Source organism: Aspergillus foveolatus, assembly GCF_047715535.1.
Source record: "Aspergillus foveolatus strain CBS 279.81 unplaced genomic scaffold BDW70scaffold_25, whole genome shotgun sequence".
Taxonomy (NCBI): domain Eukaryota; kingdom Fungi; phylum Ascomycota; class Eurotiomycetes; order Eurotiales; family Aspergillaceae; genus Aspergillus; species Aspergillus foveolatus.
In genome coordinates this window covers 1-65,460 of record NW_027396089.1, presented here as the reverse complement: position 1 = coordinate 65,460, position 65,460 = coordinate 1, and the positions used below count along the sequence as shown (strand labels likewise).

Here is a 65,460-nt window from a genome sequence, read left to right as displayed (position 1 = left end):
CCCAACTCCACCACTCCCAGGCCTAGTAAACAAACGCCAAGGGCAGTTGGACGGAGTCGGCCTGATGGATGTGCCCGCCAAGGGACGATCCCTCCTTGCATGTTTCAGCATGAATCACAACCGGCAGCCCGTCCGCTCTGTAAGTGGGATGTACGCAGCTGTTGGACGTGAAGCCCAGGAGCTACATTTTCCTCGCACGATAGTTGCAGATATATAATCCTCAAGAAAGACGGACACGATGATTCTCCCTGCTTGTAACAACGTGTGAATTAGGGCAGTCTCATCACCCCCGAGCGAAGAGTGACCATTTACCGCAGGGTAGTCGAGCTGAGCCTGGACAGGCTCCTGGTTATTACGGCTCTGAAGGTGTAAATGCGGACGGCGAAGACCAGCGTGACAGCCAGGGTCCGCAGCCAGCGGAAATGAACAGGTACCGCAAGATACCGGAAAGGATAGGGTATCGACCAGTATCAAACTAGCTTGTCCAACAAGATATAGAGCCCATCCTGTTCGTGGTGATACCAATGATTGCCAAAATGGATAGTTCATGGATCTGGCAGCCGAGCAGTAGTAGGCCTGTACAGTGCTCATGAAGAGATATTATCAGACACACCCATAGCTACGATACTGCTAGGCGATGAAGGCGAGGTCAAGCAGAATCCATCGATCAGCCTGGGGCAAACTTCTCATACGCCTAGATGCCGATCCGACAAAAAATGGCAGGGTACACCAGCGGTGTGCTCGCGGCTGATATAAGAGTTGTAAATCGCGTTGTCTGATATGGCACCTGTAGCCAATTCCTGCAGGTCACGGCCGGGATACTTGGTGCCAACAGAAACTGTTAATAAAGACAAGACTGAGACCCTGTATGAGTTCGAGACGTTGGCGCCAGAAGCAATCATAATTGCAAGTGATATAAGTCCAAACCGGAAATCGGCGCCTTACAAGGTGTCTGCGGGACAGGTGGTGAGGGTAACCACGCTTGCAGAGAATGCTATCAAATTAGTCAGTCTGAATCAAACACCTGATGAGTGTTGGGAGCCCAAAGGATGAGATTGTTACGAGAGAGTGCCTACAAAAAGGCATAGTTCCGAAACAGGCGGATGCACAGGCTGAGCTCGAACACCTTGGCTTTTTGGCAAGCAGTGTCTGAATCTCTTTGTTTGTATTGCTGTAAGAACTGGCTTAGGTGAATTATCAATGTAGTTCTGGATGGATAAGTGCTAGTTCGGCATCTAGTTGATTTATACTTGGTGTTATAATCCATGGATTTCACGGCCCCTGCATCTAACAGACGTGTCTCAGTGCAAAGCAGCGCCATTATTCACTACCAGGCCAACTCAGAGTAGAAGCAAATTTCTCCGGTTCCTCTTCCCATCCGCAATTTCATTCAACCTGTTTGCATCCTGCAGTGCTAAGGTGAGGTCCTCCAGCCTGCCCGGTTCAATCCGGTATCCCACACAGCCTCTCCAGCTCGTTCAGCCAAAGCACTTTGACCAGTCCCAGGGTTATGACTTCCCGATCCACGAGGTACAGCACTGCTTGCACCTGCATGGAGATGCGAGCAAGTTCCCGGAGAGTCTCCGGAACGGCCTCAATCCGCTCGAGGATATCCTCGTTGGTCATGCCATTGTTATATTGGAAGTCGGTTTCATCATTACTGAGAGGACGGGCGTCAATGAATTCTGTGAATGCCGGAATCCGCACAAGGACTCGTCTCCAGGAATCATCCCCGTCCTCGAAAGCGTATAGTGCTTCGTTATCGAGGATCTCGTTTTCCAGATACCCTGTCACATCCGCGGCCGTTGCCAACTACTCGTATTTGGTCGCGAGCGCGGGGTCGTAGCATGTCCGCAGCCAGAGCGGTGCAGTCTGGCCAGAGCAGAAGTTGAATGCACTGATCTTGCGCCCCTGTGTGGTCTGATTTGAGCCGAGAATTTCCTCGGTGAGCTCCTTGGAGGCCGCCGCTGGACGAACGGCGCCTACTAGGGACTTGTAATACGGCTATTGACGAGTTTTACCAGTCAATCCAGAAAGGCAGAAAAGCGTCTTGGCGCCCGGACCCATCGTTGAAACAATGTGAGGCGCTGGTATTCCCAGGCTAATTGTTCCCATTGCCGTTTGCTTCCCTCTTCACCGGCTGGGGTGTTGTAGTCCCATTTTTCCTGCGGTGGTAAGGTTAAGAGGCTTGCTTGGTAGGCGAGGCGGGTAGCATACAAGGCCGAACAGGTCAAACGGCAAAAGCCCGAATTGAGTGTCCTCTAGTTCGGACTGCTGTTCGAGTAGCATGGTGGGTGGCAATCTCGCAGTGTTTCAGCGGGTGCGGGTAAGACGGAACTTAGAGGCAGGCTGGTCGAGGGCGAAAAGAAGCGAGGGCGCCAAGGGTTCTTATATGAGCAAGTTTCAGATCAGGCGCACCGTTCTAGAGAATGTACTCATATATGATGGAGCTGGGATCGCTGTGGGTGACTAAAAAGGCTCCACGTCAATCGGCCGCTCCATCCCTGCGCCCCGTAGCCTATCGCTACACTTGGCCAGCTTTAGGGTTTGTATGAGAAGCGTGCAGCAAGAAAGATATAAGGAGGCCCCGAGTATATGACCTGGGAGATCACGGCCCTCCTAGGAAGCAACGTCATGAAGAGATTCTCCGTCTTTATCCTCACTGGGGCAGCCCTTGCATACGCCCCGCGCCTCAAGCGGCCCGATGGCCCTGTTGATCCCTTCTACCTCGCCCGACTGCACGTGGTATGACACTGCGCTGGACAAAACGTTTGACTGAGACTACTTTGAGTCAATTTGGGCATTGACACATGACAATTTGTCTCTTACGTATGTGCTACTGTTTTTCCACAGTGCCGGCGTCGTTGGAGCTAATAGGCTTAAAAGTGAGAACCCAGCCGTCAGGGATGACTGCAGCGATGCCTTCCAACCATCGCCCTACTATTTTTTGTCCATGGAATCGTTTCAACGTTCGCGATGGATGAGCAAATTGTACAAAGTAGCACATAAAAGGGGTAAAGATTATGCCCCATCCCGCATACAGCCACTGGCCCACGCAGCATGGCGCAGGCCTGGTCTTGCAGGCGTCCAGTAGATGCCAGTGCAGCACCCGCCAGGGGAATGTTATACCAAATCGCCCCTCGGCAAACTAAAGGCAAGCCCATAGTCAGTCACCAAGTGATAAATATACCGGAGAGCCCCCATCACCCACGTGAGGAGACGAGTGTCGCGTTTGGTTGTAGCGAAGAGAGGCAACGTACGGCAGAGTGGTCGAACTGAGCGTGGAACAGTTGCTTCTGGTTATTGCGGCTCTAAAGATACCAATCCTGATGAGCCGTTTATTCCCTGAAAGCTTAGTTTCTGTATTTTTTTCTACTTACACTCTCCTTTCTTGTGGCCCTAGGACCATACTTTGCAACATGGCAGTACAGCGTTGACCATGGCTCCTCCATCCCCGTAAACAAAGCTTGAGAAAGCCATCTATCCACTATCCTGATTATAGGTGCGAAGGCATATTATCTGTAATCTCAAGGCGTGGAAGCCTAGATTCCTCCGGAACCCCGTGGCGCGCCCCGACGCAACCTAATGTGTTCTCCTAACCCTAAGAACACTCCAAGTGGAACCAGTCTTTTACTGTTCAGTCTTAAGAGATTAGTCAAAGCCGAGTCCGAGTACGAACATTCATTTTGAGAACAGCTATTTCATAATCGCGCCGTAACACCATTCCCAATAGAAGTCAGACAAAAATAAATGGTACGTACTGTACCCCATCCTGGCCAGAAATTTGAGGTATAAAAACACTACTGGAACGGGAGAACCTTCAACAATCATATTATTCCTCACGCTTTCCTCGCGTTTCTGGTTTGACCTTAAATTATCTTACTGGTCATGACGAACTTTTCTCTTTGCTCGCTTGCAGGTATTCAGACCCCGACTGTGTTCGGGGCTGAAATTTCTCTTTCGGCGACTTGGGTCACTAACTGCACGTCCTACATCCCGTACAGCTTCAACTACAACGGGGATAAAATTGACTTAGAAAATGCCAAATTCTGGAACGTCACCGTGCAGTACACCCATCCCGGCTACAAGGATACCATCACCGTTGAGACCTGGCTTCCCGAGCCGGCCAACTGGAACGGCCGCCTGCAGGCAACAGGGGGTGGCGGATGGGCTGCAAGCTGATTTGTGCTGGACTGGGTAAGGATACTACAGGACCCCGTGCATGGGCGGTCACCAACCCGGGCGACGTGGGCTGGGTGGCGGTGGAAAATTCTGGGTCGCGTGCCTACAATGACCAAGCCATCATTGGAAAAGAGTTGGTGAACAGGTTCTACGGACGTGCTCCTGAGTATTCCTACTGGAGCGGCTGCTCATAGGGAGACCAGCAGGTATTGATGATTGCCGAGCGCTATCCCACAGCCTACGACGGTATAGCCGCCTCTGCCCCCGCCCAATCCTTTACCAAATCTACTTCCTCCCTCTACTATCCTCTCATGATGCGCGTTTGGCATAGAGTGAACCCGCTAGTCTGCGAACTGGACTTCCTGACAAGTGAGGCCATCGCCTACTGTGATCCCCTGGACGGTGTGGTGGATGGGCTTATCTCCAACATGAGTGCGTGTAACTACGACCCTTATACTGCCGTGAACAAGACCTTCATCTGTGGCTTCTTGAACAGCACGATCGCGCTCAGTCAAGGCGCCGCGCTCACCGCCGACGCCGCCTTGTTGGGCGCGCGCACCACGGACGGCCGCAAGCTCTGGTATGGGTACAACCCGAGGTCTGTCATCAGTAGTACATTTGGTGCTCAACCAGGATACAACAGCTCATTGACCACCGCCGTGAAAGATGAGTGGTTCAATCTCTTTGTCGCGAGAAATATCAGCTTTAACACAGCTGACTTGAGCCACAAGGAGTACAAGGATTTTTTCAACCTCATCATTTCCGAATATGGCAGCTCCTGGAACGCAGACAATGCAGACTTGCACGCTTTCAAGAAAGCTGGAGGCAAGCTCCTCACATATCATGGCATGGTACGTCCCTTTCCTCTCTTCTACTCCTCATGTTGCCGAAATTATCGAAACTCTTACGCTGTAACTTACCCATCGCGTGTTCGCCGAGCAGGCCGATCCAAGTATCCCCACCAAGGGTACTGAATACCTTTACAATGAATCCCGGGCGTTCTGCCCAGATATTCAGGACCTTTGGCGCTTTTTCGAGTCGCCGGGTCTGGGGCACTGTGCCGGCGGCCTCGGCGGCCAGCCGACCACCGTCCTCAAAGCTCTCCAGCGCTGGGTCGAAAATGGTATTGCCCCAGACACCTTGCCCGTGGAATACCCGTCGCTTGGAAATGGCCTCTACCGCAATCTGTGCCATACATTGGCGGCAATATCACCTCGGCTGAAAGCTTCCGTTGCACTTAAGCGATGGGGATGATACGACCACTGGGGCTGTTGTGGCTCGTCTTCGCACCATCGACTTAACTGGATTTTAATTCTTGCATTCTTCATCTGGAAAGATGCTAGATTTTTCAATGGCACCTTATTTGCTGTAATATTTTCTACTGAAACATTCCAGAGGCTATGAAGCCGCGCGCCAGAGGCCGCATAGCAGAAGGCACATAACATAAAGTGTATGCAGATCGTCAAAGAAGTCAAATAATATGGCTGCATTAGGAAAACATCATAGAGTAATATACAGGCATTATACAGGCGTAGAGACACAAGACTAGCCTCTCTCAGACCCGCGGTCATCGAGCTGGAGAAAGCCATTGGAAGACCTTCGGGGTGATTTACCCACGTAGTCAACGGAGTAAGATACCGTCTTGGAGATATTGACCTTCTGTAGCGGGACTTTCATTGAGTGGTTGGACCGGCTGGGTCCATTGTACTGGTTCTGCAGTCCGGCGGAGGCCTCCCCAGTCGACACGCCGACGATGCCCGGGGAGAAGCTGGCGAGCATGGCTCTGGTAGCCGGAAGACAAGCGCAGGTGATGGCGATCTGACACTCGATGACAGACCAGCGATTCAGGGCCTCCATTTCATCTATGTTCCTTATTAGCCATCTGTTTCTGCCCGAAGCCAGGGGGAGGTGCTGACAGGTGGGATTGTCGTTCGAACTGTTTTGCGAAAAGACAATGACACGGACAATACCGATGATCGTGAGACTACGTGGTCGATTAGTTCCAGGCGCTCGAAGTGAAGGCATTACACTTACACTAATCCCGAAGCAAACATGACCGCCACGCCGATCTTCTTTCGCTGGGACAGACTCAGTTTCGAGACCTCATAAATAGGCATCGCGACCATGACAACGTCGACGATGATGTTGACGATTCCATTCGCGTAGGTCGCGGCAATAAAGTTGATGCACTTGCCCTGCTCGAGGCCCTCCCATTGAGTCCAGGCTAGATGGACAGGTATACAATGGAAGCTGTCAAGGAGCATCCAAGTGATGGCGATCGCGGAGTTGATTCCAATCATGATGTATCCAACCCAGCGGAAGGTGCTGGAACGGAAGATCCGAAGGAGGAAGAGACAGACCGAGATTTTGGCGAGCGATATCAGAGCTTTGTATGCTAAAACGAACGCGTAGAAGCGCTGTGCGAGGAATGAGGATCTGTCAACTGGGCCCGGTATGGCGAGACGTACCTTGTATGCTTTGGTGATGTTCTCTTGGGGATAGATATCCCATATGTTCTTCGCAAATCCGTAATCAATCACTGAAAAGTTAGAAGCTATCGCATAGGAGGAAGCATCAAAACATACTGGAGATATTGACAGAAAAGACCACGATTCCCAAGGCCTGCCTATATTAATGATGTCCATCAATCAGTATACAGTATGGGTGACTCACATAGGCTACCGTTAAAGTGTAGTCGTCCGAGCCCCATCCTCCACCGAGATGCATAGCTTTGGTGACCATTCGAATCACAAAGAGAATTGTGGCAATGGCAAATGGGATAATCGTGCCCGGGTCTGCCTGAGGATAGCGCTGGGATATAGGAATGTCACATTGGCGCGAGCCAACATATTTAGCCACTAATCCACGGTCTCGTTAGACATGCAAATATAACACCCAGCCGTTCTACCCAGCTATATGCGACACCTACGGAGTGCATCTTTCATAATGCAGTGAGACGTGACACATTTGGACAGGGCCAACTGGTAATTCTCGTCTGAGCACAGACATGTTGTGTCGGTAGGTGAGCACGACGTCTGACTCTCGATCAATTGTCGCTGACAGTCGACCTTTTTTCACATTAGAGTTGGATCACTGAGACGACGGGAGTGCATACAGCGCATTGAGGAGGACTCGGGAGCTCCGCAGTCGCAGTCCAGACGAAGCTCAGGAGAGCAACAATGTAAACAACGAGAGCGTATCTGTGCATACTGACGGTGAACTCTCTGGCATTGAGGAGCCGAGAACTTACAGATGGCCAGCTGCCATATAAAAACACTTATCAACCACAACAGACAAGCCCCGCCAACGTAGCCTGACGACATCTCCACCAAAAGAATTGGTTCAAGCATGGGGGCAAGACCCTGGAACCCAACTGTCTAGGGTTCCACCTTCGCAAAAGCCTATTCGTCGGTATACCTGATGCGACCAGTACATTATGTCAGTCATAATCTCGACAGCCACTCATGGGTCCCCGATTACCGGTGATCCATGGGTTCCAGTGGCGTTTAATGCCCGATCGGCGTGCGCTGCCAGACAAAGCTTAGCACTACCCCTCGAGGGTCATCCCAGTCTGGGAGTTTCCTGCTGCATTCGGATATATTACCCACCAACTGTCAAAATACTGTGGTGCATTGGACGTCGAGCTAGCGGAATGACAATGCTCCACCAGGTCGATCCCTGCCAGGCTCGTGGAATAGTTTCCGCAATCGGGCGTGATATGCACGGGGACACGCGGCCGAGATTTCGATAGACGACAGATTGAACTTTCCCGAACAGGAGACTGGCTACGGGCCGTGCAGATTCTCGCTGTACGCACAAGGACCGTCTAAATCCGTGCATAGTCTTGCAGATTCAAGATGCGAACATAGATGTTAGTGGAACTCATGACGCTCCTTCGGAGAGAACTGGTTTTAGGGTTGTAAGCTAGAGTATAAATATGGCCATATTTACTCAGAATAGGTCTTGACATTCACTCTGAGTAGATCTTTGCAATTACTCCCCACCAATGTGGGCTCAGGACTGGGCAGTTTAGTGTATACCAGTGGCCGCCCGCCACCTGGAAAGCGGAGGCCACGATATTAGCTTTTAACTAGCTCATGCACCTACTATCGAACTCTATTGGTGAATCTAATGCTGGTGCCAACGAGGCCGACATTCAACGTGGTAATAGATCCGTAGGCTCGTAAGCCGCTGCTCAAGCCCAAGAAGTCACAGCTATTATGCTCTATGTGGAGGAGCTGAGGACGTTGCGCCCGCAGCCGCATCGGCGGTACTCTCCGGGGTCGACTCGTTCTTGAGCTTTCCCCTGTGGTGAGAACGCACGTGGATATGTTTGAGCGAGGTCATGGAAAGTATAGTGTTATGGTTCAGGGAGGCTAAATAACCGTCTTGCATCGGCAGTCCTGTGTGCCGTCGAGAGCTATCTAAACCACAGTGTCTCAGCAATCCGTCTTTGTAATTGGTATGCAGAGGCAGACTTGGCCGATATCAGGGAAATCTCAAAGAAGACAGAGCTTGGAGATTGAATGTGCTGCTCTAACTCAGCAGAATTTGTCGCTGGAGTTAGATGATTGGATCTGGCCAATTTTCTTGAGCAGAGATTATGACGGAGATATCCGTATCGCACTCCTGGCAATAATTGAACGACTTGAAGACCCAAGTTTTCTTTACGGCGGGTCCGTTGTTGGCGTCTTGAACTAGGGCTATTCGGAAGACGCTTCTGGATTTTGCGCTGTCTAACCATGGCGGACCGTCCAGCATTACCCAAGGATGAAGAGAAGAGGCTTGTAGGAAGTGATAACTGCGAGTTGACCATTCATCTCTGTAAGGAGCCAGTCGGCTGAGGAGTCGCGTGGGGAGGGGTTGATAGCGTGAGCTGGTTGAGGATATGCGAAGAGCATGCGAAATAGGCAACGGCAGAAAACAAGTACCAGAGAAAAGGATACCATAGTCAAATGGCGCCAATAACGCAAGAGAAACATCACTTTATTCTATTACCATCATATATCCACCCCATAGTTGATTATCATATCTAAAAACGGTGCCGATAGTGTAGAAGATTAGAAGGTCTGGGAGACCGATACGTCTGAGATTGGCAAGACCCTTACGTACCAGTCTCCAAGTCCAGACTTGCCTCGGTTACGACGGCAAAGATGAGTGGAGGTAATGATCTGACGTTCCTGACTAGTGTCGGTGCGAAACGCGCACTGTGCGTCAGTTCGCGATTGATCAATCATGCTATTGGAGGTCACCCACGCTGATCGCAGGTTATCGGGGTCGTTCATGGCCATGGCACACGGTCCGCTTCTATCTTGTCGATCCTCCAAGGCAATATGTTCACGCTGGCCCCTTTAAAATCTGCGGCCCTCGTTCGGCCATGACTGGCTCCAAGATAAAGCCATTTTGTGCCTGGGGCCTCGTTCGGCTACGGCACGCGTCTGGATCCCGAGGAGCACTCACCAAGCTGCAGCCTTTGCTTGCTGCAGTGTGATGTCGATATGCTAATAATTCGCAACGGCTAGGTACTTCAGTTGCAAGGAGGAGAGCTCGTCCACGTTCCAGTTATAACCTAGTTAGTTCCCAGGTGGGAGGAAAATCTACCTAAATTCTCCCTCTCCGCGAGGACTTTGGCACAGCAGCGGTAGGGATATGTGAGCAAGAGGGTTGGCACGGGATTCACATGTTTTTCTTCGTCTATAGACAGAATGAGACCTGTGAAGGCGGTTCCTACCTGCCCCAGGCCCGGGTTCGCAGCAACTCAGATGCATGCCAAGGAGATTCTGCTTTAGGCTTTGCGTATTGTTAAGATGTTATTCCCATTATGGGTATCCCGCTCCGACGCTGGCTCAAGATTACATGATTCCTGATAATTGGGCCCTAAGCCCTGCTAAGTATTGATTATTTTTCCTACCTATGTACCTGCTTGTACCTCACTGTGGTATCAGTCTTACTGCTGCCGGTTCCATACTGCTTCATAGTTGGAAATTGCTTCTCACGCAGAGCCAGCATACTTTACAAGAATGTCATCACAGAAAGAGTTGATAAGAGTCGGTGCTTGAGAAAAATTGATAACAGATGAGGTTAGTGTGCTTGGTAGGGAAGTCATCCGCTCGAGCTAGAGAGACCTCCAGGAGGAACCGAGGAACCGAGTGCAGAGACCGACTACAAAGACCGACTGGAGAGCCCGACCGACTACAGACAAGGACTGCTCACAGTACAGATTAAGACTCCACCTTCGACTAGGACAGACTCCACGGTAGGATCAACTAGAGACTGGGCGCCCACTACAATGCAAGAACCAGCCGGGAATAGGACCGGACGTAGTAAAGATCTACTGACCATTGATGTGGTACTAGACAGTACCGCACGGTCCGAGTAAAGACCGATTACAAAGTAGGGACAGACTTTAGGGTAGGGACCGTGGAGAAATCAAATCTTCTCAAGGATCAGGCACTGTTTAGGTCAACTCGTAAGGTGATATCCCTCTGATAGGCGGCGAAGTATACAGGCTATTTAGACTTGGGGATCTAAACTGAAGCCCCTGGGCAGCCTCTCTGAAGCAGCCCGTCCAGACCATACTCTCTACTGACCTCTGTCAGGGAGTAGTTCTCCCAGCTGTAACCTTCTAACAGATGTTGCCATCGTGCATAGTAATTCATGTAGCAGAACTGACAGCCCCTGTTGCCAGTGACAACTGCCTTTGAATTTCTAATAAAACCGCAAATGGTTGTGTATACATGCTTACCATCTCCTGCTTGTTGCCAATATATGGAGAAACGAAGGATGACAAGCACATTATCCATTTTCTGATTGCCGAGCCCATTTGCATATCCTTTCACTGCCCGCAAGGGCAGAAGAGGTGCATGACAATTCTCAAGGACAGCCCCTCTACCCCTGTAGAGAGTTGGTCGCCTTCTCGTAGGCGGCGCGTGCAGCTAATATAGGGCAAAAATCATTTTTTAATAATTCTAGTACTCAAGGACTATCTTTAGCCTGGGGAACGGTACTGCTTAGCTTGATCACAGCAGACGTCACTATGCGGTCTGAACATGCACTATCGGCGCCAAGAGAGGCGGACCCTGAATTTATTCCAGTAAGCCGGCCAATTCTTGAGCTCTCCGAATTGACTTGTATACGCTACAGTTTGGGATGGATGGCATAGGCGGATACAGTAAAACCCCGGTATAAGTAACTAATTTAGCACAAAATTTTATTGCTTATAACGAGGATTTGCTTATATACGAGCCAATAATAATTCATCTAGAGGAATTTTCCCCACTTTTCCTCGCTATAAGCAACTTTGTATGATAAGAGAATCCCCTCAAAAGTTGCTTCGGATTAAGCAAAAAATGGAGCCCCTTCATTGGCCCTCCAAACCCACTTTCGCACGTTGCTTATAACGGGGTTACCTATAGAGGGGTTTTACTGTAATTTCAACCTAACCCCAGTAACCAAATAACCCAAATGTGCAAATCCTTACCTGATTAGACAGGGATCTGCTTATCTAAAATCATTACAGTTCTTAAATACAGTAGTATATAGTATTCGATATAAGTACGTCAATAAAATACTATAATTAATTTCTAATTCTTGCCAAGCCGTGCGTGCGCAGATCCCGGAACATTGTCAGAATCATCTGTCCACTGATGTGTTTCCCCACGCAGATGACGAGAATATGCCAAGATAAAGCAGTCTTCTTCCAGTTGATTTTCGCATGGCTGTACCAGTTGCCGGATAACCGGGTGCGGGACTTGCGTCGCCAAGAGCTGATCGTGCTTATTATCTTTACATTCTTTCCGGTGGTGCCGAATCAAGCGTTATCAGGCGTAATTTATCCATGCTTGGCCCCAACATATTGTAAGGGGGATATACTGCTACCTGGATCTTGGATACCGGCCAATTATTCAATGGCCGGTCAACCAGATATGGTTGGGGGCGTGACGCGTGGGCTGAGACTGGAGGGAACTGGCCGTTCTTCAATTAGATAGGCTGGAACATTCGGATGAGGATAATATATAGATGAAACCCTCAAATATCACAAGAATGAAGACGAGATGCCCTACTTTATGGTTTCTGCCTGTACAAATTTGATATGCCAACTTCAGGCACCCTTGGGCTGCCTACCAGACCTGGCCCTATACCGGCTCCTTTGCGCCTACACCCACGGAACCTCTCCACTGACAGATATCCCAACCCACGTAGTTCGCCTGCGCTGCGTAACGGCAGAGAATTTGCTATTCTGTATCGCCATTCGATCCAAGTATTTCACCTGCCTGAGGGTGGGGCCGTCCCGTTGTTCATCGAGGTTCTAACGCATCGAACGCTGTAGCTAGCTGCCCCCCCAGGCCACTGGCACAGTACCCTAGCTCGGGCGTCGTGGAGCGGTAGGGACCCTGGATGTCGGGAAAGACCGTGCACGGTGTTGTAGTAGAGTTGGGTATTTGTTGCAGGGATGCTGGATTGGCCTTTGTTTTTCAATTCATGGGTGGAAGCCGTGCGATTTTCAATGTTCTTAGAGGAATGAGAGCGAGGAACAAACCATGTCATAAGAAGTGATCATTTACCGCCTGCTTGTGGACTCTATGCAATGCATAGCATACATGGCTGTGTTTACATGGCTTCCGCCCTATCTTCTGTTTAATTGTCCCAATCTACTCTCCTCCAGCTCTTCCTTCTTGTTCGTACGGCATGATTAGAAAGATCCATTCACTTGCGTCACGTAACCAGGAAGGCTTTGATTATAGAGGGAATAGCAAGATACCATAAAGCTAGCTACAACTACCTAAATAAAGTGTTATAATAGTTACTTAACTATTCTTAGATAATCGTAAATATTGTACTTGTGAATCATTGTGGGAGATAATATACCTGTTCAAAACCAATGTGGCGCACATCTTCTACTAAGATCAGGGCTCGCTTGCATTATCTGGAAGCCGCTAACTGGTGTACTTGAAGTGGACACTTGAAGCTGGGATAGAGGCACCGCGAAAGCCGGTCTACCAAAAAAGAAAAAACCCGTCCCCTTCTGACCCCAGATTGTCTTCAGCTTGCTGGAGATATGTTCAAATTGGCTACAATGAATGGTGTTCTTTGCCTGGGTCTCATATTGGCCTTTGGCTAGTTCCTCCAGGTTGCCAACATTTACAAAGTCACTTCTGAAACACTATGCTAACAGGGTGTAGTGGCTTGTGCCTACTACCAGATAGATAGAGTATTTTTGTATTCTATACAATAATGTCTTCGGTTGTCGATCGATCTGACACCAGATACCGTATCCTCTCGTGTCCCACTGGTCTCTGGAGCGTAGGCCGCGACTGGAAAAAAAGAGTAGGAAAATGCAAAGCTAAGTATGAGTTGCCAACAAGTTGTTACCGCGAAGGTAGCTGTTACTACCCTGTTAATGTAGCTATGGATAGGGCCATTGTTGGGGTGGATCAACCATATTAAGTTATCTTTATAAAATTTCCATGTAGCTGTATAGAGGCACAGTCGACGATACCAGCTTTCCAGCAAAGCAAAATAACCGTGTGTTCCCAACACATTCTGGAAAACGATTCCCTGCTGTCCAGTCTCAAGTTACGCGGGTTTTCCTTTGCCCACATTTGCTAAGACCCCATGTGCAGGGGACGAGGCTTTCCCCGCATGGAACAAACAGAAAATCTATGGTGACGTTTTACTAGTTATTTAATACTTGATTTCATCATTCATGACTCAGGGTTTGCTGAGAAAGGGTGAAATGTTGCATTCAGGGCATTGCCAGGCATCATGAGCGGGGACGTACGGCCCAGTTTACCAAGTAATCTCGCGGTGGATATGAACATGGTCTGATTCGGCAGTTGATGCGGGCAAGAGTCCCGATGAACGCAGTTTCGATAGCGGACGGTCGACACAATCAGGTCTACAGAGGTCAGTCGGACTTGGGAACGGTAACCGACAACGACGCCAGTTGACCAAGGTGCTCGTACTTGGTCTCTCCACATGAACTGTCCCCGCGGCACATGGCAGATGACCTAGGACTGCACTGAGATGCGCTGGATTGACAGTCCAGCAGAAACGAAACGAGCCAACTTCTATTGCACTACTCCTACCCCGCTCCAATCTATATGTGTGGTCCCCCACGAGGTTCCTCCACATGCCGGGGAAGACCGGTGGGACGTCAATCCAGCTGGGCAGCCACTCAGCAGCCACACTCTCCGCACCCGCACCTTGTTTAAGCTTAGCTGACGACGCTAAACCTGCACTGAATGTTTCTTTACTTGGATTATGCCGAGATATATCCGGCAGATTTTGCGTAACTAAAAGGTGTCACCCTAGGTCAATCCGGATATGCCGGACAGACAACAGGTGAGGGGCCCGTAGTACCATCGAGAAGGATATAAAGGGAGATGCCTTTCCAGTTTTCTCAAGATCTAGAGGCAGTGGCATCGTATGCGGAATATTCAGTTTTGGACATTTCAGCGTTCTTTCAAACCTCTCAATGTTGACTTCGTGGGGGAAGGCAGGCTTCTTGCTTGCCCTTGCCCTTGGCAGCAGGGCCGTGGAGGATGTCATTACTAGCGACACGTTCTTCTATGGAGACTCTCCTCCTGTTTACCCCTCCCGTACGTCCATTTTATATTTCCTGCTGCCTGTAGAGCTATCCTCGCTGACTCTTGCTAATCCAGCTGAGGGGACTGGTGCTGGTGACTGGGCATCTGCGTACACAAAAGCCAAGGCTTTCGTGGCCCAACTGTCAGATGATGAGAAGGTCAACCTTACTGCCGGAGTGTCTTCTAACACGGCCTGCTCCGGATTCATTCAGGCCATTGACCGGTTGGGATTTCCGGGGATCTGTATGAGCGACGCGGGGAATGGACTGGTGGGTATCCGAAATTTCTCTCTCCTTAGTCAACAAGTTAGAGTGTTGACAGATCTCCTGGTCATAGAGGGGAACAGACTACGTCAATGGTTGGTCTTCTGGAATTTCTGTCGGGGCTAGGTAGACAATCCATACGACCACCCCTGTAAGCCGTGACTCGTGCGGCTGACTTTCATAGCTGGAATCGTGATCTTGCCCATTCTCGCGCAACCTACATGGGCCAAGAGTACCGCAAGAAGGGTGTCAATATGATTCTCGGCCCCGTTGTCGGCCCTCTGGGTAGGGTGGCGCTGGGAGGCCGCAACTGGGAAGGATATGCTGCCGACCCATACCTGAGCGGAGTTTTGGTCTCTGAATCAGTCAAGGGCTTTCAATCCCAGAAGGTTGCTACATCCGTTAAGGTATGGACGTCCTTATAATCTTGGTTGGAAGTGCACTGATACGCAAACCTAAGCACTTCATTGCCAATGAGCAAGAGACAAACCGTAATCCGACCACAGACTCGGAGGGAAACGTTGTCCAGTCAGTTTCATCTAATATCAATGACAAAACTATGCACGAACTCTACCTTTGGCCCTTCCAAGACGCTGTTCTCGCCGGTGCTACTAATCTGATGTGCTCGTATAACCGTGTAAACAACTCCTATGCCTGCCAGAACAGCAAGCTCCTCAACGGACTGCTGAAAACTGAGCTGGGTTTTCAAGGTATTATCCCCTCCATGCTCAAGACCTCTACACAGGAGCTAAAGTGCCCGCTTCAGGGTACGTTGTCACCGATTGGGGTGCTCAGCATGCGGGTATTGCCGGTGCCAACGCTGGACTCGATGTAGTGATGCCCCGGTCCAGCACCTGGAACAGCAACCTGACCACTGCCATTGCGAACGGGACCATGGAAGCCTCACGGTTAGACGACATGATTACCAGGTATGGCGTATGTGTGGATACCGAGCAGTGTGTCTCACTAATCTGAACTACCAGACTGATGGCGACGTGGTATTATCTCGATCAGGACACGGAATTCCCATCTCCTGGTGTGGGAATGCCCAGCAGCCCGAGCGCAGCCCACCAGGCCGTCATTGCCACGTCGCCAGAGGCAAAGCCCGTCCTCCTCCAGTCGGCCATCGAGAGCCACGTGCTGGTAAAGAATACCGATGGTGCCCTGCCTCTCAAGTCTCCCAAGCTGATATCCGTTTTTGGCTACGGCGCATATGCCCCGTTGACATATGACCTCAGCAACAATTTCGATTTCAGCTCCATCAGAGACAGATCAGACCTTTACAAGAACGGAACTCTGTACGTGGGCGGTGGCTCGGGCCTCAACTCTCCCGCATATATCGATGCTCCTATTGATGCTATCAAGCGTCGTGCGTATGAGGACGGTTCATCTGTCCTTTGGGACTTCACCTCCGAGAACCCCTCAGTAGACTACACTTCGGACGTGTGTCTAGTCTTCATCAATGCGTACGCTACGGAAGGCTACGATCGTCAAGCTCTGTCCGATACCCACAGTGACTCAATTGTTGAAAACGTTGCAGGCAACTGTTCGAACACTATTGTAGTTGTCCACAATGCTGGTATCCGCACCGCCGAGGCATGGGTTGACCATGCCAACGTCACTGCTATTATCTACGCCCACCTCCCTGGCCAAGACACTGGTCGCGCATTGGTCAAGCTTCTCTACGGAGAGTCCAACTTCTCGGGGCGGTTGCCGTACACCGTGGCCAAGAATGCCTCAGACTATGGTTCCCTGTTGGAGCCGTCGCAACCGGAAGGGAAGTACCAGTACTTCCCCCAGTCCGGTTTCTCCGAAGGGGTTTATATAGACTATCGTGCGTTTGACAAGGACGGGATCGTGCCCCAATACGCGTTCGGATACGGGCTTTCCTACACCACATTCGAGTACTCTGACCTTAAGATCTCGAAAAAGTCCGGCGGGGTGCCGTCGATCTACCCAGCTAAGGCATCAATTCTCCCTGGTGGGAACCCACATCTCTTTGACGAACTGGTGATAGTGGCAGCAAAGATGAGAAATACTGGCAAGGTCGATGGTCAGGAAGTTGCCCAGCTATATGTGGGCATCCCAGGTGGACCAGTGCGGCAGCTTCGCGGCTTCGACAAGGTTCTCATCAAGGCTGGCAGCTCCGCGACCGTTACTTTCAGCTTAACCCGCCGGGATTTGAGTACTTGGGATACCAACGCCCAAGAATGGTCCCTCCAGCAGGGGACATACAAGATATATGTTGGGCGGGATAGCCGTGACTTGCCCCTAGAAGGAAAGTTAGTTTTCTGATAGCTAAGTAGCAGAACATATATCAGGATTGAACCCTCTTAACTATTCAGCTTCCGAATGAACATGCCTCTTTTCATCCAAGCTTGCCATTCATCACTAAATCAATCATTCATAATCCCATCATCTATGCACACGTCTTTCCCATGCATAGCAGCAAGCTTATTTGTGCGCTCAATAAAAGAACTCACAAGAGATTAGTAACAATATTCAGGCCTTGTGGCGTGTAAAGTTTATGAGGCTTTTTTTGCCCTTGAATATTTAATGCAGAACCGAGATTGAGTCTGGAACGAAATTCCCAAGGCAAGCACGACTTATGCACCGTGGTGAATAAAACACGCCCAAGCACTGGGGTCTCCGCCTCCGTGGCTACGAACCTCTAACACGGCTGTATGCAATGCTTCTGCAATCAATCTGTTAAATGGCGTTCCAGTTTGATGCTTGACAAGATAACTGTAGAAGCTTCCGGCCACTTGCGCGCAGGTTGCATCACCTACTGGCCACAACGACCCAATGACGTGCGCAAACCCTGCCACTTAAAAAACACTGGCCAGGTGGATTGCTTCATCAGTGAACTCGCACGCGCTCACGTGGGCTGTCGAGCATGCTGAGAGATAGGCAACGCGAGCGTTGCTGAAAACACGATTAGATATTTGTTATACTGTCAGTATGTCTACGGCAGGGGTGGTTGAACCGCTGCGATGGAGAAGAAGATGACTGTCGGACGGGTTGATAGGATTAGAAGAGCCATGGCAGGCAAGGTGGATGATATCAGTGTCTTCCATTGCACTTGAGACTGCTTCTGGTGCTGGATACCTCTGCAAAATAACGGTATAGATATTGCTGCAGGCCTGCTGAATCGCGTTAACCTCTGACTCGACGCCTGGGAGTGGCTGCTCGTTTGGAGTGGGAGGCATAGCGGCTATATAGATAGATGTCGGGTTGTTTTTTGGAGGGAGTTTTGCCAACTGAGATCTAGAATAGGCGAGTGCCTTGATAGTCGGTATGTACGAGGAAATAGCACGGCTCATGGTATTCTCAATTACCTGACCCTAATTTCCAGTAGTATGAAACGGAAGGGAGCTGGCAACCCCAGTACCAATCCACCATATGCGAGACAGAGCGCCTGAAACGGGTACTTCAAGATTCAGTTTTCTGGTGACCGGCTTGACACAGTGAGACCAGAGCCAATGAGGGGAGTTGTCATCGTAATGGGTATAGAATGACCCCAGTTCACTTTCGATGTCTCGGAAATTTCCGCCGTGCGAAACTGGCGTATCTGGTCATCTAATGCAAATCTCGACGTCTGCCGCATTTCTGGTAGGTGTAGAGAGCATAAATTTTGGTCCTGGACGATGATGATGTGGTTGCCAAAATCAGTGATACTGATAATCGCGACTGGCCCTTCTGTAGCCTGGTTCATGAGGTCCTGAATAGAAAGTTCCAGAAGGAATTGTTCATAGCCTTCTTGCTGACGGATCTTGTTTATACACTTCTCCAGCTTACGTGGCACTTTTCTCTGCTGTTGCACCAGCTGGTATCTGTTTCTGCGTGGACCGAGTCGAGGGCTTGTGATAAGATAAAACGAAGTCGATCATATTCTTTTGCTAGGTCTAGGTAGTCTCCTTAGAGCCGGCCAACATCGCTGCGGCTGTCAACGAGGTAGCCAAGGATCAGCCCGCGGCCGAATTCCAGTATCAGGAGTGCCTTTTCAGGCTGTCGCAACAGGAGGAACATGGAACAGCCGTCGGCAGCTAGTCCTTCTGTTTGCGAAACTGCATGCCTCTGGTCCTCACGGTTGAGATATCGTGTACATACAGGAGGCAGAAGCTGCACGGCTCCTCAGCAAGGACTGCGGCTTCTTGCCACCAATCCTGTTGAAGCTTTTGAAGCATGCGTATGGCTCCGCGTGCTGATCGTATACGGTAGAGAGGTACTGCATTTGGCAGGTTGGCAGAGGCAAGGAAATGTTGGAGCGCCATCGCCAAATCTTGCAAGTTTCCGGTCTGCAGATTGCGGCTGCAGAGATGCATAGAGAAATTGTTTAGATATGACGCTCGAACAGGATGATCATCCGGAGTAGTTGCCACGGCCAGGTTGGCGTTTGTGATAGCTGTCTCCAAGTCCTGCAGGTTCCCAGTCTGCTCAAAGGGGCTGAAGAGGTGGCTAGAAAGGTTATACAGACAGGTTGCATGGTCAGGTCGATGATCTTCAGTAGTGGCAGCCATTGCTAGTTTAGTGTTAGTTATAGCAGCCTCCAGACCCTGTAGGCTCCTAGTCTGCTTATAGCGATTGGTAAGATGGATCGAAAGATTGCTCAGATGACCCGCCCTATCAGGATCGTCATCAGGAGTACTAGCCACTGCTAGGCTGGCATTATCCATGGCAGCCTCCAGATCCTGCAGTCGACGAGTCCGCTCATACCGACGGGCAAGGTAACTGGAAAGAATGTTCAGGCGGCCTGCACAGTTTGAATTGCTCTCAGGAGTGGCAGTCACGGCGCGGTTAGCATAAAGTATCACGGCCTCCAGATCCTGAAAATTGCCAGTCCGCTCATAGTGACTCGCAAGATGTATAGAGAGATTGTTCAAACGGACTGCATGATCAGGATGCTCATCGGGAGTGGCAGAAACTGCCGTGCTGGAGTTTGTTATGGCCGCCTCTAGATCCTGCAGATTCCCAACTCGTTCATACCGACTGGTAAGGTAAATGGAAATGTTATCCACACGGCGTGCATAATCAGGATGGGTGTTAGGTGTGCCAGCAACAGCCAAATTGGCATTATCGATGGCAGCCTCCACATCCTGCAGATTTCAAGTCGCTCATAGAGACTATAGAGGTGAATAAAAAGATTGTTCAGACACCGTGCATGGTAAGGGTGATCTTCAAGTGCGGCAGTGACTGCCAGATTGGCATTGGTAATGGCAGCCTCCAATCTTCGAAATTTTGAGTTCGCTTATAGCGACAGGAGAGATGACTAGAAAGAATGTTTAGACGGACCACGCGATCAGAATCGTTCAAAGCTGTAGCAGCCACAGCCAGATGGGCATATGTGATGCCAGCATCCAGATCTTGCTAGTTTCCGGTTCTCTTATAGCGGCTGAAGAGATAACTGGTTAGGTTGTTCAGGCAGTCCACATTGTCAGCATGATCATCAGACGTGGCAGACAATGCTTGGCTGGTGTGGGTGATGGCTGCGTCCAGATCTTGCGAGTTTCCTGTCCTCTTATAGCGACGGAAGAGGTGAACAGAAAGATTATTCAGATGGCCTGCATGATCAGGATTGCCTAGAGGACTGACAGAAACTTCTAGGTTGAGGTTGGTTATAGTAGCGTCCAGATCTTGCAGCTCTCCGGTCTCTCCATAGTGGACTATATATATAAATAGTAAGATATGTTCAGACACATTGCATGAAGAGCATGGTTATTAGACGTGGCAGCCACCGCCAGGCTCGCATTCTTGATGGCAGCGTCAAGATCTTGTTTCTCGGCAGGATCAATAGAGAGGTTGTTTAGGTAGACTGCTCGATCAGGATGGTCTTCAAGAGTAGCCGGCGCAGCCGTGATACGAACGTCTGGGTCTTGCAGATTCCTAGTCCGCTCATGAAGACTGTAGAGATGGCGGCAAAGGTCATCCAGTAAGCCGCGCGTTCAGGATCATCTGCTATGATTGCATTCATCGCGAATTCGTTGTTGGTAGCAGTACCGTCGAAGTCTGTCTTTTTTCCCATTCAGCTCAAACGTTTACAGTGTCATAAAACAGGGTAGTAAGGTTCGCGACAAGCCCAAGCTGGCTGCAATAGTGAAATTTCTGGAAAGAAAAATAATGAATCGGAAAAAAATTTAGAAATGAAAGGGAAAAACCAAGGATAGTAAACATTTGGTAGAGAAGTAATAAGAACCGATTACTCGCAGTCTATTGCTCATCGCGGGCCTAACCTTCGTGCCTCACCTTTGTGCCTAACTGCATGTGGTTTCCTTAGTATTATGGCCAAGTCGCATAGGTGGCAAAGGCTCTGCCACTAACGCCTAACCGAGTGATCCTTCGATTCAACGTCGTTCAGCATCCTCCAACCAAGAGCGGTCGTGCTTGATATTCGGGGCCTTGCCTCATAAAGGCCAGTCTCTGCTATTGGATGTGGTACAGTCCTTATTTAGAACCATTTTATTGAGCATGCGGCTCAGATACTCAGTCGCCCGCCAATGTAGGTCAAACCGGGCTCTAGTCTCAGATTCTCAATGTCTGTGAACTCGTTGATGATTGTTCAGCCCCGCGGCGATATTAGCACCACCACCCTGTTGTAGCAGAGCCAAGCTATAGCTATCCTCCAATGACGCCCTGCTACGGTACGTCGTATATGCCACGCCCATGCCGGCAACAGCTGGCTTCTCCTGCGCCGCGTACATGGCTAAAATAACTTCCGAGCTAGAAGCCTCAACCCAACACAATTGTTCTCCTCGCCTTAATGACTTATCTGGGCTTGTCTCCCATTTCACGATAATTTCATGTATAGGACCTACGTGAATGCCGGAATTAACGCATAATTCTAGTATTAAACAACAATATAATATGGGTCGATACCTAGGTGGACTGTCCGTGAACATGACGCAGGCAACGTAGTCCTAATATATTATATTAGGTTAAAATATAAAAGCAGGCGGATTATGAGTTTAGTACTTCTGATAAGAGAATTGCTTGATCCTAACCTATATAGTATAATTAGTTACAAGCGTTAAATAGGAGTGCACCATAACGCATCAAGCACCCTTTCTCTGCCTCAACCGTTCTTTAATCATCCATCTTGAGTGAACGGCTAGTTACCTCGCCTCACCTCACATTTACCACCGCACATTTGGAGCAGACCAGCGGACCCAGCCACTTAGGAAACTGAAGGACTTCGTGGAACCCTCCTAGAACCAGGTAAAGAGAGAGATTTGTCTTATCGAACGAGTATTTTATGAGCTATTATAATACAAATGCGGTTAATTCTAGCAGGCGATGTATTGAAGTATACGCTCTCTGTTTGTTTTTCGGAGAGGGTGGTTCGCTAATTGTCGGCCTTGAGGCTGGTTCAACAAAGTTCAGTAGGACTGGGCTCTAATGAGTGTTCGTTTGTATCATGATATAGACGTGTGGAATGGTAACATGCATATATATAGTGGATATATGGGGGTCAAATTTCTAGCTTTCTATGCTCGTAGGAAATGCAACTTGGTAACCCAGATTTACCTTGGGAGCAGCAACTCGTCTGTACTTAACTCCAACGTATTATGTACATACACTATTTCGCCCTGCTTTTCCCTGAGCTCAGCCCTTGAAAAGTGAGTAGTTTTCGTACTAGTTGGATGTCTCTGCTTGAATAAGGACCAGGAATTCAATCGTGATTGCGTAATTTACTAGAATTGTCACAGAGTCAGAAAGGGTCGAAAGTCAAGCTTCTTGGATAGCTAGCTTGGATTTGACATTTATAGCTGTTAATTACTCTCTATTTAGCGAGGGAAATCAAAACGTGTATATTTTCTCTGTTCAGCCTAGTTTTCCTACAAAATCGAAGTGGTCAAACTCTATGACTGACACGAATGACCTTATTTATCTGCTGCCATCCCCGTGTCCTTGATACATTAGCCCTCCAGAGCTCATGACCGATCAAGCTTTGCATTCTGCAAGATCTTTGCATGATCCAACCCATGTGTCGTCCCCCGCTTCAAGATACACTGACGAACCCACTCCCCCCTGGGCCGCATAACAGCCCTAAACGGTTTCGGTAGCGTAACGAACCCTTCGGTACAATCCATATTGTCAACCTTGTGCCTCCGCCCCGTCTCCTCATCGACGACCCCAGCATCGACATCAAACGCCCAGAGCATACGCGCCATCTGGATAAACAGCTGGTTGCGCGCAATGAAGCGACCTGTGCAGATGCGCCGTCCCCAACCGAAGCCGATGTGTGGGAGATCCTTAAGGGCGGAAGCGTTGAAGCCGCAGGCGTCGATCGAGGGTTCGGACGGGGGCTTCTCGGCGAGCCAGCGCTCAGGGATGAAGGAATCGACGTCTTCGCCAAAGACCGACTCATCGTGGGAGATGGCAAAGGCGTTGGGGAGGATGGTGGAGTTCGCCGGGATATGGTAGCCCATATATTCGTCTTGGACCTTGGTGAAGTGGGGGACACCTGATACGACAACGGGGCGCCAGCGGAGGGTTTCACTCGCTGTATTCCATCAGTAAGATACTGCTCGGTTCCACGGGAAAGACAAAGGAAGCATACCAATGGCATCGATATAGGCCAGCTTCGGACGATCCTCAAAGGTAGGCATTCGATCCTTCCCGACGACCTCGTCGAGAAGCTGCTGTGCCTTCTTCACCCAGGTCGAGCCCGAGGTGATCCAGGCGACAATAAACCAGTCTAGTGCAACGGTCGAGGTATCCAAGCCTGCATCCGCGAGAATGCCCAGGTCGAATGCGAGCTCCTCTTCGGGCATAGTGACAGCTTCGGGAGAGTCCTTCATATACTTGGTGAAGTTCCAGCCGCGGTTACCCAACCCCTTCTTGAGGTTCCCGACGTGCAATTGTCGCTCCAGCTCGTACAGCTCCTCGCCCTCCTTTTTCCAAGGCGCGAGAAACTTCGGCAGATAGTTCAGCGAAGGAAACGAGTCGACAAGATACGCGCCGACCTGGCCCGTCCGGGCGAACTCGGCCTGCACTTTCTTCCCATCCATGAGCTCTTTCTCATAGCCCGTCTGTAACCGATATCCGTAGTTCAGGCAATAGATGGTACTCGCCATGGCGCGCTCGAAATGGTGGTGGAAGTCGACACCCTTCTCGCCAAATTTGTCGCACTCTCCCAGCACATCGAAGAGCAGCTGCTGCGACTCGAGATCCTGAAGAGGGCGGTAGTTGCTCGCCGCGCGGAGCACCAGAAGAGGGGCTTCCATGCGCTGGTGCAGCTTGTATCGCTCGTCGTACGGCCGCAGCAGCATGTGCATATTCTTCGTGACCAGCTCACCGGCCATGACCATGCGAGGCCGATCAGAGTAGCGTCCACTCCGCCGGTTGAGCAGGTCGTGTGCGACTTGATGCGTCGACAGGATAATGAGGGGCTGACCGGCCATGCTGAAGTGCATGATTGGTCCATATTCCTTGCTCAAGTGGTATAGATGCAGCCACTGGAGGCTCTTAGGGAGCTGGTGAATATTCCCAATCAACGGGGCCGGTTTCGGCCCAGGGGGCAAGGGCAGCGGCGAGCGTTTACCGAACGATCGAGCCAGCCAGGCAATTGCGACCGCTCCAAGGGCGGCCAAAAGCAGTGTCTTGATGTCGGTGATCATCTTTTCGCCGTGAAAGAAGCTGCCCAGAGGCGGCGATGATGGAGACGACAATGAAGATGACAGACGACTGACGACAACGGCGCGCGGGCAAATGGAGGCCTCGCAAACTTAAGTACACCACCCTTAAGTTCCTACCTAGTGTGCCATTTGCTAGCATTCTGTCCCCAACAGCCTGACCAAGCATATCGCGCCGTTGGCCAATGGCTTCAGAGGCGAGCAGATCAGGAATCCCAGACGACTCATTGGGAGATGGGGACTCCTCGAGGGGTTTCAATTCGGGGAGCTCGTTCCGGCCTGCGCCAGCACACCACAGAACAGACTACTTCGCAGTAGTTCTTTAGCGGTGGGGAGGCGCTCGAGCCGCGCCGTTTCGAGGCTTGGCTGGCCCCTGCCTGACGGGGAATCGAAGGGGCAGAGTCAAAATAGGAAGGAGGAGAATACTAACGTATGGGACGGGGCCGGACCGTCATTTGATACCAGCTCGGAGTAGGTTCGGAGCCTGGGCCATTTCAGCAGCCCACAGGCCGGCCCCCAACGATCCTGGGGGTTGGCTCAGTGGTAGCTAAGTAGTGCCTAAAGGTGGCTAAGTGGAGGATGAGCAGACACTAAGTGGAGACCGTCAACTGTCAACGCCGTTAGCGGTACTTTTATTGGCAGGTCATGAGCGTTCCAGGATTGGCGTACTTTTGGCGCTGCTTCGGATTCCTTTGGTGAGGCAAGAAGCCCACTCCCATGGACGCGGCGTACACGACGCCCAGACAAAAGGTCAAGCAGGTACAGGGGTATCACTCTTGTCAGAGTAGGATTGTTTGGGACTGCTGCAGCAGTCGGTATTTACGTTCTGAAGAAAACAAGTATTATATCATGCTTAGATTGGATTTGACCCTTATTTCTATCTTTATTCACTCGCTCTCTTTCTATCTCTTTTTCCTGTAGAGAATAAAAGAGCAACGACAGGCATAATATCTCGCAGACCCCGACCAGTCCAATGCAGTCTCGAAGGGCCTTTTCGCCTTCCTGTTCTTGACATTGGAGAACCGGTTCGTTGTGGGCCTCATGGCTAAGGGTCATTAATGTGTCATATCCTCCAGAGGGAAAAATTGATCAATCATAACAGCGTAGAGCCCTCAGGGGGTTGGGGCTGGAAATGGCAAGATCTGCATTACTGCCTTCGAGGAATAAACCCGGTGCTCTGCAAGAGGAAAATGAAATAATGCTCGCCACAGCGGATGGAGGCTACGGTACATATACCGATTGTGCCTGGGAACTTGCACACGTTTGACCCTAAAAGCCTTCTACTTTATCCTCCTCCCGCCTGTTTCTGTGTTTTTGCACTCGAACAGCTTTCCCAACGGCCCTCCAGAGTCGACTTAGAGACGAGTATCAGGTGAAGGTATCAGAATGCGGTTCGTACTCTGGGGTTTCGGGCTCGCTACCCTGGCAGCCGTTGTCTCGGCGCAGGCAATGCCGCAGTGTGCAGTATGAATTAAACTCAGAGAGGAAAATCGCACCTGCAGGTCCAGCTAACAACCTCCAGAGTGACTGCCTTGCTACAAGTCTCGAGAGTTCAACATGTAGTGCCACAGACGCAGAATGTATCTGCGCCGACCAGGTTCTGATGGCAAATGTGCAAACCTGCGTTCTGGGAAGCTGTACGGTAGTTGAAGGGCTTTGTACGGACCCCCCGGTCCCTTTCCTTTACCCTCTATTCTTTAGTTGGTCCAACTAATTTTCGGCCCTGCCAAACCGATAGCCGCCCAAAATGCCACGGCGACGATGTGCAAGCAGCCTGTTCGGGACAAGAGCTGGGTCGCTCCAACTGCAACGATCGTGACGGGCTCTCTAGCCCTGATCTGTGTTCTCGTGAGGGTACACGATTGTGTATCTCGTAAGGAGTTCAAGTGGGCCGATGTGTGCGCAGTTTGTGCCATGGTGGGCAGACCACAACCCGTGAGAGCTTTATAGAACGCCGTGGGCTGACCTGGAGACCTAGGCCTTTTCCATCCCGATGGACGTGTTCGAGTTCTACAGTACGCCCTTCTGCGAGTACCCAGACCGCCGTCCTGCCTGTTGACTACTGCAATAGTGAAGAGCGCCGGGATGGGCAAAGACGTCTGGACCTTGACACCAACGCAGATTACCAATGCCGCCAAGGAAAGTACCAGCTCCTGAGACAGCTTGTCAGAATGCATCCTTTCTAACAGCGTTGCAGTATACTTGGGTGACCCAAGTAGCCTATATCCCCGCCATTGTCCTCACCAAAGTCGCCGTCCTCTGCTTCTTCATGCAGGTCTTTCCTAGTCCGAAATTCCGCCTGCTGTGCTACGGCACAATCGTCTGGTGCTTTCTGTTTATGATTTCGACGACCATCGCTGCGATTCTAGCCTGCGTGCCCGTCGAAAAGCTGTGGACGAACTGGATGGGAAATAAGGAAGGGGTGTGCTATGATAACAATGCGTTCTGGTGGACCCATTCGGTAGGTCACTGGTCTCGAGACTATCTATTACTGGTATCCGATGAGCGGCAGGCTGACGTTTGGTGAACAGGCAATCAACATCGCCACAGATCTGTGGATCCTGGGGATGCCGATTCCGCTGCTACTGAAGCTGCAGCTGAAACTGAAGAAGAAGATATACTTGCTTCTGATGTTTTCAGTTGGTACTGTGTAAGTGACATTCTTTGCCCGTTACCTTACATGTCAAGTTACAGTCTGACGGTATGGTAGCATTACGGTCATCAGTATCGTCCGCTTTTCCGGTCTTTTAAAATACTCGACCTCAACGAACATCACCTGTAAGCCGCACGCTGTTCTGACACTTTACAATACACTGACCCGTCCAGACAACAATGTAATGGTCGCGACGTACAGCGTCATTGAATGTAACATCTCGATAGTGTGCTGCTGCATGCCCGCGATCCTCTCCGCTCTTCGCCGCACTTTTCCGGACGTCTTCGATAGCCAGAACCGGTCACTCCGTTACAATAGCTCTCCCTTCTCGAGTAATGCGATCCAGAAGATGGTTACCCACGAGGTTACTTATATGCCCCGCGCGGCGAACTCGGATGACGCGATTGAGCTTGTCAGCCGCGGAAATGGGTCGGGGCCGAAGAATTCTTGGTAGTAGAGGGCGGAACTCTCGAGTATTAGAGAAGGTTTCCTTTGTATTGAATCTGGTTAGGTTAATAATAGGTGTAAAGCAGGTATATGGCCCTCTTCAGCAAGGTAATGCGTGTCCAGCCGTCTTATTTCCGCAATCCACTCCACACTTAGGGAAACGCGCTGCAGGACGAGAGATTATAGCATGCGCTTCGTGGTATCAGCCTCCCCACGCGTCTGGGCGTCTGTTTGGCCTTTCCGTTAGACGGAATCTTAGCCACTCAGCGCAGTTCGCGTGAGTACAGGCTTTTCTCGCTTCGTTCTGTCTTGCTCAGCCCGAGGCTGACCTGTGTTCATACAAGCCGGACATTATACGCAACCAGGCAAGTCAGGTTTAGTGGAGCAGTGGCCGGCACGTTCACGGTAGGAGAGGCTTGACAGGTCAACCGTTCCGTGGCATCTCCGCCCTATCAATGTCCTGCACACCCAAAAGACCTATATTCGGAAAAACAATAGAACTAATGCAACGACAGAAAATTCGTGTAGTAACTAATCCTAGGCTTGCGTCTGTACGCCTTAGCTAATGTCCTACCTATTTTTCAGGCATTCTAGAGTCTGCCGGTCCACTTTTCCGGGCTATTTCAGACTTGAATTCGCTTAACAACCAGATATAGAATTTCACTTTGTTGGGAGAGCTGATAGAAGTGAGTGCTCTATTCCTAGTTTCAGCGATGATGGAAATTTTCGGTAAATTATCATTGTTGAGATGATCTCTTATCACCAAGCGCTAGATTTGCTCTTGGTCTACTGTGGCGTGCGACGTTCCCGTCCGGCGCCTTGATTAGTCGCCAGTGGTGCTGTGCTATACTTGCGCCCTATCAGCATCAAGCACCGGCTGGCCCAGCGCACAGACGATTAACCAATACTGATCGATCAATTGATCTGCCAATAGAGAGCATAGATGACATCGTCGTTAATGTGGGCCCCGCTACCCCAAGTCATCACCCGCGTAGGATCAGAATTGCAATGCTAAGGTCATCCTCAAGTGGTAAAGTCCATGCAGGTCATATCCAAACGGGGTTAGGGAGAGGTAGTTCCATTGACGGAAGCCTCTGTGAAGAGCCTCTCAGCCAAAAGCAGTTGACCTACTACTTTGCTGTAGTACCGGCCAACTATAATCTTGTTGTTCTTGGGCAGATGATGTGCCTCACCCCAAACATTTAAATATCCGTGTCCGGGCACCACCAACACGCATACCTTCTTCGGTGCCACTACATAACAATAGTACCGGTGGTAAATCATAGCTAGAGAATCAGGTAGCAATAGCACCAACTGATATTGTCACGGGCAAACCTCTTAATTCAGCTCGTCCCAGCCGGCCGGTCGAGCACAACTTGACGCCGTCAGCCGCCAGTCTGACCTTGGAACCCTGGTCCGTAAAGACGGGTCTACGCCCACCTGCAGCTGCTGAAACTCGCGAGGTGCGGGTCAAGAACATCAAGGTACGCAACCTGAGCTGCTGGGACGCCAAAAAATTTATCGCCTCTGCCCGCGGGAGTCCTTAGGGCCGGGTATATTACTAAGTCCAAAGTGCTGCCAGTAACGTATGCCGTAAGCGAATGGGCCATGCAAGCGAGCGGGCCACGCTGTGTATTCCATATAAAATGGCGCCTTTTTATACTCTATTATCGCAACAACAAGTAGGTTGTAGGTAATAATATAAAACTGCGGTAGAATATATCCTTTTATAAATATAATCGTCTCATTTTTAAGCTCCATAACCTTAAGTTTCCCTCTAAATAGTATAATACTTTAAAATACCATAAATACAGCTGTAATTTATATTACTCAGAGAATGTGACGAGCTACGCCCGAAGTCTTGATTCGGGCATTGCCCGAATTGCGATGGACATGATCAACATGATCAACAACATGATCAACAGGATTAACAAGATCAACGTGGTCAACATTATCAACGTGACCAATATGTTTGATACTGATCAACACGCTCGGAGTCCTATGACCCGAGCTCGCTACCAAGCTTGCCATTCCGGCAAAGCATATAAGAAGCTCAACGGTCACTGTTTATTAGTTCTTTAACGAATTCTTCTCTAGTCCAATGCTACTTGTTAGTATCAACGACTCTAGCTCGTGACAGAGAAATACTTAATATAGCAGAATAAAATCTCTAATACCTAAATAGAGGTTACTAAACTAGACTAAATATATACTTATTCATCTCTAAACCAACTTGTCGCAGAGATATCAGCGTATGTAAAGACACCAGTTTATATGGAATACACAGGTGGCCCACTCGCTTGCATGGCCCATTTGCTTACTGTCACAGGCTATGGCCTGAATCTTGGTTGTCGGCCATGCCCTCAACCTGGTTCTAAATAAGGTCTCCTGCAACATCAATGTACAGCCTCGGAAGCTTCTATCTCTTGTTTCTTTCTCTAAGCTTGTGATACTCGTTTATAAAGGACAGCTAGTTGAAAACAATACTACCTACGCCCGTTACACTTACGGGATACGTTATAGCTGTGGTGGCAGGTTCCTGGATCGCAAGATATTAATCTTGGCCAACATGATCTTCCACCTGTCGGACCTTCAGAGAATCGTCAAGTCTATGGTTCAGGCACAGCACATCCTTCACAAGGAGCTCTGCTAGTCAACTCTCATTTGGGACTCTCACTCTCACCCTGGGCCTGGCGCAGCAGGTCAAGTATAAGGACATCAATCCGAAGGAGTGGAAGATAACTTACAAGTATGAGCGTGATTAGCGCAAAGCAAAAGTAGCATATCAAGCTGGTCAAAGTCGGCTAATGGCTCGTTGGACCACTTGACTCGGCCACAAAAATTCAAGCCTCTATGGATGAGCACCTAGAGCCTTAACCAAACGGGCCATGTAGGGCGACAGTTTGCACTGTTCCTGGTAGGTGTGTACAGCCGGGCTATCATGGAGGACACAGGCGTCAATGATGTAGATATAAACTGAGCACTGGACGTAATTTGCAATTCGTATCAATCTGAGGATTGGTATATACTAAGACACTGCATCAGCAGGCTTAGATTTTGAGATGACAGTTGTTTTACTAGACGGACTGTTCCAACCAAGCCGGCTCAACACCACCGAAACCGTGTATAGACCAGAAGTCATCTTCGCCAATTGGATATGGCTGATTAGAGGAAATGGGTTAGTATGTATAAGAAAGAATAGAAACTAAGTAATCAGCCGCATCACTGCCGATCACAGGTGCGTGCGCGACATCGGCATCTTAATACTCAGCGATGGTCTCCCTGCCAGACAGCTACTTGCAGCCATTCTTGTCGCAATATTCGATGTAGTAACTAGTCAACTGCACTTGCAGGAGCCAGTATACTTGAGCCACAGCGGTCACTGAAGTAGCGGATCTCCTCGCTAGAAGGAAATTCCTACCCGTTGTACCTTGGCAAGCGGTTCAGAATCAAGGTATCCTAGAGCCCCTCTGCTCTTGTTCCTGCCTTTTTTAATACGCTCACTCTTTATTTTGCGGGTTGAAGAGAATCACACCTACACCCTAATCTTCTTCCTCCACCAAGCAAACCCCAGCTCGTGTGCGCTTGAGATTCATTTTCTTGAGAACGCGTATGACAGGAATATTCCAGCACCTGCTGGAGCCGTGTTCAGTGGAATCATATGATTAAGAAGGATAAAACTACTTACAAGTGAAGAATGCAGAGCCAGGCGCGGAAACTCCTTTGGTCACGGACAGAGAGGCCCCTTCTAGACCCCGCACCTTTCAATATCCCGCCAATCTCCAGAGCGCGGGGAAACCAGCACATGCTTATAGAAGAGGTAAATTCTAGCGGAGAAAATATATTGGACACGCCGAAGAAATCAATGACGAGCTTTTATATTACTTGAAGGCCGAGAGTTTAGGCTAAAAGTAAATAATTCCTTTCTTCTGATCTAGCAGTCTTAGTTCCAATTGTATCCTTTAAGCTACAGTTGCCATTCCCCTAGAAGAGTCCTTGTCCCTTGTCTATTCCAAGATATGTAAGACCTTCTCGTGAAGAACCACGGAGGATGGCTCCGGGCCGGATCCATATCTCAGATTAAATCGTTTTTATCCGCAATGCCGTGATATGTTGGGGGGTTAAAGTCGTATATGAGCAGCTCTGGTCTCTCTCATCTGGATTGCCCTCCTACAGCACCAGTGTCAGAACCAAAGAGTGCAGTAGTATTCACAGACGATGTTCAAACTTCATTCTTTTACCGCGGCACTAGCTGCAGGTCTCCTCACAACAATGTTCAATTCTCCATAACCTTACCATTCCAAATATACTTGCTAATGTTGTGCTTCAATATATAGTGTTTCCGCCGCTGGGTTGCACGAGGCTGCACTTGCTGCTGGACTCGAGTATTTCGGCACCGCGACAGATAATGGCGAGCTGTCGGATATTCCTTACGTGACTCAGCTCAATAATACCGCTGACTTTGGTCAAATCACCCCGGGAAACACGCAAAAGGTAGGTATCCGCATCTCATGATGTTAACCCACGCCAAACACACAATACATGAGATCGTCATGTTGACGCATGGGTGATAGTGGGATAGCACAGAGCCATCGCAGGGCACTTTCAGCTTCACCAAGGGCGACGTCATTGCCGATCTGGCTGACGCCAATGGCCAGTACTTGCGGTGCCATACTCTTGTCTGGCATAACCAGCTTCCTAGCTGGGGTAAGATCTTCCACCGGTCTCTGTAAAAAAGTGAACAGAAAGAAAAAGAATTACAAAGACTAACATGAGAGCAGTGACTAGTGGAAGCTGGACTAATGCCACTCTAACTGCCGCACTACGAAACCATATCACGAACGTGGTCAATCATTACAAGGGGCGCTGTATACATTGGGACGTTGTCAACGAGGGTAAGTAGAGTCCATGCTAGACCGACTCGTCCCGGTCTCCGTCAGAGTCTGATTATCTCTCTCCAATTTAAGCACTGAACGAAGATGGCACCTATCGCACCAACATATTCTACACCACCATCGGCGAAGCCTATATCCCCATTGCATTCGCTGCCGCTGCAGCTGCTGATCCAGACGTCAAGCTCTACTACAACGACTACAACCTCGAATACGGCGGAGCCAAGGCGGCTGGTGCCAGAGCTATTGTGCAACTCATCAAGAACGCGGGCGTGAAGATCGATGGTGTGGGCTTTCAGGCACACTTTAGTGTTGGCACTGTGCCGAGCAGGAGCTCCCTGGCCAGTGTGCTGCAGTCGTTCACCGCGCTAGGGGTCGAAGTCGCGTACACGGAGGCCGATGTCCGTATCCAACTGCCGACCTCTGCAACGACGCTGGCACAACAGTCGACAGACTTTCAGAACCTGGCGGGATCGTGTGTGGACACGGCCGGGTGTGTCGGATTCACAATCTGGGACTGGACGGATAAGTACAGCTGGGTGCCCAGTACGTTCTCGGGATATGGTGCTGCGCTACCGTGGGATGAGAACTTTGTTAAGAAGCCTGCCTACGATGGCTTGTTGGTAGGGTTGGGCGGCACCGTAACCACTACCACCACAACAGCCACCTCTACCACGACCAGCGCCACGGCCACAAGCACTGCAACCGCCCCGCATTGGGGTCAGTGTGGTGGTATTGGCTGGACTGGGCCGACAGTGTGTGCGAATCCTTGGTCTTGCACCTATGTAAACGACTGGTATTCACAGTGTCTGTAGGCGGCAGTAGTCGCCAGAACGTCTGTAAATGGTTGGATAATCAAACCGTTGGATGAAGAAGGTGGGAAAGAAGAAATATGGAAGAGACTGTATTAGCGAATCCAGAAATGGCAGAAGTCTGTCAATATGACGCCAGGGGACAGTAAGTTCGTGCAGTCTGCTTCTCTAGTGTACAATTGATCGTATTTGTAGTTGATGTTTGACATCTCACTTGTATATACACATTGCAGGTAAGGTCCACTCCTCATGAATTGTGTTCCGATATACCAATAAAGGACCACATGCACAATCGACATCATAATATCACATCACCGCCAAGTGTCACTCTCAGTAACCGTCGACACCCCACAGCTTGAAGGCACAGTGTACGAGCGGTTAGGATCACTTTCCCACACGATCGAGCCGTCCGTCTCCTTGCGGATGTACTTGTATTCAAATGTCGTCCCGGCTGGGAGATCGATGTCCGCATACCAGAGGTTGTTGGAGGAGGTGTACTTCGAGGCGCTGAGCGCAACAGCACTGCCGGTATCCCAGTTGCCCAGCTGAGAAATAGAGCCTACTATGTATACATTTTCACCGTAGGTAGTTGTGGCGATTACATTGAAAGTCACGGCGACGGTACTAGGTGTTGTACAGGCGGTGGTGGTGCTGGTGGTGCTGGTGATGCTGGTGGTGGCAGTCGTCGAGGTAGCTGTGATGGTCGTGGTCCCGCTAGTCGTACCGCTGGTCAGGGTGCTAGGCCAGGATGTGGCGGTCGCGGTACTGTAGGTTCCAGTTGCAGAGCCCGTGGAACAAGATGAGGGGAGGGTATTTGCAGAGGCGGCGCCCCAGGAGGGAGGGACGACGCCGTTACGGCGCATGTTGGCCGTCAAGAGGGCAGCGTACGACCAGGTCAGATCGCGCGCAGATAGGCAGGTGCCGTATGTTTTGTCGAATTGTTCAGAAAGGGAACCGTTGGTCATGGCGTGGGCCTCGACGATGCTCACGTAGCCGTCAGCGTACGTCTTGACTGCGTCGATGATGGCCGTGAAGGCAGAGCTCCCGGAGGCGTAAGTGCCTACGGCGGCCGAGCTGTAGATATCCTTAAAGAACGCGAGAGAGGTGCTCGTGATGGAGATGGAGCCGGCCTTCTGCCACTGGTAGATGGCATCGTAGAGCTGCTCGGCTGCGGCGAGGGTGGTCAAAAACCAGGGGTTACCGTTGTAGTATGAATCTTCAGGATAGCGACCAGCTGCGACAGCAATGCCCTGTGCGATACCCGCATTGAGCGAGTAAACGGAGCGGAATGAGTCAGTGTATACCTTGTGGTTGGCGAGGGCACGAGGGGAGCAGGGCTGGAAAGTGGTATCATCGCAGGCAGCGTCGGGGTCGAAGGTGTGGATGCTGGCCAGGACAGTGTTGGCGTCCTTGCCAGACCGGCCACCACCAGTATTAGCATTAATATATGAGCCTGTCCAGAAATTTTGCATGTAGCAGAGGATCTGAGGAGCCTGTGAATCACACCATGAGCAGGAGGCTCCCACTCTGTTGGCAAAAGTGCTCCCCTCAACGAGGGCACGGTGCTGCACGGCGACGGTGAAGAAGGACATAGAGTTCACCTCTTCCCATAGATCTGATTGTGTAGAAGCAATGTTAGCACAGTTGATGGAAAAATGCCATTGGAGTCCTCGACATACCATAGCCGCTCTGGCTCCAATACTGAGCAACGTAGGACAAGTCGTTGCGCACAATAGGCCAGATATTGTTACTGGCATAGCTGGAGTAGCCGTTATCCTAATAATGTCAGCTAGCATCTTCCACGCCGACAAGATCGAATCATACAATCAACCAGTTGCCGAAACCGATAAGGGTAGTGGCGCGCAGGGCCGGACCATCTCGCTGAGGACGACCCCAGGAGCCGGTGAAGGCAGTCATATCAACATAAAACTTAGGCTCTGCAAGACCTCCGCTCGACAGACCGCCAGACGGGTTTGAGACGGTCTGCAAGTATGCCTGAGAGTTGGTATATTCTTCAAGAACAGTCTGCAGACTTAGATCGCCATTGTGAAAGAGGTCGACAAGGACTTTCACGGTCAGAGCGGCATCTCGCGTCCAGGTATAGTAGTCTGCTCCTGTCAATAATTATTCCACAGTCGACCAAAGGCCAGATAGCCGCTGAGCTCACAGTCTGGGTTTTCAGTACTAGGGCTGGCGATGACCACACCAGCCTTGGCGGTCTTCGCATAAGCGCCACTTGAGCCAATGTTGGCGAGGATGCCATCCAGAGCAAAGCTAGTCTCGGTAGATAACCAGGCGTCTAAGCTGGCAGTAGCCCGCGCAGACAACTGAGGAGCCGCGGTGACAGCATGGCTGAGAGCTAGCACCGGAAGTACTTTAGAAAGGCAAAGCATGGCACAGCGAACAGGCGAGAGTTGAACGGAAAAGACAATTTCAATCGGGGAGAAGAAGGTTATTCTATTACACTGATTATCATAGATTCTGGTAGACCAAGTAACTCTGGGGTCTGATATCCTTTAAAATAGTCGTCGGCATTGTATGACAGGTGCCTGGGTATATTGCATGTGTTTAGCTAGTGGACGGCTGCCATGCACGGTTGCGATGTCTCCCTAGGGTTTAGGAATCTGATTGGGCCACCCAAGATGACTTCATATATTACCACCAACTTCTGGATATTGAAATTTCCCGAGCGTACCAAAGGACAAAAGGAAGTGGATGCTCTGTGAATATTAGCAATTTCCCCATGGGGTTCTTGGCGGAGATTTACAATGTACGCTGCTGCTCCGATTGGTGGCTATGTCCGGAGCCAACAGCTGCTAAGATTGTTAGTGCCAATCATCTTGCTTTTCAAGTCTTCTTGCAAGTCCCGCCTTCGTCCAGCTGAGCATTCGGTAGTTACGGTGTGCGTATAGGCCACCTACTGTAGCACCGGGCACGTTGCCAATCCGAGTCAAGCCATACATCCTGTCGTCTTAAGGTTCCCGCAGTATCGCCGCTCCCTGCTAGCCCGTTTTTCCGCATCAACATCGTGATGGTGTACTGCCGGTAGATTTGCAAAGGTCCGGTCTGTTCGATGGGAAGATGGGTGGCTGATGATTAGAGCTTTTTGATGATGCTACTGTTCGAGAGCTAGTCGAGTCCATTCTAGCCGCAACTCACCGGTTATTGAGTGCTGTCCTCCACCTGAAAGTATAGAGCAGGCCGCTGATGAGGGGTACGGTGGGATCTATTGGTCTGAAGACTTGGCACTGCAATCGCAGAACATGGTTCATATCTAGACATAATCTGCACCCAATCGCTGTGGCGCATGTAGTCAAAATTAGAAAGTAGATAGGAGTAACAATTATCACAACTAGATCTCAGACAGGCTGCACTGCGGTCGCTCAGGAACTAACTTCACGAACTTTCTTAAGGAAAGACTAAAGACTTCATCAGGAGATTCCCGAAACAAGGTCGACCAGGAAGGCCTTTATACAGCCGTCATTGTTGCTGGCCTCGGTTCTCCAAACTATACCGGTGTATATCAGCCGGCTTTCCCTATAATATGCTGCTGGCGACAACGCTGTCCATACCAAGAACTGGTTGCTCTTGAGAGGAGACCACCAGCGGCACAGTTGCAGCCCTTCCCACCGGGACCTGAGACATGAGACTTGAAGTCTGCGCAGGAGATCTATCCATTCTACAGAAGTAATTGAGCCGGAAGACAGAATTTCACTGAGAGGCTCTCGAGCATCCTCGGAAAACCCTCAAAGTGCCTTTTTTTTTTCTTTTCTTTTATTCTAAGCTCTGTCGCCTTTTTTCCCGTACTTCTCATACCACGAATGCAAATTTTACCAACACTGGCAACCACCTATATCACCAACAATGCTTGCCTTTCGTCCCTTTAAATAATCTCAATTTGGAGATCCTCGCTTCAGGTACCCCAGTTTCCCAATGACCATTTAGTCGCAGTGAGGCCCAAACAGCACGTCATCGAACCACACCTGACCCTGCAAATCCACGCCATTCTCGCCAAAACCACAGACGGCCCTGAGGCTGAGCGTCATGTTGCGCTCAGGAGGCGTAATCTCGCCGCTAAGAGCCGTCCAGTCACCCGCGGTCGAAATGTCCTCCGAAGCGATCTCGTCGTCACCGAGCAGTGCGGACACAGTGCACCCGTCCACTGGGCCAAACGGCTCAACAAGACGGAATTGCACGGTTAGCTCGTACGGCTGCTCGTCGTCGAGCCAGTACAAGTCCTGGTTGACCGTGCCGGTGGGAGCATCTTTGGTTGTTGCGATGGCCCTGGGAGGGTTAGCATGGCAGGGAAGCAAAAGAAGAACAGTGGCACCCTTACAGGAAGTTGTCATGGTCGTCGCCAGATTGGACCCACGCCGTGGTGTAGGAGGGATTCGGTGCGGCCGCGTACCAGTAGTCGAAGCCGCTTTCGAAGGAGAAGTTGTTGATGTCGTTGCAGGGCATCTTGACTGAAGGTCGGTGATTCGATTGATGAAGTCAATTGTTTGAATGTTTTGACTTGTGATTGTGCTGAATTGATTGAAGCAGTGGAAGGGAGTTTATGTAGTTTCAGGCTGGGGCTGTGTATCCTGTAGCGCTGGGCTCACCTTGACGTATAATGTAAAAATTGTGCCCGCAATCAAGAAAAATGTAGGGTATGATTTTAGATCTCCACCGGAGGGAGAATAGCGCCAATAATGAATGGTGTAGCCTAGTTTGTAGTACCTTTTGGCCCCCAAAATCTAGCCTACCCGCTAAGAGTGCCGTGAGTTTAGGGGGCTACACCAATGGTCAGATGTGTTACGCTGATGCCTAATACCACGCCGAGCTCTATTGTGGATTTGAGGCTTAGATCTTAACTTGAGCCCCTGCGAGCTTGTTAGTGTGCTTTTGAGGGTCTAAAATATGAGAGATTATCTGAGCACGCTGTCGAGGCTTTGCATACGGAGACGGAGCTGAGTGAACATATCCATAGTTAGACGCATAGCTATAGTCCAAAGCACCATTACGCTTCTAGCAACGTATTTTCAGGTCATTATGGTTGCCGGCAGTTTTCCTTGAGCTGGTAGTTTGAACTTTTGAACACAGAGCTTCAAGCGACTTGTTCTGTTCGACATCGCACTGTATTGATTCCCCTTCCGCCATACATACATCTCTCGTAGTGGCCGCCAAGTTGGTTGTTAAGGAACAAGCAAAGCGTTGACGACGGAGCACCGATATCTTCGCGTGGCACCACCGCTTACAGTGATGTAGTACTTTATGGTGCACTGACAACATGTTTTCAGATACAGCCAAGTCTTGGTATGGAGTTGGGAGCCTCAGTTGAGCGATGAAACCCAGTTAGTCTTATTAAGAGGATGTTACCTTAGCGGAACCACCGAGTTCAACTGCCTTATGGTAACAGACCTTATGATGACCTCGTTACTGGGTTGCATCCATGAGTCTTTGCAGCTGTATTGAGAAGCATGGGAGACCGCCTCGCTCGGGGAGATCTCCAAGTATAAGCCTTAGAATACCTCCACTATTTGTTCAGTCATTTTTGACCTTACATCGCATTGGCAGTCTTCTATAACCTCTGGCTAGGATAAGACCAGAACAAGACAGGACATAATCGCGGACAGCAGGGAATAAGAGGTATGAAATGAGTCCCTTGATTTAGCGTGCGGGAACACGAACAAAAGAGGGAGTGGAGCTGGAGGCAATACAGGGCAAGGGGAAAGTACCACATAGCGTGCTTCATCACGGACTAGGGGTCCGGTTCCGGCGCAGAGTTACTCTTAGGTTATCCATCTTATATTGGCATGGATTTGGATGTGGACGAAGGTAGCAAAACAAGTATCTGGTATTTCTGTGGATAATGTATGGGTTCTCATTGATATCTGATATCCGCGGGTATGCCGCAGTCTAAGGTAGACTAGCCTGGGCGAGAAATCAAGGAATTTATACATTGAAGCTCTCACCCGCTACTGTGCTTGGCTGTTAGCAATCACTTCCCGTTTAACAGCCATTTTATTGGTGAAGGGACTCCAGCCCGTGGGAATAAATATGGCCAAGGCTTTGATATATCAAGGGAACAATAGCGGAGCAAATACGGTAGGCTGCGAGGTCGGGCTATATTAGAAAGTTACAAGACAGACGCAACCCGGGAGTCAAACCAGATCAATTAAAGGATGCGATCTAAGCAGCAACAGCAGATCAAGCCATCTGAGGGTGAGCAGCTCGCCGGCGATAGGAATACAGCGAGGAAGACTGAACGCTGCATCCCCACCCATCTTCACTGTACGCGTAGTCACGCTGCCAAAGGCAGAGTCGGAGTTTTCTACTGAGAGTACTTAGTCAAGAGCAGAGCCAATTTGCCTTCGTCAGCAGGAAGATTAACTATTTATAGTTCAAAGAGGGTTGCAATCCGTATAGATGGTATATAGGGGTATATACTGTAATCAGACTGGATCTCACCCCGCCACAGAACTGTTATGGAGCATATGCTCCGGTGGAATGCGGGGGGTTGGAACGAGGTCAGAATGAAACAGTATCGACTGTACGCATGTAGCCTACTAGAGAGCGGGTGTTATGGTCAGGATTCTCTCTCTGCAAGTTATATCTTAATTTTGCCTTAACCCGAACACAAGATGTTTATTTCGTTGCCCAACTACCAAAGGCCTCAGCGTGAGCAGCGAATTGGTTCGGGGCCCCTGGCTTCTATCACGTACGCTCTATCCACTGCCCCAAAATAGCTGCAACCTGCAAAATATTCTTCTCCATGAATACCCTACGCCCATTCCCGTGAATGCCGATATCCGTCAGCTTCAGGTGCTTGGCCGGTACGCCTGCCTGTTGCAAGAACTGCACTGTACACTAGTCATACGGTGCATGATAGGATGACTCAGTAGTCGCGACTAGGACTGGCACGTGTGCGAGGTTGACGAGCTGTCTCGGTAAAGGGGAACCGGCCTGGATAACACAGTCCGAGTACAGGGACGAATTGGAAGGAATGATCTTCTTAACAAGATCATTGGCTGGGTCGGTCTCGGGTGGCAAGAAGGTAAGGGAGATATCGGCAAGCCCGTAAGGGCGCGCAGAGGCGTTGCTGAATACGGCCTCCTGGGAGGGCCCGCGGGTTCGATCGAGACAACTGAGTGCACAAGATTCGGGCGCACATCCGCAATGAGCCAGGCAATTGGCCCACCCTGTGAATGGGAAAGGAGGACAACTGGGGATCCAATAAGGTCAAGCAGAGCAGCGCCGGCAGCCTGGACAGTCGATTGCTGGTAGGTCGCTGAGTCAAGGAACTCGACCGTTGACGCATAATAAGTGTCGAAGATCGGATCACCCATTATGCCCGTCCCGTTCCATTGAGTGTGCAAGGACGCCTGCGGCCAGAGATTATATTGTTGTGGTGCAGTGAAGCGCTGCTGCAACAGCTCGGCGCTATATGTGCTCAGCGTTCCATTGCCAGGGAACCAGGGACTGCGACCTCGAAAAGTTTGGTCAAGGATATAGCGTGCATATCCTTGAGAAAGTATGAAGCCCAGCCTTCTCCTCCATCAGGCTTGTTGAGCCAATTCTACTCGTCACGGTTACGTTTGCTGTAGAAAAGAGATGGACCATCATTTAATACGTACTGTGCCTGTTTGAGCTTGTCCATGAATGAAAATGGTTGGATATGGCTTGGTTACACCCGTAGTTGGCGTCAGCTTTTCCACATACATCTGATTCGTGAAGACATGCTGGCCTGCGTTATCCTGCGTATATTGTCCTCCAACATACACGTATGGAGCACTGGGCTGGCATCTCGCCGCGCCAGGCTATTGAAGCGCCAGCAGCAATTGCCCAAGCAAGCAACGGTAATCCTATCTTCATATGCATCGTGCTTGCGGGGAGAACTGTAATGTTAGACCAGGCAGGTTCTTAAGTTCAGCAAACTGTACAAAAGGAGTTTTAGGATAGACTTGTTTACCCAACACCCAATACGCACCCTAAACCACCGTAAGTTAGGTTAAGAGCGTTGCCATAGCAACTTAGTCAGTTGTTTCAAAGACAGTATAACAACAGAGCAGTAAGTTGAGTACTCATTAAGATGGCATAAGTAGACCTGGACAAGGAACCAGAAGAATATGCGGCCGATTTTCGATTTTTTTGCTGTTTATCCGAGTGTAAGCCAAATGATACTGTTCTGAAGTTCTATCTCAACAGTTTACTTTGCTGAAGTGGCATTTATCAGATATGCCCTATATATACTTCTTTATCTAGGCAGAGGCGGCAGGTATGTGGAAAATGTCTTCGGCTTCCATCTTGTACTAAAAACCCTAAGCCAATCATGCATGTATAAGCCAGGGTTAGCTTGCACAACACATGGTTATATAAGGACAGCATCTCCTCAATTTAAGGCGCCACTTTGAACATTGACTGTGACTTTCTGAGACGCAATCCAGCGGAAAAATCTTTAAGACTCCCAATGGATACCGCATCGACCACAGCCGCGCTAATCCCAATCAGCACCCACAGCCTCTTCTGCTCCATCACCGGTCCCACCCCGCACGACCCCTCCGACCCTCTAGTCGTGATTTTCCCTGGCGCCGGCGACGTAGCGTCATCATACGTCGCGGTAGAACGTCTCCTCCGCCCGTTCGTAAGGACACTCCTCTACGACCGGTCTGGACTCGGGCGCAGTGAGCAATGTCCATCACAATTACCACCAACTATCGGTGCAAAGCCCACCGCCCAGGGCCAAGGACAGGCCGTCGCAGCGGCAACAGAAATAGGCGCGGTTCTAGAGAATGCAGGAATCAGCTCGGATACACTATTGTTGCTAGTTGCGCACTCTTACGGCGCTATCGTGGCGCGAGAGTTCCTGCACTTGTATTCCGAGCGCGTTGCTGGTATGGTCCTCGTCGATGCGTCCACCGAGCGCGCGAGCGAGTATTTCAACGTCCCGGATGCGAATATTATTGCTGTCATGGGGGATCTGAGTTATGCCCGCGCTACTGGCTTACGGAGCCAGACAGTGCTAAGAGATGAGGAATGGAGGGTGCGCGCGAAGGAGATCATTGCGAGCTATGGAGCTGCAGCTGCTGAAGCAGCAAGTTTCTATGAGGTTTGCGAGACACTAAAGAGGAAGGAGCAGTTCAGAAGGCAGGCGTTGGGAAATAGGCCGTTGAGTGTGATTCGCGCCAATACGGCCAGCGATTATAGAGCTGTCTACGAGAAGGGCGTTGCTGCTGGAAACGGCACGGAAGAGCAGAGGGCGGCTTTTCGGAGAATACTGGATCAGTGGGAGTACATTGATAAAGAGCTACAGGAGGAGCAGTTGCGACTGTCATCAAACACGCATTTCTTGAGACTGGAGGGGTGCGGGCATAATGTGCATCTTGTACGCCCCGAGGTTATTGCTCAGGAGGTGAGGTGGGTGAGGGACAGAATCAAAACTGTTAGCAAGCTGAATGTAACCATGCTTTAGCTCTCTGAACCGAACTTATTGCTAACCTTTCGGTTATTCACTTCCGTCGCGTGCCTATAACCTAGCTTCTGCGCCTTGCTTTGCAGGGGGCATGCTAGCAAGCCGTACTAGAGCCTGGGGGATAACGCAGACTGAAAGCATACTCACCTCAATAAAATTGTAGACCTGTCTCCAAGAACAAATACTGGCAGGGTATATCAGACATATTCTCATGCTGTACATAAATTAAGAATTGAAGTACAATTAAAAATATAAAAAAAAATAAATATTCAGATAGATAGAAATAATATCCTATATTTGGGCAAAGATAGGCATAATCTAAAGACTAAGAAAATTATACACAAGTGGTGTGGTTTAGAAATCAAGAAATTTATATTATGCCGCAAGTTCTCTTCGCTCTGACCGACATTAGCAGAATCCCGAACCAACGACCTATGAACTAGTAGCGGCAGAGCTACAAAAGGGGTTTAGTTGCCATGTGAGCTGTAGACCCATGGATACCGGCTTACTGTATCCTCAGCAGAAGACACTTGCTTAGGGAACAGCTAAACCCGCTACAACGTGCCCCATGGCTCCCACAAGGGTCACGGGAAGACGCTCGACTTCGTATAAAGGCCCCGAATAAGCAGACAAAAGAGGAGGCAGCTGTCAAGTTCCGGGAATACTACTCCTCCCTCCCAGAGACAGGTATAAAGGTCTTTACAGATGGATCCAAGCTGTCTACGCGAATGGCAGGCGCCGGCTTTGCGCTATACCAGTCAGGAAGACTATATCTCCAATCACCCATCCCCCTCGGCCCGAATAAAGACGTCTTTGATGCTGAAGCAGAGGCAGCTCTTGCTGGGATGAAAGCTGCCATGCAGTTTCATACTGCGCGCTTTGCCACTAACCTATGGATCTTACTAGACAACTTAGAGGTGGCTACCCGCCTCCTTTCACCATTTGCGGGCTCATCACAGGCTGTCTTTGAAAGCTTCCGAACCCTAGCCTCAACCTTGCTCGAGCGTGGAAGGTTCCCATACACTAATGGCGGCTTAGTACGCCTTTGCTGGGTACCTGGACACACTCAAATCCCTGAGAATGAAGCAGCTGATCAGGCTGCCAAAGAGGGAGCTGCCATGGCGCCCCCAATCTCCTTCTTATGCCTCACTAAAGGATCAAGCGAAGGCTGCCATGATAGCCAACGTACAAAGCCACAGGCGGGCCAGAGCTCCACAATCTTACCAGGATCTCTGGATTACCCCCTCCCCCCGATGCCCGCAGGAGCTACACCTCCCACGCCGCCTTCTCGCACGTGTCCTAGCAGCTCGAACAGGGCATGGCGACTTTGCAGACTATCATGAGCGGTTTAATCACGAAGACGCCCAGCTTCATTGCCGGTGCGGAGCAAGGAAGTCCCCAGTGCACTTCTTCTTTTGTCGGATAGCCAAGAGACGCTTCCCCCGGCCCCCAGGGCCCCCCTCAGAGACAATCCCCTTCCTTTTGGGAACCTCAAAAGGCGCAGCCAAGCTGGCTGCCTGGCTATCAGAGACTCGTTTTGACGATAATATCTGTCCAAGACGGCCCCTGCTGGAGCACGCCTGAGGCAATACCGACACAAAAAAAAAAAGAATAGGGAGAAGGTGAACTGGTGATCATGGAGCAGAGGCGGATCCATGCAGTTGGCATTGCTTTTTATCTACTAAGTGGACTTTCCTCTCTGACTGAGGCAGCTATGTAAACGCGCCAAAAGTCTATCGTCTGTACATAGAACTAGCAGTAGTTAAAGACACCCAGGACTCACCCCCTGGCGGCCTTTGCCCTCATTAGGGATAGTGGAAACCGTGCCAGTCACGAGCCACGGCCGTAAAATACTGACAACCAGAATAAAAGCCCTTACTAATAAGGGTTGACCCTTTTTGGTGTAGTGGCAAAATCTCTCAATACACAACAACACTTGCTTAGGGCACATTTTGCTTTCCAATTGATATGTGTCAACCGGAGAAAATCCCTCCTTATTGATCAATGTCCAGCACCTCGCTCGTCCGATCATTTGATACATCGCATCGCCATGCAGCAGCTCGTATAAACTGAACTATCTACAGATATCGAGAACCTTCTCTTGAAGCCTTAGAAAAGCTATAAATTGCCTATACAGATCGTAGTTAGGAGATCAAGACCTTAATTACATAACTGTATTCGACGCTAGTAACCACCTCCATAGCCTACAATATGGAAATGTCATGTGGCCTTCATCGTGTACACCAGGTGTACACGATGAGCCCCTATGGCTGGCTTACGCCACGTGATATAAGCGGCCTATAATTTGACCCCTGATCTGACCCCTCTATGTATTGTATTGAAGAGAGAATGAACAGATTATCTATCGTCATTTGAGATAGAGAATCAATCGCCACATGGCGCCCGATCCTTAGTAGGCTACGTTCGTGTAATTGATACAGCTTCCTTCTGCCCTTTCCCCATTGAGCTTCCACTACACCAATAATCTGGCTATATCATTTAGCGGCATGCCTGTAAATCCGCTCCTCCTCTAGAGCCTGGATAGGTCATTGTATTCAGCTGAATTAGTAAGAACGGCCCTCATCGATTTGGAGCTTTTCGCCTAGCCGCTCCTGGAAGTACCCGGTTGCTTCGAGACAAGATATTCCAGGATGTAAGCCAATGTCTTTGCGGTAGAATAGGCAGTGGGTGACTGTTCCAAAAGGCTCAGGCTTTCTTTAGGCAGCCAGTGATTGATAAGAAAGAAGTAAAAGGATACTCTCCATTTGCATCGGAAAGGGTTCAGGGCAAGACGGCGCTTCCTTAGGTGAGTGTTATTTTTTCCCTGATGGAACAAAGCCTTATAACAGCGATTTCTATCATTCAGTTGAGTTGTTATACAAGGTTTGCGTCTTCCCTTTCTTTCCTCCTAGTGTTTTCTAAATCGTGCAATGCTAAGCTTGCCTTCTTGTAGGAATGGACGCCGATAAGACTGCATCTATTGACAAGCATTTCTCAGATGCTGGAATCAGAGACACCACTTACTGGAACTGCCGTACTTGACTCTGCAACAGTAGGGGTTCACTACTACGATTCTCGAGTCCTCGAAAATAGTGCTTACTTCAGTCCCCCACATAAGGACAGCGGGACATTGACCATCTTGTTTCGATCCCATGTTGAAAATGACGGCCTGGAATCGCTGATCTCGACTCGACAGAAGAAACTGATAGCGATACTGTAGGAAGGGACGCAACTTTCATACCTATCCCAACTGCTAGCGATTAGGCACCTGAGGTAGTAGTCTTGCAGGCCTTAGACTTCAGCGCATGCTTGGAAGTGAGCGGGTTCGGGCTTGCGTGCACAGAGTACGTGGTCCTGGCTGGAGGGATTACGAGAGCTGCGGATTACAACGGTTGAGTGTTGCACTATTCTGCGCTCCTACGCCCGTGTCCTAGTCTCATGTTGGCAGTACCAATTTATACTCTGTGGCCGCCTCAATGCTCAACTTCAAACCCTAGCTAATGTGGTCGAGCAGAAGCACAAGTAAGCTTCATGCGGCAGGGTCGGGCCAGGAGACCTAAGGGTCAGCTGCCTGTACGCTAGCTACTACGGAGTCTGTTTGTATAGCCATTACAAGAAAGGTGCACCCTCAAACTAAGGAACCACTCCGAGCATACCTAGAACATCTTCCCTTTCCTAAAACCTTTTGTCTTCCTTTATTTCCTGCACCCTCGTCGTCTCCCTTCCCTGTAAGCATCGACATGATGGTTAGGGCGTTTGTGGTCAACTCGGACTCTTGTATTTGGGCAATCGCATTCAATTGCTTTGATCCTGTTATTTGGAATACCAATGGCGATCAAGCGGAGAGTATATGGAGTAAAAGGGTATATCATCTCGTTCCCGGATTCTCACCTGGCACTCCCGTCTCCTCCCCTTGCCGCAGCAAACCAACATCCGTATACGAGGAGACCCGCTCAAAATTCCTCTGGACGACGATACAACCCATCTCGGTCGAATCCATATTTGAATGAGTTGTATAGTAAGTATCTGTAGTAGTCTCCAGATTTCGATTCGCTTTTCGATGGAGGTGATTGTCGAGGCGATACCAGCTGCGCGGCCCGATTGGCGAAAGATGGTTCCGCTCAGAGGAAGTGCGGCCAGTTAATTTTCGAAATGCGCTCAAGAAGAGCTTGTGCGAGATAGGCAGGTTTGCGCAGAGGATGCCGCCTAGGGGCTCCCAGACGGAGAGGATGCCGAGGGGGACGCCGGCCCCTGTGATGTCAGGACCATTCAGAAGGGTCAGGAGGGTTAGGCTTACAGGTAAAGTCCGTAGAGCCCTGCGAGACGACAACTGAGAGGCGCGCGGCACTGACAGTGCATGTTCTGGCTTCATTAGCCTCAGCGATCTACTTCCATATGGGTGTATAATATACGCCAGTCCCACCGTGAACAGCAAACTAAGCCGAATCTTCTTACTCCTTGATACCTGCAGCCGCAGGATGGTCGGCAGCGGCAGGACCAATATCCACAGATCCGTGACTAGGTTCGTAATATTCGTAAAATAGCTGAATGCGACGAGGTTAAAGCAGTCGCCGTCGATGTCCTGGTCCCAGAACCGTTGGATCGGTCGGCATTGGAAACCGAGGACAAGTTCCATGGTCATGAGCCAGAGGACAACGAAGATAGCAGTGAGAATGACTATCCTGCGGAAGACGGGTTTGGGGAAGATGCGATGGTAGAGGGCCAGGACAGAGAGCTTCGTGCTGGCGATGGCGAAGTCGTAGAGGTGGCTGAAGATGTAGTCGCCCTGTTCCGGTCAGGGTTGGAATAGAAGAAGCATCAACGAGGGCTTACCAGCATAAAGGTCTTCACATCTTCTGCATCGACCGCCTCGATGTGTCGTCCCATTCCGTACGGAGGCCCTGGATCGTGTTAGGTCATGCAGTGAATGGGCTCGTGTTGGCTTCCGCCGTACCATATACAAGCCCACTAATACATAGGCCAACACTGACAGCCTGGAATCCGCTTGTCAGGATTCTTCATGCGACTCGAAGAGCGAGCCCTACCGTCGCCCAGACCATTAGCAGGTCATCGAATGCCAAACCATTTCTGCCTGGACGCGACTCGGCCCAGAGTCGCAGGCTCGTCGACAGGATTTCCAGCAGAATAGGGATTGAGTAGCAGACTTCGAGGTCAAGAACTTTCGACTGAGCCAGATATTCAGGGCTTAGGTCAGTCATCTAGGCGGCTGGCCCTTCCACAGTGCCGGTCCCGGGGTGCAGGAGCAAAGCATGGATGGATCCTGAACGTGGACCCCAGAGCACAGACGCGGGTTTGGATGGTTCTTATTTTGAGAAGCATTTAGTTTCTGATTTTCTTATTTTTTAAGTGATAGCGCAAATTAATCAGCACGGCTGCAGCGTGCTCTGTCAGACTGGAATGTTACTTAAAGACTCGCTCCCCGCATTGCGGCCGAATCACATTCTCACCTCAGAAGCCTGCCTATGCTGACCTCCTGCACCCTCATCACACTATGCGTCTGACGCTCAGGTCGTTCTTCGTCGCGGCTACCAGTTTCATCTTTGTGCAGTTAGCAGTCGCCGCGCAAGGTCCAATCGTTAACCTCGAATATGCGATATACCAGGGATACCATAATTCGGCGTCTGGGCTGAACATCTGGAAAGGGTCAGAAATATCAAAATCCAAGCAGTCCCCTGCTTGCTCACTAACAGGGTTACTGACATGGTAATCGCTTGCTAGGATCCGGTATGCCGCCGCACCCGTAGGGAAATTACGGTGGCAGCCGCCCCAAGCGGTCCAGGCCCCAGGCCGCAGTCTGCGAGCCATTCCCGCTATCGATCAGCCCCCAATGTGCCCTCAGTCGGGTGCGGCCGGGACTCCGCCCTCTTACGGCTTTAACTCAAGCCCTGGAGACGAAGACTGTTTGTTCCTGAACGTCTATGCCGCTGCGGGCGCATCTGACCTTCCCGTCCTAGTGTGGATTCGTAAGGCGACACCCCCCAACCTTCCTCCAGTGGTAGCTTTGGTTGATGTTCGTGATTCCGTCTTCTAGATGGCGGAGGGTATGCATTGTTTGGCGCGACATACGATCCGAGCGCGATGATCAATACTAATGATAACCAATTTATTGTTGTCGAGATCCAGTATCGCCTTGGGGCTTTTGGCTTCCTCTCATCAGATGAGGTCAAGAAACTCGGCCGGCCTAATGCAGGACTGTTGGACCAACGGTTCGCTCTGGAATGGGTGCAGCGGCATATCAGCAAGTTCGGGGGGGATCCCAGTCGTGTCACCGTTGGAGGAGAGTCAGCTGGCGGGGGTGCTGTGATGCTGCAGGCTCTCGCATACGGGGGCCGCGAGAGCCATTTATTCCAGAATGTAAGCGAACACTTCCGCTACGGGGTCGCCAACTGACCAACTGACCCTGACTACTCCAAAGATCATCGCGGCAAGTCCTTGGTCTGCTTCCATATATAGATACAATGACCCTGAGCCGACTCGTCACTACGACCGTTTCGCTGAGCTAGCCGGCTGTGGACCGGGGGCTCTGCGACGAGGACGCCACAACACTACATTCGACTGCTTGCTCAACGCTCCTACTGAAGCACTGCAAAATGCGAGCGCCGAAGTGTCAACGTCTGGAAAAATCTTTGGCGGGTTCGCCTTCCTGCCCGTTATTGACGGGGAGCTGCTCACCACGCGACCATCTCAGCAGTTGTTACACGGCCACGTCAGCGGCCAGCGCCTTCTTGTCGGGGTGAGTCTGACGTGCATTGATTCCAGCATAATCAGTCCAGCATGGCACATTGCTGCACCGATCATCCAGCGACTTATTAAGTACTATTCTCCAGAACAACGCAAACGACGGTGTCCCCCTCAGCGACCCGACAATCATCGACCGCGCCACCTTCAATGACCATATCGATCTCACCTTCCCCCACCTAACCGCCCATGACAAGGCAGCCCTAAACAGAGTCTACCAGACCGAGACGACCGAGCCAGGAAACTCTGGTATCCGGTTTGACACGCTCGGCGATGAAGGCCCAACAGCCCTAAACCAGTCCGAAATGGCGACAGGCTTGCAGCAAACCGTCTTTAATATCTTTGCAGAAACATCCTTTGATTGTCCCGCGCAATGGCTCGCCGAGGCATATAGCGTTGGGAGCCGCAAGGCGTGGAAATACCAGTACTCAGCCACACCAGCCTATCACGGCGCCGATCTCGGCGCATACTTTTCCAGCGCCACTCCCAGCCCGGGCTTCAACCACGCGTTCCAGAGGATCTGGGGCAATTTCATCATCGCCAACACCCCGATTATTTCCCATACCGATGCCACAGCAAACATGTCGAATGCGACGGCGCCCGCTGATTCTCTGGGAAACCTCGCGTGGCCGACCTACTCGCTGGACGGACCCTGGCAGATGGATATGAATACCACGGGCGGTACTTTAAAGTTGCATGTAGAGACGGAACATCTGAAGTATTGGATCAGGCAGGGACCCGGAATTGTGAATGTTTTTCGCCTTGTAGATGCGTACGGTTGGGAGGGGGGCCGAGGGGCGAGGTGTACTTGGTGGAGAGCGGTTGCCGGGAGGGTGCCGCTCTGATTGTAGATTAAGGGGGATGTGATAAATGGGGAATAGACTATAGAGATGGCAGAATTGAGGCTATTCTGAGATCGGCAGAGGGTGTGAGCGGCTCAAGGTTAATGGGTAGAGTTACTGCTGGCTCGCTGAGGGATCTGTTGGTAATGTTGCGGATCGGTGGTAGGCAGCAAACAGCTATATGGACAGTAAGTTGTACAATGTTCAGAACGAATAAACTTCGATCGGGAAATCCGGAGCTCTTATGACTACATAGTTGAGGCTGGCTCACCAGCGTGAAGGCGAGCCCTATGCCCTAGATACATATGCAACTTCACTACATTAGAATCTAGATTGCGCTTGACAATAGCTAGATCGGCCCAATCTATTCTACTTCAGCAGCCCAGGAGTCTATAATTTTTCTATATGTTAAGTATCTCGCGCTTTCAGGTTTCCATTCCTTATCTACGGTGAAACATCTTTTAGAATCCATAGACCGTGACAACCCGTGACAGGTCCAAGGTCAGAATCTGAACCTGCGCGTTTTGGGCCTATCATGACGGGTAGCCCGCGGGTTATGTCAGGGTCAAAGAGTCCAAGTGTCAAGGCATCTGCATATCCAGAAATGAGCTCTCGGACCCAGGTACAAAGGAAAATTTCTATTTTTACTGCCTTAGTAATATAGTTAGCAAGTTCTTCCGAAGTTTTTCATGCAGAGAATGATAGTTTGCTATATATTTCGAATATTTCGTTTAAAGTATCTATATATATATTCAACCCGGCAACCATCAAAGCCAAAAATATCAGTCTCTCAGAGTTTGCCGCGGTAGTAATTCACCTCCTTCAATACAAGAGGGCATGCCGACTAAGTACTTGCTATCAAGTTATTCAAACTCTTTATTCAACTGACTCTGCTTCGCGCAATTTGGTCGAGGTCCTCAAGCCCATTGTCCAGCAGGCCGTGCAGCTGTACCCTCAGGTCATACTGCCGCACCTGACAACCTCTGCTCCAGACACTTATGAAGAGCTAGAGCTATGGAATTTTCTTCGTCAATTTTTCTCTCGGGCTTGGCGTATGTTCATCATAATCCATGCTGGACACCTTGGACAGGATTTCACATCGAAACTGTTCAATGTCGCGAACGATGTCATATCAGATCCAGAATCCCAGGGCAAACTCCCCATAACTGCTAATGACCAGAACAATTGCAGTCTGGGATCTAGTCCACCCGACTTGAGTTGCGCCTACATAGCGCCGGAATCCCCGCGGTCGGCGCAAGTGAGAAGCGGGCCTTTTGCATCAGTTGGGTGGCATAGTCTCTCTCCGCATTTAGGGAAACTGTCTGAACTACATTTATAAGCAAAGCGTTACTGCTGAGTGCAGTCTCTTTACCCTTGCCAGAATCAGGTCCTAGGCAAGCGAGGATTAGACCATTTGCCGTAGCCACCCAGAATTGGAGCCCAGACTGACTTAATCGAAGGGCATTGGAATATTAGTGTCATTGCTAGTGGGCGAAAGGCCGTACCTCTAGATGTGGTCTCAATGGCTGTGACAGCAACCCGGTTCAAAGAGTCTGTCTGGGGAGCGATACCGGGTTCTCAGCATACCCATGCCTTAGCAACGCATCAGAAATGCAGCGTGCAAACCGGAATACACAGCATACGGTCAAACGAACGAAGAAAAACGTGCATGGTTATTTGTCTTGTCAGGTAAATTTAGGTGGCATACCTTCTTCACGCAAACTACAGTTTGCCCGTTACCGATAGATCGAGCAGCTGGTCGGAAGCAGATCTCCTACTTCCATATATAGACGCAATGTCAATGCCGTTGCCGTGCAAATATACCAAGTGGGGTTGAGAAGGAACCTGGCCAACTGAAAGCTGCTGCTCGCGCTCAATTTCTATTCATTTTACTGATATGGAATTCTGCAGGAACTGCAGCGATTTCCTGAAATTGTGATAAGGGGCTATAATCTAATAAGACCAGCATAAATATCTTGTAAATGAGACATAAATGTCTCATTACTTTTTCCCCAGCTTGTTCTGGATAATATCCGCCGCCCGTTCTGCAACAGTATACAGAGTGCTCGTAAGATCACCACTGACCTGTGCCAGGAGAATTGAAGCATCAATAACCCTTACATTTTCCGTTCCATAGACAGTAAGGGTGTTATCTACACCACCCAGCTCTTTGGGGAGCATCGCCGCCGTACCGAGAAGGTGGTGGTTTGCGCTGACTATGGGGATATGAGAACCAAACAGGTCGTGAGGCGCAGCAGACAAAACAGACTTACACGAGCTTGAATCCGCGCATCCCACTCATCATCCGTAGCGTTGATGGGTAAATCAGTGCTAGGCGGCTGCACCCTCTTCCCAGCAATCGAGCTCACAGGAGCAGTCCCCCAGAATCTGGCAACGGTCTGCGCAATCTTCCGCTGCAGAGTAAGATCCCACTCTGCCATAAAATAATTTAGATTGATAGCCGGATATGCGGCTGGATCAGCGGACGAAATATGCACCCTGCCCCTCGCAAAAGGGAGAAGAGTAAAGAACGCAGAGTCGACGTTTGCCCCTAGTGCTGTAGTTAGGATCTCGACGCAAGGCACGTCTTGGGCAAAGATAAGATCGTGCTGGACTTGATAGAGGTGTTCAAGTGCAGAGGTAGAGATAGCGTTTTTGCTTCCCTCTGCAACTTGATCAGCCCAGGGTTTGAGCTGTGCAGCGATTTCGGTCGCGACGGTCTCTGCCTTGGCGCCGAGGATGTCGTAGGCTGTCATATAGGTCACATAGGAGGCCATTCCAGAGAAGGTAGAGTTGCTGGCGTAGGCCACGAAAGTGTTGGGTTGGTCAATGGCGTTTTCTCCACAGAGGGTAGGGAGACTTTGATGGGAATTTTAAGATCCTCAAGAATTCTATTAAAAGTTAGTGCAAATAACGCTAGATATCGTAGGACATACTCTGGATTCCCAACCCCAGAGAGCTCCAGAATAGCCGGGGACCGAACCGATCCAGCCGAAAGAATGATCTCCTTATTAGCATACAGATTCTTAACACTACCATCTGGCGCCGTATACTCCACCCCTTCAGCCAACGCCTTAGTCCCGTTGCTCTCCGCCCACTTGGTCCTATTCCACATGTCCTTGAAGTAAAATAAGATTCGACCTATCCCGAACAGGATAATGATAAGCTCTCGCGGCATGCTCCCGAACATTCGCCTCGCGGTCCAGATCTGCGGCCATACAAAGAACCGCGCAGACTGGCCCCATTGACATCTTCGTTAAAAAGGACCCCGAACTGCTGCCACGTTTGGTTTACTAGCGACGCAAACGAGCCGTTGTGGAGATCATACTGGTAAGCCACGTTGACGGGGGCCTTTTCGGCCATGGTACGAGTCGACATATGAAGCTCCGGCGGCTAGTTGAACTTCTGTCGGTGTCTCAAACCTCTCGCTTTTTAGATGGTATGGCCATAAACTGTCACAGTTCCAACCTTCATTACCAACTCGCTCCCGCGCGTCGATTTGGGCACTCTCCGCGCGGATGTATGCCATTCCTACCGCCGTCAGCCAACCCACACACTCTACAAGTAAGACTTGTATGACAGAGAAGAACAACCATTAATTGTGCTTGTTCCACCCCATGCCTTCCCAGCATGACACTCGAGTACTTTCCCACCCGCATACACTTGCTGCGTTGTCGCATAAAGCCAGTCAATGGCCGTGCTCAGCCCCGTACTACCACCGAACCCCTCGACGCTGGTGACATTGGGGTTCTTGCCCTCATCTCTGCCGGCTTCGATTACTGCAACGCTGATATCGGGGATTTCGGAGAGGCGATTGGCCACGGCCAATCCTGTCGTTCCGCCGCCGATTATGATGAAGTCGAAGTGATCTTGGTCGGAGGGGGATGTGGTCGCGGCGGTTAAAGCGATTAAGAAGTATAGCGAGTGTGCGAGGGCAGCAAGGTCTTTAGGTAAGAGAACCATTGTGCCTCTTGGTCAATGGAAGTTTGGTGTCAGGAGGGGGTTGAGTATTGGCGCTGGGGATCCAAGTAAGTGGGATCGGCATACGCACGTTGCTATAAATGGCCCCCAGCAACAATCCTGGCGGCGAGATAAATGTTACATTCCTCGCATCGAAATGAAAGGGATCTTTTGGTCCTGTTACTGTCATCTTGATATCAACCTTTACGCGGATAGTAACATGCCGTTCGGTTTTGTGCGTAAGCACTTATATTTTCGAAATCCCCCTATTATATTTCATGCAAGTCATTCTATTTTATGGAATCCTATAGACTATACTACGATAATCGTCTCGAGCAATCCCATTCAACCATGACTCTTGATTGTTCAGCCCCAACGACTCGAATGCTCATTGACGAGGTTATTGTCCGCCATCTTGCTCGTTCTCTCGCACAGGATCCTCCACATACCTATTAAGACAGTCTTCAAGCACAGCGGTTGGCTGGCTGAAATCCAGTGGTGAGACTTCCATGCAATAAGCTTGTCTCAGCATGTTATCTTCTAACTCAGCCAGCAAGAGCCAACCCCTTGAAAGGCTAAGTTCCCACGATTTGCTGGCTTTCACTTGTAAGAAAGCAACCGCGGCAACGAAGTTCAGCTCAGATGGGATTTCATGGATAGCTCGCAAGGTCTAAAAATAGCAGATCATCAGCAAGAAATAAGGGGAGAAGACTTAAGTAGGCTTGCAAGATACATGAACCCACATTCAGGAGACCACAGGCTCCAGAGCTAAGGCGAGTTCGTGCCTTGACTTCGGAATAATGTAACATATTGCACACAGCAAAGTCTTTGCTGCGAAATTAGTCGGTTAAATCCTTACCCTAAAACTTACAGGACGAAATTCTACTGTTCTAAAAGGCACTGGAAAGGATATTTAAAAGAATTACGCGAATTCATAGTTTGCCTGGAGGTGGAGATATACATAGTGTAAACATCGCATCCTCTGCAGGCTCCACAGCCACATCCTCATTCTTGGCTTTGATGTTTATCCTCCAACTAGAGTGGATAATGCCTCGGCAACTAGGGTGTTCCCTATCTCTTCACTTACAAGGGCAAAGTGTGGCAATATGGTGGCGGCATTTCCTCCCTGATATCTCGATAAATGCAAAACCCGCAACATGTCCGGGCGTAATCGATCCAAGGTTGCGAGGACATGCGTCGTCAAGCTACGAATAAGGTAAGTATTGCAATGTTGTTTTCAGAGCTGGTTGGTTGCCGGCTTGGTGCTCTCCTGCTAGTTGCCGCTCTTCTATTAGAAAGCTTGCTCGGCCGTCTCTCTGCCTATCTTGGTTAAACGAGTCAGCATGCCAAGTATCTCTTGATATCTCAGATTTAATGTGCCTTTGGCGCTGTCACTCGCCCGCTCGCTTGCTTGATTGACATTGGGCCTGAGAATGTCCTGCCTGAACCTTCCTCAGCCCCAGCAGGCATCAAAGTATTCCGGGCACGAAACGAGACTCTGCCAAGATGTATTGATGCAGGTCAATGTGAAGACATGGGTTGCGGCTCTGCCTATAAAAAGGCGCCTGTAAAGCATGTCTTTCCGGAATGAATGCTATAGAATACAACATCACCTAATCGAAGACAGTTAAGAGAGATCGCAGATTGAAAATCTTCACAGTCACGTCGAAATTGATCCCCCAGCCTTCAACAACTTTCAATCACGGACATATCTCTGCGATTGTCATTCAGGCTCACTCTTTATCTTACTTAATATGATGTTTCGTGCGCTCCTCCTTGTGGTTGCGGCCGCTTCTGTATCCAGGACTCTAGCTCAGCAGGTTAGGTGTGATCAGAACCCTATCGGTCCTACCTTTGACGAAGCCAAGTTCGATAAATTGGTCGATACATGGCATGGCGCATTTGGTGGCGGTGGCGGGTTCCTCGGCAGGCCTGACGGTTTCCATGAAACTTACCAGGCTGTCTGTTGCGACGGATGGTGTTTGGTGGCCAGTAACTCGGCAGGGTCCGGCAGAAAATGGAAGGACGACGACTTCACGAGTGCCGCCGACAGATTGATGGACATCGGCAGCAGTCACAGCCAGTGCAAGACCCAACTCTGTTCTGGTAATGGTCTCGATATATACTGCACCCTTGAATTCGTGAACAGCGAGTACGGAACTACGGGTACTACCTGCGATGCAGAGTATCACGGTGTTGTGGAAGCCTTCGGAGACACCTGTGCAGGAGCTCCTGGATACAACGGACCTGAGTTTTAAATTCATGACCCCTCTGCACTGACGAAGACACATGTTGCCTGCTTGTGGCATTAGGGTTGCTCGCAGTTGCTCATCAGTTTATACCTGAGATGTCAAATATAGTATATCTACTTTTACTTGGAATCTTACCTCTGCCATAGGAATTCAATACAGGTCGAGCTGGGACGATTGAACCCTACCATCATTACCCAGAATCCTCTTGGATTCGAGGCAACTGAATCAGCTCGGATGCCCAGGACAATAGGCTAAGAAGACAGAAGAACCCTTGCCTGCCGAAAAGGAATCATTGAAGTGTCCTAGGATGTCTGCATTATCTGTTGCGGTCCGTCTTACCTTTAGGCATCTAACCCTCCTACACACAAATTCACTCCCAGCCTAAAAGCTTGTTTCCGTTGCCACCACATTGATTCTCCTCTTGCCCATGCACACTGGGGAATCAGCTCCACGTGGCCAGCTTGCCATGACATCCCTAAGTTCAAAAAAGTCACTGAATTTTTCGCGCATACTGTCACTGTACATGCGTTTGACATCAATATCAAGCTGCATCATCTCCCGACAAAAGTTCGATTACTTGCAGCGGTACTTCATCCGTTGACAGCACAGTGGGATCTGTACAATCCGATGGTCGGTTGGGCACGGACACTCCCGCTTCCTCTGTGGGACTTGGGGTTTTACTTGTTACAGTCCTACAAAACAATAGTTACAGAGTCTCCTCTGCATCGCTAAAGAGACCGCGAACACAGAGAGAACGCAGGAGTATGTTGGCGTTGTGCAAAGTATATGTTTGTCAAGATCCGTCCTTTTAGCTGATCTTAGATTCTTTGCAAATATAACTATTATGCTTGGATGTGCATTGTAAGTGGTATTAGGCAGGTGTTTTGGCACCGCAACTATCTTAGGGAAAATAATCAAAATTCACGTGGTATCCTTTGTACTGTATGCTAAAAATGATCGCCTGCTACTTATGATCCTGACGGTTGTGGTTTGGGACACAGGACAAACAGGCTGTTGCAAAGACGATGTTTAGTTAATGCCACGACCAGGATTTGTCTTGCGTGACTCTCGCAGATATAGATTTGCGCTGTAGAATCCATTTCAGAACTATTCAAGAGAAAACTCAATCTGACCAGTTTAATGAGCCACTGATACACTTGAATCATGGTCGTGAGGCACAGCCGCCTTCAACGCAGCACTGGTTGGAACTTAACGCGTTTCTATAAAATGAGACCCGACGGCCCACGTCAGCCCATCACCATCCCCTCCTTCTCTTATATCTCTCACCTGCCTTTCTTCTCCACCGCCATAAGATCCTCGCTCAAACAGGGTCAGGAAGCAAAGCGATCACAAGAATGACGAACGATATGGAGAAAATGAAAGGAGGTCGAGAATCCTTGAAGCGGAAGAGTGCGCTCCCCTTCCCTTCCAGTAGGACAAAGGCACCGTACAATTTCAAAGAGGTGTAAGCCATACTGACAATTCTTTCACGGGCAGGAGCGGACTTAGAAGGCGATCAGTCAACATTTGATGACTTTGAATTCAATAAATTTGACGACTCTGAGCAAGAAGAATGGTGGAGGGAGGATGAGAGCGAAGATTTGGATTGTGAACAAAAAATTGAAGAGCACGAATACACCATCCCCGGTGACCCGGCACGAACGGTGAAAATTCGGCTCTTCCTGACTGATGAAGGAATGAACAAATCCGGGTGGATGAAAAACTTTGTCGTTGAATGCAATTGGACGGCCAGACAGTTCTCCCAAGATGAGAAGGGAGACGGCGAAGACCAAGATCTTGTTCACGGTTCTAATGAAGCCTTTGAGCGAGCCTGGACTCTACACGCCTTGGTAAGTCCTGGAATACTGACAGCTGATGCCGAATCGCAGTTAGTGGGCAAGTCTGCAAAAGAACGCTAGGTGATACAGGCTCAAGCCCAATTGGACGCTACTTACTTTTGGCGAGCGTGCGGATTTCGTTGAATCGGAGCATCTCACAGTTTTGCATTTTCATTCGATTCCCAGCATCAGTCTCGCGTCCTTGGTGCGACTTCCGATTTTGACCCCGGAGAGACGATGCCGAAGGTCTTGAAGACGAAGAACTCTCTGAAACTGCTATTTCACTGAGGTAAAGAAAATAAAATTGGGGAGACTTCGCGACACTTTGCCGCTACATCATGCAGCTCTTACTCTGGGAGACAATGAGCTCAAAGCTTTTTTCGTGACCCATGTTGACGACAATATTGGCTGGGATGGGGTTACTACCTCCGAAGCCACACTTCTGCATCTAACAGCTTGCGAGCTCAAGCCCCTGGGTACTCAGTGGCTACTTGAGAGTGTCCCCAACGCGGACTCCTGGAAAATGGCTCGGGATATTAATGGGTACACCCCTCTTGAGGCATTGCAAGAGAAATTAGAGACCATGCAAACACGAGAGGAAATTGGATCAAGGGTCTTGAATCTATCAGACCACTTTAGAGGGTACCCCGATACCGCAGTGTCCTGTCACTCCTTGCTATCCGGACCGGAGACTCTAGGGCTTAATAACGAACGCCTCAGATGGGGGTGTACATGCAGAGAGTGCCTGGGAGGGTTTCTATCTGCCCGAATGAGGAAAACTTTGATCTTTCACGGCGAGACTAAGTATGACCTTATTGCGTAGGAAATCGATGATGGCGGCTTTTGGGTAAAGGATAATGATTAAATCCTGATGTGCGAATGAACCTAAAAACCAACAAGTCACTTCCAAAAGGTTTCGTGAATCTTTTCAAAATCGTCGTGGAGTGTCTCGAGGCGAAAGGAATTCCCACTGCCGAAGATCTCGAGTGGTGCTGTAACAATCGGAGCGAGTGGCCACCAGATACCAAGAACTATCTGCGACGTGCTGGGACGCAGATGGGCTGTCGTGCGGTACTTCGGTACATGTTCGACGCTGCTAAGGAAGAGGATGAGAACGCAGGTAATGGAGAGTGTCAACTCATATTGAAGGAGGAATGGCCAGATCTACCAACTTGCAGAAATGACCACGGGTATGAATTCGTTGCTAGGGCTTGTGGTTATGGTGGGGATGATTTTCTTTCGTTATCATTATGGTAGATCGAACAGTTTTCATCACCTAGATGTGCAACTCATTTCTCTTCAGCTGCATTAATGAGCAATGACTGCGGTTCCTGAGACCTGTACACGGTACTTAGTCTCCTTCTCTGTCCCGAAATAGCACAAATCACGTATAGTATGTGCATGGCAGCTGCAAGGTGGTGCGATAGTTGACGAGTATATGCAGTATGCTGCAGGGGAACATCTACAGTAAAGGCGTAGAGGAACGACTGGATTAAGAGTGCATGGGGAAAGAAGAGACTGTTTCACAATGGTTGTTGAACCTTTTGAAAATCTGTATTTCATTACGCGAACTGTAAGATGATAATATAAAGTTATCTAACTCGATAACCCACTGAGGCAGTGAATGGATCCTTGGAATTAAGCCTAACTGCCTAGGCTTGAAGGGACAAGATTCCGAGAACGAAATAGCCGTGTTAGGTGGCCCGCTTGCCCAATGGAATACATAACAAAAAAAATGGATATGCTTCACAGGCTGCTTGAGATACTCGAAGCCCGTGGTTCCCCCTCATGATACACAGCGTTAAGCTCAATTGTGGGCCATACTTGGACTAATCCTGTTGCTTGCTCAGAGCGTTGAGACAGCTCCACTAGACAGTGGTGCTGTAACTGCAACCTCGTCCCATCGCGTAGATCCCGGAACTCACCTATCTCTTTTAAAGGATTTTTCGCGCAGCCAGAGTCTGAGGATCAAGTAGAATAGCCACCAGTGTGGTACCTGTAAAACTTTTAGTTCAAAACCTTCCGTGCCACTGGTTCCAGCTTCAAACACCCGGCGACCTTGGCATCTGAACATAGCCACAAACTAGTGCGGCCCCTGGGAAGTGGTTCAGCTCTAGCTGAGAAGGAAACCTTGTATGCCCGTAGCGAGAATTAGAAGAACACTTCCCGGGATTATTGAGCCTAACAACGGAAATCGCAGTGGAGATAAGTTGAGAGAGCGCTGGCGCCATTACAGATATAACATCTTGTATGAAGAAAGCCAAGTGCCAAGTAATTCAGACCCTCAGATCTTTGCTAACATGATAGTCAAAGTGTACTTAAATTCCGCATATTCTGCTTCAATAGGCAATTGGAAAAGTGCATACGTATATCGTCACCTAACGTCCATAATCAAACTTCAAGGTTCCAGATAATCAGACGACGAAACCAGCTGCTCGCAGGCATCGAACGGCGTCTATTTCATTTCACCTTCGCCAAGGCAGCGCCTCAGCGGGTAGGAGTCTCCCAGGCAAGTTGTAACCACACCCTTGACCCAGGACAGTGAGTTCTGGCCGTAGGAATAGGTGTCATGAGTGAAAGAATCGGCCTGGAAATATTCATACTGCGCGCTTCCAGGTTGTCCGCGGAAAACATACCCGCTCTTGCGGAAGGTCAGCGGGTTGCTAACGATCGCGCCCCATTTATTCTTCGGGATTGTCATTGTAACCGTGCCGGTGAGCGTGGCGGTCTCAGTCCACTGGTAGTTGATAGTTGTGCCGATCTGTAGGAATTTCTCAACCGTGGCAGTGAAAGAGGTGCCGACGGAGATGCTATTTGCGATACTCTGGCCTTGAGCCATAGCAGCGGTGGCATCAGCCTGGTTGGCATGGACGATGGTGGACATCGGGATATCCCAGCCTAGAAATTCGGCGTCAGGAAGAGGGATGATAAACTCGGCACTAGAGCGCTTGCTGAGACGTCTTAACGAGGTGGACTCATGATCGTTGGCCTCAAAAGATTTCGGGACCGTGGGGGGCGAGTGGGCAGCGGCACCCAGATAGAGCTCTAGGTCTTCTTTTTCGATAGTCTTTGTCATGCCATCGTGTAGAAGGAGGACAACTTTGTCATGTCCGATACTCTCGGGGTCAACAATCGCTTCGGAGGGTAGAGCAGCAGCAAGCGAGCTATTAATGCAGAGGGAAGCCAGGAAAGGCAATGGTATCTTCATGGTGTTAGGTAAGACGCAGTTTTTTGATTACCGAGTAGCTGTGCTTGGGAATTGATCAATGAGAAATGGCATGTTAGAGGGCACGATGGGAAGATTACCTTATTTATAGTATCTGCCAGCAATATCATCTTTGTCCTGCAGTTGATACTCTATGGGAATTACTCTGTACTTTTGCTAGGCTACGCAGATCTAACATACATTGCTATGCTAGTGGCAGGAGAAAACGAATCAAAGAGAACAGCCATCATGAGAGACTGCTCGGAACGCATCTAGACAACAGCCGGTATTGTTCCGACATGACACCGAGAAACAGCTGTTAATCTATAGATGCCAGTCTATCGAGGCATGACGTAAAAAGATTGCGGGATTAATAGATTTGACATTGCCCGGCCGTTGAAGATCATGTAGATCGTGGGCCGTCGGCGCCACTATGCAGACCCATTCGCTCCGAAGCGGAATCTGCCGGATGAAAAACGCCCCAGTTCGTTAAGACTAGCTATATTAGACGTGCAACAGCTGCAGGAATGGTTCTGGTCAGGATTCAGACTGGGTGAGGTATTATATACGAGTAAGACATGACTTCCCCCTGAGAGAAACATCATACGAATTAGGAATAGAATATCTCAGATCCTTGGATGTATGGGGATTTTTCGGCATTTTCAACCTTGGCAGTTCTATCCCAAGGAAGGGCATCTGAGCTACATTGATCCAAAGGGTAGGACCTGCTTGTGGGAGTTCTTAAAGGCTGCTTTCCCATGTTTGAGTGGTTGACAATACGTTCGCAAGCTTACCCCTAAAGGACATCTCATGCCACGAATCACACTTTATAAAGCAGACAGGATGATAGCCTCTATACCTCTGGTTATTGCTGCCCTGGCCACTACGTAAGTCATTTGCCCAGCCGACATGACTGACTACTGAACTGATGTTCCCAGTGCCTTTGCAGACCTTCACACTCAAGGTGTCTGTATCGATACCCCTGGCTCCGGAGTGGTAGGCCCTACTTGTCATAGAACTGATGGCGAGAAATGCACTTCTAACTGGGTAACAGGAAGTTTATAATAGAGCGGCCACCGAAAAGGCCTGCGAGGCCTATAAGAACCGAAACACTGGTAGTAATCAATGGGATCAATGCCCCGACTGTGTTTTGAAGAGTGAGCGGGACCTGTTGTACTATTGTGAGTCCCAAGGCCAGCATATTGGAGGTGACGAGTTGAATTACTATTGCAAGCAAAACGGTGCCGGAGATAGCGTTGCTTGGTAGAGGAGCCATAAGGAGGCACACGGAAGCCTGATGGCCTAGGTGTTTAAAAAACTTCTACCTGATGCATAGAAACTCTGTTCTTCCTGCGCGAAGTTACCTTATAGTACACGCTTCTAAGTATACCCGCAAAAGCAGCTGCCTGCTCAATCCTGCTCTGGCCGTTTGTAATCAGGGTAGCGCCATGCCAGCGTAACTTACAGAGACAGCCAGATATGCAGGCGATACTTTAGGATTTTTGCCCAAGAGTTGTCTTGTATATAATCATTGATGGAATGTTTTTATGGCCATGCTTGCTCAACTCGGAAACCAAATTAACTCGGCTATCAGCTCTTATTGCTTGATCGGAGTCCACAATACCAAAGGCTTCAAAGGCTCAAGAAAAAAGAAGAATGAGAGAAATGAACACGGCGGCCTGATTATTGGATCACTAGAATCTAGATATAATCCAATCATGGACCTCCTCGGCCGTCGTATTTTGGAACTCCTCCAACTCGCCTTTTTTGACGGCGAGATAGGTGTCCACTATGGGATCACTCAGGTATTGACGCATGGGCGCACTCTGCTCTAGAGCTGACAGGCTCTCCTGCAGAGACGTCGGGATCCGGGTCTGAATCCCCAGAGCCGCCCGTTGGTCGGCCGACAGGTTGCTGACGGGCGCCGGTTAAGGGGGTCTGGCGCAGTAGCCCGTCCAGGCCGGCCGCCAGCAGAGCTGACAGGGCCAGGTAGGGGTTGGCCAGGCCGTCCATCATTTTGACCTCGAACCGATTGACGGCGATCCGGCGCAGGAGGACCTCCCGATTGTCCCATCCCCACGCGCAGTCGACGCCGCCCCTGGTTATTCCGGGAGCCACATGCCGATAGCTTAGCTCGTGAGGGAGGGCAAACGCTGACACGGCAGGGAAGTGCTGCAGAATGCCGGCAAAGAACGGCTCGGTCTGGCGCCCGTCCTGCGTCGTCGAGTACAGCGAGAGGTGGACATGTGCGCCAGTGCCGGGGAACTCGGGAAACGGCCGGGGATGCAGCGTCGCCCTCAAGCCATATTTGCTCACAATGCTCCGAATAGCTTGCCGGGCAATCACCAACCGGTCTACGGCTCGCAAGCGATGGTCTGGGGGCAAGACGAACTCCCATTGACCCGGTCTACGCTCGGCGTGGACCTGTTGAACCACGATGCCAGCCGCGCTGAGCCTATCCACCACCTCTTCCAAGAGACCAAGGTGCTTCTCATCGTCGGGGGTCATACTATACCAGGAGTAGTCCAGGTTGGCCGCGCGAAAGACTCTAGGACCCGGTTCCTGGTTCAGTCGAAGGAGGATGGCTTCCACCTCGAAAGCCGATGCGCACCGAGGACCCCGACTGCCACTGCACCTGGTCAGTCAAACTCTGCAGCTTTGACCGCGCACACTGGCCGATGGGCCGTCCGTCTTGGTCGACCCACCAGGGCATGACGACGGCGCGCGTGCCCTCCGAATCAGGCCGGAGTTGAAGAGAGGTCAGATCTGGTTTCAAGCAGAAGGATCCAGTTGGACAGCCGCCTCCCGCAATATGATCCTGGGGCAGCAGGTAGAGGACTCCGTTGGGCACGGACAAGTTGTCGTCGTGCTGGGTCAATTCGACGAAGCGCGCCACGGGGAGCATCCGGACCAAACTGGTTCCGATGTAGCTGGTGCACTGCACCCACACATAGTTTACCTGATTCTTGGCGAAGAAGTCGTCCCACTGCATGGGGGATGTAGGGGAGCACCGCATGGCACAGCAAAATAGGGCAAGAGGGGGTGGAGGGGCGCTGTTGGGGAGGAGAGGGGCTAAACTGTATGAGCGAGAAAATGACGCGCGACAGCTTTTATGTCTGTTTTCTGCTTAGATCACACTGTCGACGCTTGCCCTGTTCCGCGCCAATCGGTGCGATACACGAATATTTGGCCTCTTCTGCAGAGTCTCCGAACTCTGAACAGAAAAGAAAGAGAGGAATTGAAGGTGCAGTCGAGTATGCTGTTCTACGGCCGTCATGGTTTATGGGCAAGTCTTTCGATCTTTCTTTAACCCGTCCGTTTATGTCAGCAGATGATATAACGTAATCCACCACCGAGCTGCGCGGCCAAATATGGAAAAATTATGTTCAGAAATATAAACAAGAACTGCAAGGCTTCAGACAAAACAGATATTACAATTTCCTATCTGAATAAAACAGCGCTATCTATTAGTACATGACAATCTATTATGTCCTGTCTGGTTGCAGTTGCTGCAGGTTGGTGGCCTACGTTGCCTTGGTACCTGTTGGGCGAGTTCTTCATGTTCTCGAGCTTTTTGCTGTCCTTCACTGCCTGTCAGACTGCCACCAGTCTGAATAAAATATCTTGATGTCTTCTGCTTCTCTTTTTGGTATTTCATACCTGCACGAAGTTGCTGGATC

General features: G+C 50.0%; 21 protein-coding genes across 21 annotated transcripts; 10 read left to right on the top strand and 11 right to left on the bottom strand.

The window, feature by feature from the left end:
* Nucleotides 1-1,652: 1,652 nt before the first annotated feature.
* On the bottom strand, nucleotides 1,653-2,327 carry BDW70DRAFT_136545 (uncharacterized protein). Its single transcript, XM_073736884.1, has 2 exons — nucleotides 2,218-2,327; nucleotides 1,653-2,165 (listed from the first exon to the last, which is right to left on the bottom strand). The coding sequence occupies exons 1-2, from the start codon at nucleotides 2,287-2,289 to the stop codon at nucleotides 2,025-2,027; spliced, it is 213 nt and encodes a 70-aa protein (XP_073595776.1). The 5' UTR covers nucleotides 2,290-2,327; the 3' UTR covers nucleotides 1,653-2,024.
* A 1,561-nt stretch (nucleotides 2,328-3,888) lies between these two features.
* BDW70DRAFT_168287 (putative feruloyl esterase) lies at nucleotides 3,889-5,476 on the top strand (the record flags this gene model as incomplete). Its single annotated transcript, XM_073742420.1, has 4 exons — nucleotides 3,889-4,159; nucleotides 4,213-4,338; nucleotides 4,381-5,033; nucleotides 5,125-5,476. 4 exons carry the CDS (start codon nucleotides 3,889-3,891, stop codon nucleotides 5,434-5,436), a joined length of 1,362 nt encoding a protein of 453 aa, XP_073595775.1. The 3' UTR covers nucleotides 5,437-5,476.
* A 251-nt stretch (nucleotides 5,477-5,727) lies between these two features.
* BDW70DRAFT_160119 (CFEM domain-containing protein) lies at nucleotides 5,728-7,390 on the bottom strand (the record flags this gene model as incomplete). Its single annotated transcript, XM_073740791.1, has 8 exons — nucleotides 5,728-6,044; nucleotides 6,099-6,166; nucleotides 6,217-6,599; nucleotides 6,651-6,721; nucleotides 6,768-6,804; nucleotides 6,856-7,040; nucleotides 7,112-7,250; nucleotides 7,298-7,390. 8 exons carry the CDS (start codon nucleotides 7,388-7,390, stop codon nucleotides 5,728-5,730), a joined length of 1,293 nt encoding a protein of 430 aa, XP_073595774.1.
* Nucleotides 7,391-14,659: 7,269 nt separating this feature from the next.
* BDW70DRAFT_168286 (beta-glucosidase) lies at nucleotides 14,660-17,329 on the top strand (the record flags this gene model as incomplete). Its single annotated transcript, XM_073742419.1, has 7 exons — nucleotides 14,660-14,783; nucleotides 14,847-15,040; nucleotides 15,108-15,160; nucleotides 15,219-15,441; nucleotides 15,495-15,744; nucleotides 15,801-15,963; nucleotides 16,018-17,329. The coding sequence occupies 7 exons, from the start codon at nucleotides 14,660-14,662 to the stop codon at nucleotides 17,327-17,329; spliced, it is 2,319 nt and encodes a 772-aa protein (XP_073595773.1).
* Nucleotides 17,330-17,640: 311 nt separating this feature from the next.
* On the bottom strand, nucleotides 17,641-21,732 carry BDW70DRAFT_168285 (CHAT domain-containing protein; the record flags this gene model as incomplete). Its single annotated transcript, XM_073742418.1, has 10 exons — nucleotides 17,641-17,822; nucleotides 17,874-17,933; nucleotides 18,021-18,378; nucleotides 18,466-18,562; nucleotides 18,598-18,860; nucleotides 18,968-19,109; nucleotides 19,145-19,556; nucleotides 19,590-20,130; nucleotides 20,770-20,935; nucleotides 21,677-21,732. The coding sequence occupies 10 exons, from the start codon at nucleotides 21,730-21,732 to the stop codon at nucleotides 17,641-17,643; spliced, it is 2,277 nt and encodes a 758-aa protein (XP_073595772.1).
* Nucleotides 21,733-22,820: 1,088 nt separating this feature from the next.
* Nucleotides 22,821-25,248, bottom strand: BDW70DRAFT_136542 (cytochrome P450). Its single transcript, XM_073736883.1, has 2 exons — nucleotides 23,592-25,248; nucleotides 22,821-23,534 (listed from the first exon to the last, which is right to left on the bottom strand). The coding sequence occupies exons 1-2, from the start codon at nucleotides 24,649-24,651 to the stop codon at nucleotides 22,963-22,965; spliced, it is 1,632 nt and encodes a 543-aa protein (XP_073595771.1). The 5' UTR covers nucleotides 24,652-25,248; the 3' UTR covers nucleotides 22,821-22,962.
* An 804-nt stretch (nucleotides 25,249-26,052) lies between these two features.
* On the top strand, nucleotides 26,053-27,773 carry BDW70DRAFT_150396 (CFEM domain-containing protein; the record flags this gene model as incomplete). Its single annotated transcript, XM_073739152.1, has 9 exons — nucleotides 26,053-26,130; nucleotides 26,189-26,303; nucleotides 26,405-26,583; nucleotides 26,645-26,681; nucleotides 26,738-26,809; nucleotides 26,856-27,127; nucleotides 27,198-27,316; nucleotides 27,377-27,444; nucleotides 27,493-27,773. The coding sequence occupies 9 exons, from the start codon at nucleotides 26,053-26,055 to the stop codon at nucleotides 27,771-27,773; spliced, it is 1,221 nt and encodes a 406-aa protein (XP_073595770.1).
* Nucleotides 27,774-31,984: 4,211 nt separating this feature from the next.
* On the top strand, nucleotides 31,985-33,473 carry BDW70DRAFT_150395 (putative endo-1,4-beta-xylanase; the record flags this gene model as incomplete). Its single annotated transcript, XM_073739151.1, has 5 exons — nucleotides 31,985-32,040; nucleotides 32,104-32,260; nucleotides 32,341-32,473; nucleotides 32,548-32,661; nucleotides 32,734-33,473. The coding sequence occupies 5 exons, from the start codon at nucleotides 31,985-31,987 to the stop codon at nucleotides 33,471-33,473; spliced, it is 1,200 nt and encodes a 399-aa protein (XP_073595769.1).
* A 308-nt stretch (nucleotides 33,474-33,781) lies between these two features.
* On the bottom strand, nucleotides 33,782-35,863 carry BDW70DRAFT_150394 (putative glucan 1,4-alpha-glucosidase; the record flags this gene model as incomplete). The annotated part of the gene is made up of 4 exons (XM_073739150.1): nucleotides 33,782-35,085; nucleotides 35,150-35,246; nucleotides 35,295-35,578; nucleotides 35,638-35,863. The coding sequence occupies 4 exons, from the start codon at nucleotides 35,861-35,863 to the stop codon at nucleotides 33,782-33,784; spliced, it is 1,911 nt and encodes a 636-aa protein (XP_073595768.1).
* Nucleotides 35,864-36,904: 1,041 nt separating this feature from the next.
* Nucleotides 36,905-38,081, bottom strand: BDW70DRAFT_136534 (uncharacterized protein). Its single transcript, XM_073736882.1, has 2 exons — nucleotides 37,807-38,081; nucleotides 36,905-37,754 (listed from the first exon to the last, which is right to left on the bottom strand). The coding sequence occupies exons 1-2, from the start codon at nucleotides 37,929-37,931 to the stop codon at nucleotides 37,412-37,414; spliced, it is 468 nt and encodes a 155-aa protein (XP_073595767.1). The 5' UTR covers nucleotides 37,932-38,081; the 3' UTR covers nucleotides 36,905-37,411.
* Nucleotides 38,082-40,169: 2,088 nt separating this feature from the next.
* BDW70DRAFT_150393 (uncharacterized protein) lies at nucleotides 40,170-41,333 on the bottom strand (the record flags this gene model as incomplete). Its single annotated transcript, XM_073739149.1, has 5 exons — nucleotides 40,170-40,322; nucleotides 40,365-40,568; nucleotides 40,598-40,977; nucleotides 41,086-41,199; nucleotides 41,237-41,333. The coding sequence occupies 5 exons, from the start codon at nucleotides 41,331-41,333 to the stop codon at nucleotides 40,170-40,172; spliced, it is 948 nt and encodes a 315-aa protein (XP_073595766.1).
* A 589-nt stretch (nucleotides 41,334-41,922) lies between these two features.
* BDW70DRAFT_168284 (alpha/beta fold hydrolase) lies at nucleotides 41,923-42,924 on the top strand (the record flags this gene model as incomplete). Its single annotated transcript, XM_073742417.1, has 1 exon — nucleotides 41,923-42,924. One exon carries the CDS (start codon nucleotides 41,923-41,925, stop codon nucleotides 42,922-42,924), a length of 1,002 nt encoding a protein of 333 aa, XP_073595765.1.
* A 3,868-nt stretch (nucleotides 42,925-46,792) lies between these two features.
* Nucleotides 46,793-48,143, bottom strand: BDW70DRAFT_160111 (putative integral membrane protein PTH11-like; the record flags this gene model as incomplete). Its single annotated transcript, XM_073740790.1, has 6 exons — nucleotides 46,793-47,175; nucleotides 47,222-47,286; nucleotides 47,337-47,710; nucleotides 47,758-47,825; nucleotides 47,879-47,918; nucleotides 47,970-48,143. 6 exons carry the CDS (start codon nucleotides 48,141-48,143, stop codon nucleotides 46,793-46,795), a joined length of 1,104 nt encoding a protein of 367 aa, XP_073595764.1.
* A 293-nt stretch (nucleotides 48,144-48,436) lies between these two features.
* BDW70DRAFT_150390 (putative carboxylesterase) lies at nucleotides 48,437-50,528 on the top strand (the record flags this gene model as incomplete). The annotated part of the gene is made up of 5 exons (XM_073739148.1): nucleotides 48,437-48,588; nucleotides 48,664-48,908; nucleotides 48,977-49,299; nucleotides 49,361-49,678; nucleotides 49,773-50,528. 5 exons carry the CDS (start codon nucleotides 48,437-48,439, stop codon nucleotides 50,526-50,528), a joined length of 1,794 nt encoding a protein of 597 aa, XP_073595763.1.
* Nucleotides 50,529-52,526: 1,998 nt separating this feature from the next.
* Nucleotides 52,527-54,488, bottom strand: BDW70DRAFT_150389 (GMC family oxidoreductase; the record flags this gene model as incomplete). Its single annotated transcript, XM_073739147.1, has 5 exons — nucleotides 52,527-52,741; nucleotides 52,795-53,384; nucleotides 53,462-53,760; nucleotides 53,854-54,056; nucleotides 54,119-54,488. The coding sequence occupies 5 exons, from the start codon at nucleotides 54,486-54,488 to the stop codon at nucleotides 52,527-52,529; spliced, it is 1,677 nt and encodes a 558-aa protein (XP_073595762.1).
* A 1,754-nt stretch (nucleotides 54,489-56,242) lies between these two features.
* On the top strand, nucleotides 56,243-56,743 carry BDW70DRAFT_160108 (uncharacterized protein; the record flags this gene model as incomplete). Its single annotated transcript, XM_073740789.1, has 1 exon — nucleotides 56,243-56,743. One exon carries the CDS (start codon nucleotides 56,243-56,245, stop codon nucleotides 56,741-56,743), a length of 501 nt encoding a protein of 166 aa, XP_073595761.1.
* A 1,331-nt stretch (nucleotides 56,744-58,074) lies between these two features.
* Nucleotides 58,075-59,046, top strand: BDW70DRAFT_136528 (uncharacterized protein). The gene is made up of 3 exons (XM_073736881.1): nucleotides 58,075-58,147; nucleotides 58,235-58,313; nucleotides 58,364-59,046. The coding sequence occupies exons 2-3, from the start codon at nucleotides 58,268-58,270 to the stop codon at nucleotides 58,654-58,656; spliced, it is 339 nt and encodes a 112-aa protein (XP_073595760.1). The 5' UTR covers nucleotides 58,075-58,147; nucleotides 58,235-58,267; the 3' UTR covers nucleotides 58,657-59,046.
* Nucleotides 59,047-59,072: 26 nt separating this feature from the next.
* On the top strand, nucleotides 59,073-59,783 carry BDW70DRAFT_136527 (uncharacterized protein). Its single transcript, XM_073736880.1, has one exon. The coding sequence runs from the start codon at nucleotides 59,099-59,101 to the stop codon at nucleotides 59,396-59,398; it is 300 nt and encodes a 99-aa protein (XP_073595759.1). The 5' UTR covers nucleotides 59,073-59,098; the 3' UTR covers nucleotides 59,399-59,783.
* Nucleotides 59,784-61,030: 1,247 nt separating this feature from the next.
* Nucleotides 61,031-61,783, bottom strand: BDW70DRAFT_168278 (uncharacterized protein; the record flags this gene model as incomplete). Its single annotated transcript, XM_073742416.1, has 1 exon — nucleotides 61,031-61,783. One exon carries the CDS (start codon nucleotides 61,781-61,783, stop codon nucleotides 61,031-61,033), a length of 753 nt encoding a protein of 250 aa, XP_073595758.1.
* Nucleotides 61,784-62,623: 840 nt separating this feature from the next.
* On the top strand, nucleotides 62,624-63,047 carry BDW70DRAFT_160105 (uncharacterized protein; the record flags this gene model as incomplete). The annotated part of the gene is made up of 3 exons (XM_073740788.1): nucleotides 62,624-62,667; nucleotides 62,719-62,776; nucleotides 62,835-63,047. The coding sequence occupies 3 exons, from the start codon at nucleotides 62,624-62,626 to the stop codon at nucleotides 63,045-63,047; spliced, it is 315 nt and encodes a 104-aa protein (XP_073595757.1).
* Nucleotides 63,048-63,474: 427 nt separating this feature from the next.
* On the bottom strand, nucleotides 63,475-64,772 carry BDW70DRAFT_150387 (FluG family protein; the record flags this gene model as incomplete). Its single annotated transcript, XM_073739146.1, has 3 exons — nucleotides 63,475-63,654; nucleotides 63,689-64,342; nucleotides 64,392-64,772. The coding sequence occupies 3 exons, from the start codon at nucleotides 64,770-64,772 to the stop codon at nucleotides 63,475-63,477; spliced, it is 1,215 nt and encodes a 404-aa protein (XP_073595756.1).
* Between the last annotated feature and the right edge of the window lie 688 nt (nucleotides 64,773-65,460).

Coding starts and splice junctions, on each gene's coding strand:
- BDW70DRAFT_136545 (XM_073736884.1), bottom strand. CDS start 2,289: ATGCTACTCGAACAGCAGTCCGAACTAGAGGACACTCAATTCGGGCTT. Junction 2,166..2,217: donor CGTTTGACCTGTTCGGCCTT/GTATGCTACCCG, acceptor TTACCACCGCAG/GAAAAATGGGACTACAACAC.
- BDW70DRAFT_136542 (XM_073736883.1), bottom strand. CDS start 24,651: ATGATCACCGACATCAAGACACTGCTTTTGGCCGCCCTTGGAGCGGTC. Junction 23,535..23,591: donor GGCCTATATCGATGCCATTG/GTATGCTTCCTT, acceptor GATGGAATACAG/CGAGTGAAACCCTCCGCTGG.
- BDW70DRAFT_136534 (XM_073736882.1), bottom strand. CDS start 37,931: ATGCCCTGCAACGACATCAACAACTTCTCCTTCGAAAGCGGCTTCGAC. Junction 37,755..37,806: donor GACGACCATGACAACTTCCT/GTAAGGGTGCCA, acceptor TAACCCTCCCAG/GGCCATCGCAACAACCAAAG.
- BDW70DRAFT_136528 (XM_073736881.1), top strand. CDS start 58,268: ATGACTTTGAATTCAATAAATTTGACGACTCTGAGCAAGAAGAATG. Junction 58,314..58,363: donor GACTCTGAGCAAGAAGAATG/GTGGAGGGAGGA, acceptor AAAAAATTGAAG/AGCACGAATACACCATCCCC.
- BDW70DRAFT_136527 (XM_073736880.1), top strand. CDS start 59,099: ATGGCTCGGGATATTAATGGGTACACCCCTCTTGAGGCATTGCAAGAG.